This window comes from Cervus elaphus, chromosome 23 (assembly GCF_910594005.1).
Source record: "Cervus elaphus chromosome 23, mCerEla1.1, whole genome shotgun sequence".
Taxonomy (NCBI): domain Eukaryota; kingdom Metazoa; phylum Chordata; class Mammalia; order Artiodactyla; family Cervidae; genus Cervus; species Cervus elaphus.
This window is the reverse complement of record NC_057837.1, coordinates 35,397,066-35,469,154: the sequence shown is the minus strand read 5'-3', so window position 1 is coordinate 35,469,154 and position 72,089 is coordinate 35,397,066. Positions and strand designations below refer to the sequence as shown.

Below are 72,089 nucleotides of genomic sequence, written 5' to 3'. Positions count from 1 at the left end.
GTGTTAGTTTCTGTAATGAATATTCAGGGTTGATTTCCTTTAGGATTGACTGGTTTGTTCTCCTTTCAGTCCAAGGGACTCTCAAGAGTCTTCTCCAGCACCACAATTTGAAAGTATCAATTCTTTGGTGCTCAGCTTTCTTTATGGTCCAGCTCTCACATCCGTACATGACTACTGGAAAGGCCATAGCTTTGACTATACGGACCTGTGTCAGCAAAGTGGTGTCTTTGCTTTTTCATATGCTGTCTAGGTTTGTCATAGCTTTCTTTCCAAGAAGCAAGCGTCTTCTAATTTCATGGCTGCAGTCACCATCTGCAGTGATTTTGGAGCCCAAGAAGAGAAAATCTGTCATTGCTTCCACTTTTTCCCCTTCTATTTGCCATGAAGTGATGGAACCGGATGCCATGATCTTAGTTTTTTTAATGTTCAACACGACCAAAAAAGAAAAAAAAGCAAACCTTTAGTAATAAGAGAAAAATCTGTATTAAAAACTAATTACTTCTGTTTTTCTCTACTACTAAAGCAGATTACACTGCTGCTGCCATGGACTGGAAGTCTTACTCTGAAAAGGACTGGTGTTCTCTGAAATGTGAAAGCAAAATGAGAGCTGCAATTTGGTCTAAAGTAGTGGCTTCACAGAAATTTCCAATACCTCGTTAAAATGATGACGATTCTCAGAGGTGCCCAAATGATTTAAAAGCAATATAGACCTTTGTCATAATGTACGTTCTTCCTCCACTGAGGGAAGAAGTCATAGGTTACTGTGTGGGGGGAGCCTAGATGAGGCCTTGTTCTGGGATTTGGAGGAAGTGGCTTTTGTCTCCTTCAGATACCGTTGCCTCAGTTTCCTCAGACTTCAGGATCCTGTTCTATAAAACCTACATGGCATCACAGTATGAAGTGATAGTGCTTATGCAACTGCACTGTTCTTTCCATCTGAAAATAGCTTCTGTGTCATCTTCAAGCTTATTTCTGTTTTTCAGTGATTTTTAAAGTCCAGACTGAAAATGGAAAGTTGGCCTGATTTATTTACCTACAGTATATCTGGAATTTAATTCCTTTGATTGCCTCATTCTCACATTCCAGCCCATCAGCCTGTCCTGTGGGCTGCTCTCCAGAACGTAGCCCAGACTTTGCTGTCCACCGTCCCCATTACGAGTGCCCAGCTGCTGTCACCACTGACTGTGCTTGATTTCCTGCTCTCCATGTACACACAGTAGTTGGTAAAGATAGCCGTGTGCGAGGGCTGCCGTAACAAAACACCACAGACCAGGTGGCTTAGACAACAGAAACTTACTTTCACATAGTTCTGAAGTCCAGGGTCAGGAAGTCATCAGGGCTGGTCTCTGGGTAGAGCTCATTTCTTAACTAGTTGTGAAAAAAAGCTCTCTGGGGTTTCTTCCTCTTCTTTTAAGAACAACAGTCCTGGGAATTCCCTGGCAGTCCAGTGATTTAGGAGTCTGCGCTTCCACTGCTGAGAGCCTGGGTTTGACCCCTTGTTCTAGGAACTAAGATCCCGTATCAGTATCAGTGCAGCTAAAAAAAAGAAACAGTCATAAATATCAGACTACAGTCCCACCCTCTTTACATCATTTACCCGTAATGACCTCCCTAAAGACCCTATCTCCAAATATTGTCAATGAGAGTTAGGTCCTTGATATCATAGGAAATCTCATGGGTCCATTAGTAAACAAGACATCTTAAAAAAGAACAAAATTGGAGAACTCACACTTCCCGATTTCAAAAATATTACAAAGCCACAGTAATCCAAACAGTGGCATAAAGACAGATGTGTACATCAATGGAATAAAACAGAGAGTCTGAAAGTAAATCCTCACATATATTATCAATTTGTTTTTGACACAAGTGCCAAGGCTAATGAACAGTAAAGGGACAGTCTTTTCAGCAAATGGGAAAACTGGATAATCACATGCAAAAGAATGAGGTTGAACCCTTACCATATATAAAAATTAATTTAAAATGAATAAAAACCTAAATTTAAGACCGCAATTGTAAAACTTTGGAAGAAAACAGAAGAAAAGCTCTGTAACATTGGATTTGCTAATCTCGGAAAACACGCCAAAAGAATAGACAAAAAAAGAGAAACAATAGACTAATTGGACTTTATAAAATTTTTTTAAAAAAGCCTTTTAAGCATCATAGGGCAGTATTAATAGAGTGAAAAGGCAACTCACAAAACATGAGAAAATATTTACCAGCCACAGATCTGATAAAGAATATGCAGAATATATAAACCCCTACAACTCAACAACAACAAAGAGGCAACCCAGTTAATAAGTGAAATATTTGAATACACATTTCTATACAAATGGCCAATAGGTACAAAAAATAGATCTTCAAACATCATTAGTCATTCAGTTCAGTTCAGTTCAGTCGCTCAGTCGTGTCCGACTCTTTGCAACCCCATGAATCGCAGCACGCCAGGCCTCCCTGTCCATCACCAACTCCCGGAGTTTACTCAAACTCATGTCCAGCGGTGACGTCATTAGGGAAATGCAAATCAAAACCACAGTATGGTACCGCTTCAAATCCTCATTATGATGGCTATTGTATTGAAACACTGGAAGATAACCCACATTGGTAAAAATGTGGGAAAACTGGAACCGTGGTACAGTGTTGGTGGGAACGAAAGAAGAGCAGCCCTGTGGAAAACATTTAGTGGTTCCTCAAAAAGTACACATAGAGTGATCATACCATACCATATGATCAACACCATATGGAAAATACTCAAAAGAATTGAAAGCAGAGACTGAAACTGATACTTGTATGCCAATGTTCATAGAAGCATTATTCACAATAGTAAAAAGGTAGAAACAATCCAGGTGTCCTTGAATAGTTAAATAAGTCAAATATGGTTTATAAAAAGCAATGAAATATTCTTCAGCTTTAAAAAGGAAGGAAACTCTGGTCCGTGCTACAACATGGACAGACAGAAGGAAATGGCAATCCCCTCCAGTATTTCTTCCTGGAGAATCCTATGGACACAGGAGCCTGGAAGGCTACAGTCCATGACATCACAAAAAGTCGAACATGACTGAAGCAATGCAGCACACACACACACACAACATGAATAAACCTTTACAAACATTATGCTGAGTGATATAAACCAGACACAAAAAATGAAATATTGTATGATTCCACTTACATGAGGTATTTAAAGTAGGTAAATTTATAGAGACAAGATCAACATTACCACATGTTTTCAAGGAGGGAGAGCAGCTAAAATTCTCATACCTTGTTGGTTTGACTGTTAAGTCGTACACTGTGGCCATTTGGGGAATCTATTTAGCAGTAGTTACTGAAGCTAAATATACGCTTAATCTATGACCCGCTTCCACTGAGGATGTATCAAGCTGAATGATCATCACTCTCATCATTACAACAATAAGAAACTTGAGGAATGTTCAAGTTCACAACTTTGTTGAGCTCATTAGAGAACAGGTTGAAGTGCTACCGGCTAACCCCAGATCTAACAAGAAGCAAGCACATGCAGGGAGAGACACGATATGAGCTTACCTGGGTAAGATGCACACTAATATCATAGGGAGAATTTAGCTAGGTTTGTTAGAAAATTAGTAGGAGCCAAGTGGGATTTGTGATAGAATTTGGAGCTTATGGAGACTGCAGATGCAAAGGGAAATTGCATCCAGGTGTATACTTTTCTTCACAGACCTCACTAGGTGTTTAGAGAAATAATACATGAAAATTCTGAGAAAGGGTCTCTTGTGCTGGCCCAAAGAAGGGGAATAGCAGCTAATGTGGGAAAGGTATGAAATCCTACCCGGATCCTTTCCCCCTTAAAAACCTTCAACTGCAGAGGAAAGGGTAACAAATGCTCACTCTTCGGGCACTGAGGAAACACCATTGCAGCTGAAGAAAGCAAAAGGAAAAGAGCTGTCCCCCTGAGGAAGGGTAGCATTACATACAGATCCAAAACTGTGGGGACAGAAGCAGCACTGAGGACCACATCCGTAGACTCAGGGACGTGGTGTCAGCTTAAGACTGATGCTTAATCAGAACAAGAGAGAGTGCTTCCTCTTTGACCTCCGCCACACGACTGTGTCAGGTCACAAGTAACAGTGAAATACTGCTGCAAGAATTGTGAGAGCGGGAATCAAGAGGTACAGCACAAATGGGCTTCTCCTGCCAGTGCAGGTAGACGTAAGAGACACAGATTCAGTCCCTGAACTGGGATGATCCCCTGGAGAAGGGCATGGCAACCCACTCCAGTATTCTTGCCTGGAGAATCCCATGGAGAGAGGAGCCTGGCAGGCTGCAGTCCATAGACTCACATAGAGTCAGACCTGACTGAAGCGACTTAGCATGTATGCACACACAAAGAGATAAACTAAAGCTGAAGGAGGAACAGCTATTGAGAGAAATCCTCTGAGCCCTACTCCAGAAAGCAAGTATTTATAGAAGAATTCGAAGACTGGTGCATAGTGAACCCTAAAACCAGCTCAGTCTTATTGACTTAAAACCCTCTACTAAAGGACTCCAGGCATAAAAACAACTTAACTGAGTCACTACTGCCTAACACTAGGAAAAACTACAAGATCTATGAAAAAACGAGAAAAACAGCACACAGAGAGTAAAAAAAGCAAACGACAGACAAGATTTACATATGGCACAGGTGTTGAAATCAGACTAATCATTTAAAATAACCATAATTGATAAATATGTTAATGGTTCATAGGAAAAGGTTAGCACCATGCAAGATCAGATAGACAGTTTCAACAGAGATGGACACAATCAAAAAAAAAAAAAAAAGGAATAAAGTGAAAGTGCTAAAGGTAAAAAAAACAGTACCTGAGGTCCAGAAGAAACTCAGCGGTCTCATCAGTAGACTTACACAGCTAGGGAAAGAATTAGTGAACTTGAAAGAAGGTTGATAGAAATTATCCAAACTATAGCCATTATCTTATAATGCCTATAATGGAGTATAGTCTGCAAAAAATTCTAAGTCACTATGCCATTCTCCTGAAACTAATATAATATTGTAAATCAACTATACTTCAATGGAAAAATAAAAGAAATTATTCAAACTAAAGCAAAAAGAGTAGAAAATAAAAGCATTCAAGAGCTATGGGACCATAACAAATAGTGTAACTATGTGTAATTGGAACCCGAGAAGAAGAGAAAGACTAAGGCAGAAGAAATACTTGGTTGAGAATTTTGTAAGATTAATGATAGACACAAATACCAGATCAAGAAGCTCAGAGAATATCAAGCAGGATAAAACCAAAACACACACAGCCCCCGGGAGATTTCCTATCCAAACTACTGAAAACCAGAGGACAAAGAAAATTCCAGGTCAAAATGGCTTAGCTGGTGAATTCTTTCAAACATTTAAGAAATAATACCACTTCTATGCCTCCTATTTCAGAAAACAGAACACTCCCCATTCATTTTGTAAAATCAGCATTAATCTGATACTGAAACCAAAGTTATTACAAGTAAAGAAAACTACAGACCAACATCTTTTATGAACAGAGACGTAAAATCACTCAAGAAAAAAGAAGACAGTATGACTAAAGTGGGGTTTGTCCTTGGAATACAGGTTTGATTCAATGTTTTAAGATCAGTCAATATTGTTCACAAAAATCCTTATGTGAATCTATAAAGATTCACATAAAAAGCAGCTTTATTTATAATCATGGTTCATGAGATTTAACTGAAGAGGTGATATTTGAGCTGAATTTGTAGTGGAAAGACTGGACACCACAAAACTGGTTCAGAGGGAACAGGAAAAATCTACAGCGGCACTCAGCTCTATGCAGGAAAAGTGTAATGTGAGCCACAGAAATGTCACACATGTAATTTAAATTTTCTAGAAGCCACATTCAAATGTAAAATGAAAACTATTCAATTATTTTGGTTAGCCCAATATATCATAAAACAGTCATTTCAACACTTAATCACTATTAAAACATTGACTTTTTTTTTGATCCAGGACTTGAAATCCAGTCTGTGTTTTACCCTGACAGCACCTCATGATTTAGACAGGCCACATTTAATAGCGATGTGTGGTGGTCAGTGGCTGCCATGTAGGACACCGCAGTTTCTACTGGAACTTCATTGTCATTCTTGCTGGAAGAAAATGTAGACCAGAACAGTGCATCTCAGACTAGCACTGGTGTAGGACCAGTGCTTTTGGGTTTTTTAATTTCCAATCTATTTTGGACTGACATTTTTGTAAAGTAAAATTAAAAAACAAAAAAAGAATTACTGGAAAAAGTAACAATGAAATAGAAAGTGAAATGTAAAATGCAAGCTTAATTTTAAATCTTGGATTCAGCAGATACACTATTCTCACTTTCCATTTCTGGTACTTATCTCATCTGGGACTAGTAATACAGAGTTCGCAGGCCTAGGTCCGTCTGCAGGAACCCTAGTCTAGAATGCAGTCGGAATTGCCTGTCTCCCTACCAGTCGTGTTAAATGCCTGCATAAAGGGAACGCCTCACCGAAGAATGTGCTTCTGACAACTGGATGCTCAGAACACCCAGCTAAGCTTTAGAATTGCTTCCATCTGAAAATAATGGGGCAATGCTGTCGTCACTCGTCCAGTAAACAAATCCTTGTGTGCACGCCACAAATTCCACCTGCACGATCTGCAGTGCCTCTCAGAGTCTAGGTTAATCTATTCTGTTTTTGCTTTTTTTTTTTCCCTCCGAGCCTTAAAGATCATCTTGCAAAGGCAGTGTCCCTCTTCAATCTTCCTTGCACGAACTCCATGAGAGTAAGGTTTCAATTTTCTGTCTTTTAAAAATATATGTAGCTGGGACTCAGAGTTTGAGCCAAAGTCATGTTTCATGTAGGATTCAAACATATTGAAAGAATCATGGGGATGGCCAGTCAGAGGCTTCCTTGAATGCCTGAAGGACTCTTCCTGGGAGAAGTGCACCAGTGGTGTTGAGACCGGCCACAGTGACAAGATGCAGGTCCCATCCCAGACAGCAAGACTGACTCTTTCTTCAGGAACCACCTACTATGTGCTGTGGAGTTTATATAGATCATTTATTGCCTTTAACCCTCCTCATGAAATGAGCTTGAAGATATGCCCTCTTTGGAGGCAAAACTTTCACATAGTTCAAAATTCAAAGTTTACAAAAGGATATACAGTGAAACACAATGAAAAGTCTTCCTCTTACCCTGCCCTGTGCCACCCAGGTTTTCTTGTCATTGGCACCCAACTTTATACATTTCTTGCATATCTTCCCAAACATCTTTTATGCTTATACAAAAGTATTTGCATATATTTTCTTTTTCACTTTTTGCCTCCCTGCTTCCATTTGTTATTATATCTTATTATTCTATATCAGATAGCAAGTGTTTTCTCATCCACTTTTATGCTGCATAAATTTCCACTGAATGGATAAATTAGAATTTGTTTAACCAATCTATTTTCAGACTTTTCCCCCCAGTCTTTTGCAACTACAAACTATGCTGCTACTAATATAATTTATTTATTAATGTATCTGTAGGATAAATTCCTAGAAGTGGTGTTTCTGGGTCAAAGGTTTCACACATTTGTAATTTTAAGAAAACTTCCAAACTGCCCTCTCCCCCAGTATATGAGAGCGCCTGTTACTTTATACCCTCACCAAGAGTGTATCATTTTTTTTTTTTAATTTTTTTGATCTTTACTAATATCAGTTCAAAAATGGGGTCATTTAGGGACTTCCCTGGTTAAGTTTCCACTACAGGGGGCATGGACTGATCCCTTGTCAGGGAACTAACATCCTGCTTGCCATGTAGTATGGCCAAAAAAACCCCCACTAAATGGTGTCATGGTTTTACTTTGTATTTACTTTATTATGAGTAAGATTGAGTAGCTTTTAAAGTTTTATTATGAATCAGGTTGAGTAGCTTTCAAAGTTTTTTGGGTTTCCTATTCTGTGAACTATTTACTTCATAAAAAATTCTATTGTCTTTTTATTGTTTTGTAAGAACATTTTATTTATTAGAGAGATTGGCTCCTCAACCACGAAGTGGGTGTGTTTTTCTGTAACTTGTAGTTTGTCTCTTGACTTTGCTGCTGTGATTTTTGCCATGTAGAAAATGTTTTATGTTTACATGGTAAAATTATATCAATTTTTTGTTTAGAATTAAGAAAGCCTTTTCCTTTTTAGGTTTATTTAAAAAATTATCTCATAATTTTTGCTGTTACAGTGCTTGTAAGTATTAGATGTAGCTAGAATTCATCCTACTATGATATGTGAAATTGTTGTTCTTTATTTGCTAAGTCATGTCAGACTGTTTTTGAGACCCCATGGACTGTAGCCCACCAGGCTCCTCTGTCCATAGGATTTCCCAGGCAAGAATTCTAGAGTGGTTTACCATTTCCTTCTCCAGGGGATCTTCCCAACCCAGGGATTGAACCCGCATCTCCTGCTTTGGCAGGTGGATTCTTTACCACTGAGCCACCGGGGAAGCCCCAGTATGTGAAATATAAAATTATATAAAAAGAATAAAATCCATTAGAGAAATATAGATTATTTGATAAATTGTGTTGGGATAATTAGGTTGTCAACAAAAATATTGGATATGTGAAATAGGTGTCCATTATTTTTTGATGGTTACCCAATATTCCCAAGACAATTTATCAAATAATACATCTTTCTGTCCTGAATGTTATTTCTTTATAATTTCATTTATTTATTTATGACTGCACTGGGTCTTCATCACTGCACGTGGTCTTTCTCTAGTTGAGGTGGGTGGGAGCTACTCTTCACTTGTGCACAGGCTTCTCATTTCAGTGGCTTCTCATTGTGGAGCACGGGCTCTGGGGCACGTGGGCTTCAGTAGTTGTGGTTCATGTCATGGACTTGGTTGCTCCACAGGATGTGGGATCTTCCCAGACCAGGGATTGAACCTGTGTTCAGCCTGCATTGGCAGGCAGATTCCTTACCACTGAGCTGCCAAGGAAGCCCCTCTCATGGATTTTAAATCCTACTTTTATTATATAATACATTCCAATTTGTATTGGCATCTATTTCTGACTTTCAATGATCTTCTATTCATTTTTCTATTCATGTGTCAACTCCAAACTGTTTTAACAAACTGTTTAGTCAAATCATTTAAATTATAGCTTTATAACTTGTTTTATTAATAATATCCAGAAGGGCTTAAATCCTTCTCATGACTCTTATTTTTCAGAATCTCCTGAGCTATTTTTGTTTAGTTACCTTTTTGTAAGAACTGTAGAATCAGCTTGCCAAGTTCCAACAAAACCTGGTTGGTTTTTAAAACTGGGATAGTATTAACAGATTAATTCAAGAAGAGTTAACAGCTACATGATGTTGAGTCTGCCTCCTGAGAACATGGTAACCTTTCCATTTGTGTAGTTCTTCCTTCATTTCCCTCAGGGATGTGCTTTATAAATCATGCCCATTTCTTATTAAGTGTATTTCTAGGTAGTTTATCCTTATTATTGCTCCTCTGAAAATGAGGGCGTCTCTTTCATTGTATCTTCCAACTGATTGTTATTACTGTTTCCACTCTTCAGTGTTAGTTGCTCAGTCATCTCCAACTCTTTGCAACCCCATGGTCTGTAGCCCACCAGGCTCCTCTGTCAATGGAATTCTCCAGGTAAGAATACTGGAGTGGGTTGCCCTGCCCTGCTCCAGGGGATTTTCCCCACCCAGGGATCAAACCCGCATTTCCAGCATTGCAGGCAGATTCTTTAACCACTGAGCCACAGGGAAGCCTTTGTTTCCACTCTTACCAGTGAGTAAACTGACCCTTAAGAGAAGTGACCTTCCAAGTCTCATCCATGGTAAGTGGTTGAGATGGAATTTGGCCCCAGGTCTTCTCATTCCACCCTGACACCAACATGTGGATAGAAACCATCCACCCTTTAATATATACCTTGGTGACAAATGTGTATCATTACTGTTGCATATGGGGCTTCCATGGTGGCTCAGAAGGTAAAGAACCTGCCTGCAATGCAGGAGACCCGGGTTTGATCCATGGGTTGGGAAGATCCCCTGGAGAAGGGAATGGCAACCCACTCTAATATTCTTATTTGTTTCTTTCCTGTTGGAGCTTAAAGGAATCTTGAGACATGATCCAGCCCATTCTTATCTAATGGTGAGGAGAATGGTTCTCCTAACCAGGAGCTCACCAGCATTTACAGGTGAAAGGAGAAATGATCCCATCCGAACCTGTTAGCTTTGTTTTACCAATTCCAGCTCCAGCTTGAGGACAGGAGGCAGGCTTTTGTCCATTGCGACTGGAAACACTGCCTTGCAGTCTTGGTTTTGGCTCTCGAGCTGGTAATGTTATTTTAATCACCCCCTGCTGAATTTTTTCACGGAACTGAAATTACAAGGGCTGTTGCTGTTTTCTATGTGTGTTTAAAATACTGTTTGCTCTGCTACCCTAGAATGCACAGAAGAAAGGTTTTTTATTTTTTTCTGAGTGTCAGCACATTTCATTTTATTTAAAAATAACCACATCCTTGTTGACAAGGGTCTTGGATTCTTTCAAGGAAGCCGGGGATGGAGAGGAGGTCAGTTAATACTGTCTACAGCCTGCAGAGGGAGCTCTGTGGTTTTCTTTCTCTCCAAGGCACAGCTGGTCCATTGGTTAAGGTGGGTGATTTTAGGGCTGAGCATTCATCAGAGTGACTTATAAGCTGTATAATATTAGAAAGTCAGGTTAGTTCTTCCTTTCCCTACTGCTCTGCTGTGTCATGGATCACCACCCTGGGAATGGGGGTCAGTGCAGGAGGGTTATGGTCACATGTGTTCCCATGGCACTGCTGAAAGGCTCTGGGGAAACCTCTAGGGATAGGTTGCAAGCAGTCTTCTGGTCTCCTGAGAACTCAGCAGCCCTGGGGTCTCTACGAAGAACCACTGCCTTTTCCATAGAGTTTTCCATCTACTGTTTAAATTCCTTTTAAAAATTATATAAATTATAGTAGGCAATTTTCTGAAAATTGAAAACATATTAAGAAAAAAGTTGCTCATAACCTCCAATGCAGAGCTACCCACCCTGATGTATTTCTTTGTGGTCTCATAGGCACCGTACTGCCCGAAGCCTTTAGATTCTATGACTAACAGCTGAAAAATCCATGTCAGGACCGCTTCCTGAGCTGGAAACGGTCAGGGCAGGAAGGGCTTCCCCCGGTGGCGCAGGGGCAAAGAATCTGCCTGCAATGAAGGAGCCACAGGAGATGTGGGTTCAATCCCTGGGTCAAGAAGATCCCCTGTAGGAGGCCATGACAACCCACTCCAATATTCTTGCCTGGAGAATCCCATGGACAGAGGAGCCTGGTGGGCTACAGTCCAGGGGCTTGCAAAGAGTCAGACGCGACTAAGCGACTCAGCATGCACACACGCACAGGGCAGGAATGGCCTGGCAGCCACAGAAGGTTCTGCCATCAGAACTCAGCTGGGCTGAAAATCAAACCCTTCTCCCTCAGTGTCCTAATTAAGCCGATGATCTGAGGGTGTGTGGCTTGTCCTTGCGGCTTGTTTTCTCAGCCCCTCTGACCCAGACATTAAAAGGCCGGTTCATGATCCTTTGCCGTCCATGTGATGGCAGAGAGCTCCGAAATTCTGTATGACAAACGTTCTACTGGGAGCTGCACGTCGGATGCAAGGCGGTGAGCCGTTTCTCATGCTGCAGCCTGCCGGCCCTTGAATGTCTGGGGGAAGCAAGGAGGGTGGAGACCACAACTCCGGCACTGGCTCCTGTTCGCAGAGAGAAAAATGTGAGTTTTTAAGAAGCTTGTTGCCCACAGTTCTCTCAGAGAGGAGATGTTTCTTTGCTTAAGGAAACTAGTAGCGATAGAAAAGAATTGAGCATCAAGGCCCCTGAGTGAGAATTAAAACACACACACAGAATCTCCTCGAGGCTGTTTACTTGTGACCCGATGTTTGTTTATTGTCCACCTCTGAATGAATGGAGCCTTCATACCACTGTGAGCAAAATGGCTCAGTCTGATTTCTAGACGCTGATTTGTTTCTTTAAAAGAGGGAGGAAAGGAGACAGACATCAGAAATGGTTGTGCTTCTTGATTCCTCGGTCCAGTTAAATATTTGGTTGGCCTAAAAGTTTATTTGGGTCTTTCTGTAAGATATTATGGAGAAACCAGAATAAACTTTTTGGCCAACCCAATACTAGACGGTCGTTTCTTTATGAGGCATGCGGCCTATTTTTCTCTTTCAGTGTTCAATGTGTAAGAAAAATAATTTTTTATTAGTTAATTATTTTGTGTAAATATTTGATAACTACAGGGAGGAAAAGTCCCCAAAACAGTCAAGCAGTAATCTACTTGGAGCTCATGTTAATTTAGTTTAGACTAGTGTAGGGAGTCTAAGGGAATAAAGTTTATGTTATCATAAATCTAAAGTTATCTTAGATGCTTTCTAAATTAAGTGATATGTCATTAAATAAATGAATAACATTAAAAAATAGTGTGGAACACAGGCCAAGAGAAAAAAGTTATTTAAAGAGTTTTTATTTGCCTTTTCTCGGATTGATTTCTCATGGATGAAATGTTTCTCTGGCCATTGTCTCCTCAGCATCTCAACAATTAAGAGTGATATACACTACAACCCAGGTTTGATCCCTGGGTGGGGAAGATCCCCTGGAGAAGGGAATGGCAACCTACTCCAGTATTCTTGCTTGGAGAATTCCAGGGACAGAGCAGCCTGGTAGGCTATAGTCCATGGGGTCACAAAGGGTCGGACACAACTGAGCAACTAACACTTTTACTTTTATTTTTCATATGTAAAATAGATAGCCAATGGGAATTTTTTTCCCCCATTTATTTTTTATTAGTTGGAGACTAATTACAATATTGTAGTGGTCTTTGTCATACATTGACATGAATCAGCCATGGATTTACATGTATTCCCCATCCCGATCCCCCTCCCACCTCCCTCTCTACCCCATCCCTCTGGGTCTTCCCAGTGCACCAGGCCCGAGCACTTGTCTCATGCCTCCAACCTGGGCTGGTGATCTGTTTCACCATAGATAATATACATGTTTCGATGCTGTTCTCTCGAAACATCCCACCCTCCCCTTCTCCCACAGAGTCCCAAAGTCTGTTCTGTACATCTGTGTCTCTTTTTCTGTTTTGCATATAGGGTTATCGTTACCATCTAAATTCCATATATATGTGTTAGTATACTGTAATGGTCTTTATCTTTCTGGCTTACTTCACTCTGTATAATGGACTCCAGTTTCATCCATCTCATTAGAACTGATTCAAATGTATTCCTTTTAACAGCTGAGTAATATTCCATGGTGTATATGTACCACAGCTTCCTTATCCATTCATCTGCTGATGGGCATCTAGGTTGCTTCCATGTCCTGGCTATTATAAACAGTGCTGCGATGAACATGGGGGTGCACGTGTCTCTTTCAGATCTGGTTTCCTCGGTGTGTGTGCCCAGAAGTGGGATTGCTGGGTCATATGGCAGTTCTATTTCCAGTTTTTTAAGGAATCTCCACACTGTTCTCCATAGCGGCTGTACTAGTTTGCATTCCCACCAACAGTGTAAGAGGGTTCTCTTTTCTCCACACCCTCTCCAGCATTTATTGCTTGTAGACTTTTGGATAACAGCCATCCTGACTGGCGTGTAATGGTACCTCATTGTGGTTTTGATTTGCATTTCTCTAATAATGAGTGATGTTGAGCATCTTTTCATGTGTTTGTTAGCCATCTGTATGTCTTCTTTGAGAAATGTCTGTTTAGTTCTTTGGTCCATTTTTTGATTGGGTCATTTATTTTTCTGGAATTGAGCTTCAGGAGTTGCTTGTATATTTTTGAGATTAATCCTTTGTCTGTTTCTTCATTTGCTATTATTTTCTCCCAATCTGAGGACTGTCTTTTCACCTTACTTATAGTTTCCTTTGTTGTGCAAAAACTTTTAAGTTTCATTAGGTCCCATTTGTTTATTTTTGCTTTTATTTCCAATATTCAGGTAGGGGGTCATAGAGGATCCTGCTGTGATTTATGTCAGAGAGTGTTTTGCCTATGTTCTCCTCTAGGAGTTTTATAGTTTCTGGTCTTACATTTAGATCTTTAATCCATTTTGAGTTTATTTTTGTGTATGGTGTTAGAAAGTGTTCTAGTTTCATTCTTTTACAAGTGGTTGACCAGTTTTCCCAGCACCACTTGTTAAAGAGGTTGTCTTTTTTCCATTGTATATCCTTGCCTCCTTTGTCAAAGATAAGGTGTCCATAGGTTTGTGGATTTATCTCTGGGCTTTCTATTCTGTTCCATTGATCTATATTTCTGTCTTTGTGCCAGTACCACACTGTCTTGATGACTGTGGCTTTGTAGTAGAGTCTGAAGTCAGGCAGGTTGATTCCTCCAGTTCCATTCTTCTTTCTCGATTACTTTGGCTATTCAAGGTTTTTTTGTATTTCCATACAAATTGTGAAATTATTTGTTCTAGTTTTGTGAAGAATACCGTTGGTAGCTTGATAAGGATTGCATTGAATCTATAGATTACTTTGGGTAGAATAGCCATTTTGACAATATTGAGTCTTCCAATCCATGAACACGGTATATTTCTCCATCTGTTTGTGTCCTCTTTGATTTCTTTCATCAGTGTTTTATAGTTTTCTATGTATATGTCTTTTGTTTCTTTAGGTAGATATACTCCTAAGCATTTTATTCTTTTTGTTGCAATGGTGAATGGTATTGTTTCCTTAATTTCTCATTCTGTTTTCTCATTGTTAGTGTATAGGAATGCAAGGGATTTCTGTGTGTTAATTTTATATCCTGCAACTTTACTATATTCATTGATTAGCTCTAGTAATTTTCTGGTAGAGTCTTTAGGGTTTTCTATGTAGAGGATCATGTCATCTGCAAACAGCAAGAGTTTCACTTCTTTTCCTATCTGGATTCCTTTCACTTCTTTTTCTGCTCTGATTGCTGTGGCCAAAACTTCCAAAACTATGTTAAATAGTAGTGGTGAGAGTGGGCACCCTTGTCTTGTTCCTGATTTTAGGGGGAATTTGTTTTATGACAGGGCACTCAAACAGGAGCTTCGTGACAGCCTAGAGGGTGGGATGGGGTTGGAGGTGGGAGGTTCAAGAGGGAGGGGACATATGTATATCTATGGCTGATTCACGTTGGTGTATGGCAGAAACCAACACAATATTGTGAAGCAATTATCCTTCAATTAAAAATAAATAAAATTTTAAAAAATTTTAAAGAAATAAGTGAAAACAAAGAGTAATAGAATTTGTAAGAGATAAAAGGCTAAACTCATCAGCATTCTATTTCAAGGAGAAGCTCACCTGTTGTTAAGGGTTCTGGAAGCTGTCAATCTACATACGGCTTTTGTAAGAAGGGTTAGAAGGTCTGGGATGATCCAGGGAAGGGTAAAAAATGGGATCCCAGGGAAGAAACTCTTGAGGTTTGCACCCAAAAATGCTGAGGGTATTTCCTGAGGGCAGGTTTGAATCTGAAGGACTGTCAGCCTCCTCAGACTGCCTGCTCAGACTTGGGCAAGCCGGAGAGGAAAGGTGTGCTTTCGGCAGGAAGTGTTTTCCAAACTTCCGTTAGGCAGGACAGTTCCATCCAAAGGAGACTAACAGTTCGCTGCTTTAAAAGTGCAGCTGGATGGTAACAGTGTAGCCGAGTGGCTTCTGTCCTGCAGCCTTGATTTCATTTGGGGGATGGGCAGGGATGCTACAGAACGTGATTAAAAACTGAGGAACTCACTTAAGAATCTAAGTGATAGTCCACTGTGTATGTGTATCACAACTTCCTTATCCATTCACCTGCTGATGGACCTCTAGATTGCTTCCATGTCCTAGCTTTTGTAAATAGTGCTACAATGAATATTGGGGTACATGTCTTTTTTTTTATATGTCCTTTCCAATTCTGGTTTCCTCAGGATATATGCCCAGTAGTGGGATGGAGGAGACACATTTATACCTACGGCCGATTCATACTGATGTATGGCGAAAACCCTCACAAAATTGTAAAGTAGTTATACTCCAATTAAAATAAATAATTTTTTTTAAATTTTTAAAAGAATTTCAGTGAGTAAGTCACAATCAAATAATTACTTGGACATTTGTTTGTATGTATGAACTTATTGTGAAAGTGTATAGCCTACCAGGTTCCTCTGTCCATGGAATTCTCCAGGCCAGAATATGGAGTGGGTAGCTGTTCCCTTCTCCAGAGGATCTTCCCGACCCAGGGACTGAACCCAGGAGTCCCACATTGCAGGCAGATTCTTTACCATCTGAGCCACCAGGGAAGCAAAAGTCTTACTCCCAAAAAACTTATTTTTTAATGCTCAGATCTTTAATGTTCTTCAATATTCAGCTCTGTGATTTTTTTGTTTTGTTTTGTTTATTTTTATTTTTTCGCTGTGCCCCACTGCATGTGGGATCCTTGTTTCCTGACCAGGGACTGAACCTGTGTCCTCTGCATTGGAAGCATGGAGTCTTAACCACTGGACAGCCAGGGAATTCCCAAAAACTTTTATAATCTTACCACAAGAGGAGTTTGTGGCTTATATCAAAGGTAACTTATTGTTGTGATCTTTATTTAAAAAAAAAATAAAAGCACTAGAGAAGTGAATTGGAAGAGGCTGATTTAGTTTACTGTCCTTGAATGCAAAGTTGCTTGGCCTGAAAATGGAGTCTGTCTCACTGTAGGCATCCAGTCAACATTTGTTGAATGAATTTAATGAATCGCTATTGTCTGCCACTGTGGACCATACACCTGGCCTCATTTCCTCGGATGACAGAAAGGAAACACCTATATGAGTCCCCAAGTACTTGAGTGTCTCCTTGGATTGGACCAAGAGAACAAAGGCTAAGCAGCTGACCCTGGACAGATTACAGATGAGAGGCACAGCTGGAGATGCTGGGGGTTGACGGAAAAGACCCTGGCTGGCTCAAATGCTGGGGACCTTTGACCTTAGGCTCCGAGGGACCAGGAAGCTTCAGAAGGAAATAAGCATCCAGCTTGGCTGGCAGGAGATGCCTTCTCCCTCCTCTGACTCCCACCCCACCCACCCCACCTACCGCAATGACTTTTTCGATCTTTGAAGTTACAAGTTCTTTATTTCACATTGCATGAGTAATATGAGTAATTTCCTTGTAGAAATATGAAAAGTAAGCAGAGACGAAAAGTTCCCTGTGATTCGGGTACCCAGAACAAGGGTTGTTCATATTTCAGTGAGTGATGCCTCCATACTTGTTCCTTCAACTAAATAGCCGGAGTGTCAATATAGCTTTTATACTAACATACATATGTGTGTTTACAGTGTGACAATTTACAGTACAGTTTGTTTCCCATGTTTAGTGTTATTAAAACACAGTATTGCCTAGAACATGTTTTTTGCATGTGTGCAAGTCCTGAGTCCCTCAGTCGTGTCTGACTCTTTGTGATCCCATGGACTGTAGCCCGCCAGGCTCCTCTGTCCATGGGATTTTCCAGGCAAGAATACTGGAATGGGTTGCCATTTCATTCTTTAAGAACATGTTTCTTATTGGCTGCATAATCTCATAAACGCAAGTGTTGCAGTGATTCTGGAGAACCCACCCAGATTTGTGGGGAGAGAATGTAGGTTCCCCTGCAAAGTGGGCAGCGGCGGGGTTCTAGAAGAGCCTATAAACTGGGAAAACACTGTGGCTTTTATGAAAAATCTGTCCCAGTGTTCACTGGTTGGATCGGCCATCATACCGGCTACATAGTCTTCGCTGGTCCCCCGTGTCATTCTGTCTTTCACAAAAGGTTAATCACTGGAATGACATAAAATTAACCAGAAATGACAAAAATAGAACAGTCGAGGTCAGCCTGAGGGAGGGGACCTCAAGGGCTCTAGTACTTCCTGCGGGGGTTATTATCAGGCACTAGCTGTCTGTGCCTTAGACCTTCAGCTCTCAACTGTAGTGAGTGTCCCCCAAAAGCATTTTGAAGTGAGAAGGGACAAGCCCCCTAAAACAGAAACTTCCTAAGAAAAAAGTGAGGGGGGGTTCTTCCCTTTGATCACAGGGTTGGTTCAGTTCAGTTCAGTTCAGTCACTCAGTCGTGTCCGACTCTCTGCAACCCCATGAACCGCAGCACGCCAGGCCTCCCTGTCCATCACCAACTCCTGGAGTTTACTCAAACTCAGGTCCATCAAATCAGTGATACCATCCAGCCATCTCATCCTCTGTCATCCCCTTTTCCTCCTGCCCCCAATCCCTCCCAGCATCAGGGTCTTTTCCAATGAGTCAACTCTTCTCATGAGGTGGCCAAAGTATTGCAGGATAGCTTCAGGCAAATTACTAAATTCTGTGTTGCCTGTATTTTCTTACCTATAAGATGGGGTGATTATAATACCCACCTCGTACAGTTTATAATGGAGATCAAAATGTGTTTATCGGTAAAGCACTTAGAACAGTGCTGCTATGCAATAAACTCTTAATAAATGCTATATTTTATCACTATGAGTAGTAGTAGTGATAACTGTAGTAGTAATATAATTGTTGGATATTTATATCTCAGGTTTTTTATATAATAAATAATTTCTTAGAATATCCTTGCAGATACTTTTTTGCCCATGTTATCTGATTATTTCCTCAGAGTGTAATTGCTAGGTGCATATATTTTAAGGCTTTTGATACATGTTGCAGACTCTATTCCGGAAAATGTGTTCCAATTCATTTTACAGTCAACATTTTAAAAGGATGCCAAGTTACCCACTCCCTTCAGCACTAAGGGTTGTCATTTGAAAATCCATATGTGAATTCATTGTTTCTTTAATTACCAGGGAGGCTGAGAACTCTTTCCATATGTTTATAGTCAGCTGTATTAAATCTTCCATGGGTTGTATCCTTTTCCATTAGCTGAGTTAAATCTGTGTAACAAACATAAGTTTAATACATTTATATTATACTTATTATTATCTTTTAATACATATTTTATGGATCTCATATTTATTGTGATTTAAAAACTTACTGTATTATTTTGTGTTTTCTGTTCATGATGTGTATGTATATTATAGGTACATTTCTTCTCTCTCCTTTCTGCTAGAATAATTGACTTTTCTTGATTTCTTTTTCTTTCTTTGCTGCTGCTACTTTGGAAGTTATACATTCTATTTCTATTTTTCTAGTGGTTATCTTCCAATTTTATCTTGTACCTGAATTTAAAAGATGCTTTGTTCCTTGGAAAGAAAGATATGACAGACCTAGACAGCATATTAAGTAAATAGCAAAGATGTCACTTTGCCACCAAAGGTCTGTCTAGGCAAAGCTACGGTTTTTCCAGTAGTCATGTAGGGATGTGAGAGTTGGACCATAAAGAAGGCCGAGCACCAAAGAATTGATTTTTTTGAACTATGATGTTGGAGAAGACTCTTGAGAGTTGCTTGGACTGCAAGGAGATCAAACCAGTCAATCCTAAAGGAAATCAACCCTGAATATTCACCAGAAGGACTGTTGTTGAAGCTGAAGCTTCAATACTTTGGCCACCTGATGTGAACAGCTGATTCATTGGAAAAGACCCTGGTACTGGGAAAGATTGAAGGCAGAAGGAAAAGAGGGTGACAGAGGATGAGATGGTTGAATGGCCTCACCGATTCATTGAACATGAACTTGGGCAAACTCTGGGAGATGGTGAGGAACAAGGAAGCCTGTTGTGTTGCAGTCCATGGGGTCACAAATAGTCAAAGACGACTCAGTGACTAAACAACAGCAACATCTTGCATTACCCAATACTTATAACAGTTTGCTTTCCACACCATATCTCTAAAAATGGAAGTCCCCGCTTTTTGTTCAATGACAGCTGACCTAATTTTTCCTGTAGGATGTAACTGTGCTCTGGAGTGGGGCCACATCACGCTTTGGGGTGAAGGTCAAAAGGCACAGCTCAGAACGTACGGCACAACTCGATGTGGTAAACCACGTCCCAAAGAGGAAGGAGAAAGCAAAGGCAGCCAGATGTGCCTGAGCCCCAGGGCTGTGAGATGAGTGCCAGCCTTCTGAAAATGAGTCCTGTGAGGAAATGGAACAAATCTGAGGTGTCTCTTGGCCGTGGACAGGGCAGCTCACATAATCTGCAGAATGTCAGTTCTGTAATCACAGCCTCACACACCTGAGCACATGCAGACCCAAATGAGGACACCGAGGGTGCTGGCAGCGGGTGCGACCCCTGTTTGCTGACCCCAAGATGGACCGTCCTAGTGTCTCTGGCCATCCTCCCCTGGAGAGCAGTCCTTCTGCCTCCCTTTATCACCCAGCACCTGGGGTCTCCAGTCTGTCTCTGTCACCCACGGCAGAGAGATGGTCAGCTGCCAGTTGCTCTAAATGCATGGAGATTTTGGATACCTGCTTATTTCAACTCCAAGATACATGAAACTGGGCTATGTGTTTCCCTGCCACACCTTCCTGGAACACTGGGTTTTGTTTGAAGATTTTGGAGGACAAAGAGTATCATTTTCATATTAAAATAAACATTAATGGGCAGAATGCAACATTGGATGAATTTCAAAGAGCAAGCTTAAAACTTCAAAAAGAGTTCAAGTTTGCATTTGCAGTTCTGGATCAAGTGCTCAGCCCTCCCCTGGGGTGCTCATCCACTGTGCTTTGTTTATTTATTGTTATTCTCAGGGTTTTAGGTTTTAATCCAGTAGCCAAATATTTTCTTCCAATACAGTGAAGACACCTAATTCAAAGGTTGTCAGAAGATTTGTTTTTGGCCTGCCTTCTCTTCCCCTCCTCTCTCCACCTCGCTGAGAAAAAAGAAATAAATTACTACCCAAGCCTATAAACTATGACATGTTAGTCACTCAGTTGTGTCCCACTCTTTGTGACCCAATGGACTGTATGTAGTCCAACCAGGCTCCCCTGTCCTTGGGATTCTCCAGGCAAGAATACTGGAGTGGGTAGCCATTCCCTTCTCTAGGGTATCTTCCTGACCCAGGGATTGAACCCGGGCCTCCTGCATTGTAGGTGGATTCTTTACCATCTGAACCACCCACATGGGAAGCCCTATAGACTACAAAGTAGGCTATAATGTGAGTCTCCCATCCAGACGCTGGAAAGGGCCCCATTTCCCTGCAGGCTGTGGCCTCAGGAACCTCCCCCCATGTGATGTCCTCCCTGACCCCTCACACTGCTCCCCACTTTTCACAAAGGTGGGAGAAGTTCTCAGGTGTTTCTTCACCCAACCCAGACCAGTCCCGAGTCTGTGAGTTGAAGTTGTATGTAATCTGACCATTCTGCTCAGAAAGGCCAGCCCCTGCCCTGACAGGTCTTATCAGGTTTAATTTTCAAGCTGGGCATTCTTTTGTTTTTCCAAAAGTGTGTGTCCTCTTCTTTTATCAAAACTAGTTAGTTTATATACTTATTTGTTTATTTTTGACTGTGCTGGGTCTTCATTGCGACGCGTGGGATTTTCTCTTGTTGTGGCAAGCTGGGGCTGCTCTCTAGTTGCAGTACATGGGCCTCTCATTGCAGTGGCTTCTCTTGTTGCAGAGCACAGCCTCTAGGGCACGAGGGTAGTTGTGGCTTCTGGGCTCAGTAGTTGTGGCACACGGGCTTAATTACCCTTCAGTACGTGGAATCTTCCTGGACCTGGAATCAAACCTTTGTCCCCTGCATGGGCAGGTAGATTCCTAACCACTAGGAAAGTCCAAGTGTCTTCTGATAGCCAGCGTTATCTGCAGTTGGGAGGAAAGCAGCCCCTAGGTCTGGAGGCAGATTAGCCAAGACCTTCCCCTTTTCTGGAAGTGAACTCTCCATCAGCAGCTCACTTCATGGTCGCCATCCACATTCCTCAGGCTGCGTTCACAGCCCTGCCTCTGGCATCCTCTTAAATTGCTGGGTGTGTGTGTCCTTGACTCTTGTGAGGAAAGTGCTCCAGGGTCAGAATCGCTTTGCTTCCAGAAAGCTCCAGGATGAAGTTGGTGGAGATGGGCCATCCCCAAGGAGGGTCCTGAAGGCAGTGCCTGCCTCAAACTCCCTGAGGACAGGGAGGTCCGAGGGGTGAGCATGGCCAATATCAGTGGAACTGGGACCCATCTCCTGGGCCAGGTCCCGAGGTACGAGAGCCCTGCTTGGACAGGAGACGAAACTAGAAGGCAGGAGAGAAAAGGGTCATGATTAGGTGCAGAGGCCAAGGTAAGAGGGTTGAAGTGACAGGACAGATGCATGGCCCAAGGGATGGTCAGCTAGACTCTAAACTTGGGATCGTAAGACCTCTTTTGACAAAGTTTTCAACAAGAAGTCTTAGGGAAAGTGCCTAGTATATCGTTAAAGCTAAATAAATGTTAGTCATTTCAATGAAAAATTATAGAGAGGTGGGAATATAGACCCACTGCCACTTTCAGGGCAAAAATATGTGATTAATAATGAAAGATTTGGGAAAATGAGACTTCCCTAATGATCCAGAGGGTTAGACTCTATGATTGCAATGCAAGGGGCCCAGGTTCAATCCCTGGTCTGGGAACTAGATCCTGCAAGCATGCCTCAACTAAAGGTCCTGCATGCTGCAGTTAAGACTTGGAACAGCCTTAATCAAATAAAATCTTTAAAAAAAAAGAAAAGATTTGGTAAAAAGGATGTCTTTTATAAAAAACATAATTTACAGGGTTATAAGAATAATGTATGTGAAAGCACTTTCCTTATGAGAATTTAGAGCAGTTTTAGGTTCACAGCAAAACTGAGGGGAAGGTACAGAGATTTCCCATGCACCTCTGCCCCCCTCATGCACTGTCATCCCTTTATCAAGATCCTTCTCCAGATGGGACGTTTGCTATAACTCATGAATCTACGTTGACTCATCATTGTTACCCCAAGTTCACAATTTATTTACATTAGGGTTCACTCTTGGTGTTCTATGGGTTTGGAAAATGCACAGCCATGTGTATCCATCATGTACTTTCGTCGTCCTGAAAATCCTCTGCACTCCGCCAACTCATCTCTCTTCACTTCAGCCCCTGGCAACCACTCGCCATCTGACTATCTCCATGTTTTGTCTTTTCTAGAATGTCACGTAGTTGAAATCGTACAGTGTGTAGCCTTCTGACATTGGCTTCTTTCGCTTAGTATTAATACTATGCATCTAAGTTTCCTCCATGTATTTTCATGGCTTGAGAGCTCATTTCTTTTCATAGTCAAGCAATAATCTGTTGTCAGGGTGTACCACAGTTTATTTATCCATTCACCCGCTGAAGGAGAGGAAAGGGTGTCCCTCGCATCAAGACAGGAGTCCTCACGTCGCTGAACCAACACGAGTTTTGAAGGGCCATCCCCGCCGTAAGTCGAGAACATACCCCAGATTCCCGCCGCAACTGAAGAAAAACCATGAGACTTCCCCATCGCCGCGAGATGAGGCCCGATTGCACTGTATTGCGTGCAGAGCAAGTCCGTGTTCCTCGTCAAACATGAAACATGAAAGGAGCCTTGACTTCCTTGATGGAACTCTAGAGAGTCCCCAAGCACACTTTCACAAGTCTAGAGGGACCTTGAGGTCCCCGCAGCAACAGAAAAGTGCTCCGTGTACCCCAAATCAACTCCAGATGAGGCCCCAATCCCCTGCCTTGGATGCAGAACCATCCCGTATTCCCCATCAAACACGACACGTGGCTTGACTTCCTTTAGGCAACTCCACAGATTCCCCGAGAACACCGTCCCAAGTCTAGAGTAACACCAGTTACAGCACAGAAACTAGAGAAAAGTTCCGTGTACCCCAAATCGTCTCGAGATGAGAGCTGATTTCCTGGCTTCGACTCAAGAGGAATGCCAACATTCCACAAGCACCTCAAGGGGAGGCTTCTCTCAGCTATAGGTACTCCCCAGGGATTTCAGAAATCCCTTCTTCTTGAGAGATGAAAGACGAGCCTGCATTCAAGTCACTGCAGGGAAATCCGGCCTTATATCGAGTCAGGACATCTCGGTGTCCATTCCACTTGAGGCAGCAAACTCAGGGTCCCTCTCACATACCTATTGCTTCCTAGTTTTGGCAGTTAGGAATAAAGCTGATTATAAACATTGTGTAAAAGGTTTTTGTGTGGAAATAAGTTTTCACACAAAACTTGTTTCACACAAAACTTAAGAGGTGGCAAGAATACACAGAAGAACTATACCAGAAAGGTCTTAATGACCCAGATAACCACAGTGGTGTGGTCACGAACCTAGAGCTGGATATCCCGGATTGTGACGTCAAGTGGGCCTTAGGAAGCATTACTGCAAACAAAGCTAGTGGAGGTGACAGAATTCCAGCTGAGCTGTTTCAAATTCTAAAGGATGATGCTGTTAAAGTGCTGCACTCCATCTGCCAGCAAGTTTGGAAAACTCAGCAGTGGTCACAGACTGGAAAAGGTCAATTTCCTTTCCAATTCCAAAGAAGGGCAATCCCAAAGAATGTCCAAACTACTACACAATTGTGCTCATTTCTCATGCTAGCAAGGTTATGCTCAAAATCCTTCAAGCTAGGCTTCAGCAGTATGTGAACTTCCAGATGTACAAACTGGATATAGAAAAGGTAAAGGAAGCAGAGGTTAAATTACTGGCATTTGCTGGATTGTGGAGATAGCAAGGGAATTCCAGAGAAACATCGACTTCTGTTTCATTGACTACGCTAAAGCGTTTGACTGTGTGGATCACAACAAACTGTGGGAAATTCTTAGAGATGGGAGTACCAGACCATTTTACCTGTCTCCTGAAAAACTTGTATGCAAGTCAAGAAGCAACAGTTAGAACCGGACATGGAACAATGGACTGGTTCAAAATTGAGAAAGGAGTACAAGGCGGCTGGGTATTGTCAGCGTACTTATTTAACTCATATATACAGAGTGTATCATGTGAAATACTGGCTGGATGAATCATAGGCTGGAATCAAGACTGGGGGATAAATATCAACAGCTGTGTCATCTGCCTTCATGGAGCTTATGGTCTTATGGAAGAGTTATACAGGGATACAGGGATGTATGGTAGTAATGTAGGATGTATTATAGTATGTCGTGTATAACTGTGCAGTTACACAGGGATGAAAGCATAAGAACCACAGGGCGCTATAGCAGAGCTCCAGAGCAGAGGTCCAGCTCTCTAGGGAAGTCAAGAGGCCTTCTCACAAGTAATGACTTAAGTAAACTGGAACTACTTGGAAGTCAAAGCCAGGGAAGGAGTTTGGGCACAGGCAGGTATCCCAATGTTCCAAAAAGAGAAAACTCTGGAGTCTGGTAATGGAGGAGGGCTGGGAATAGAGGAGAATTTAAAGGGACCAGTGTCAGTAATATCAGTAGAAGGAAGAAAGGGTCCCCAAAGAAAAAACTCTATTAAAAAATAAATTGCATACAGATTCTCTTTGGAGAGGACGATAAACATCTCAGGACACACCTCCTAGGACTGTTCCAAGGGACCTAGGAAATATAAAGCAAAAGTGCTGAAGCAGGTTCACTGGAGGTCCCAGGGAGCTCGGAGCGTTTCATCCACTGGTCGATGCAGTGTCAGCAGTCCAGGCCGGGAACCGTGGCTCCTGAGGAGGAAGAGAGGGCCCTCCGTGCCCTGCTTCTGCCTGTGCTCAGGGCCCATTGATAGGGCAGGGCGCTGGTGCTGTGGCCACCCTGCTGGCAAGCCCCTCTGCAACGCTTAAATGCTGTGATTACAGAAATCTGCAGGACTTCTCTAGACTTTCTATGATTGCTTGTGACATACACGGACGCCAGAGAGCAAGATCTGTTCTTTGACATTTGCTCCCTAATCTTCACAGGGGAAGGCTCCAAAATCCAACCAGGCAGTCATCTAGTGTTCTTTAGCCTCAATCCACATGGCTTTATGTTTTTAAGGTTCTTTTCCTCCAACGAATTAACATACTTTAGAGACATCATGTAGTAGCCTTTTCAGCGATCAAAGACATGACATTCACACATGTGACATATGGGGAAACAGAGGGGTGGACAGGCAGTTGGCTGCAAGGACCCAGGACTTTGAATCAGTCCCACCAGGTTTTAAGTCTTGCTTTGCCTTTTTCTTGCAGCTATGTGACCTTGGGCAACAATTTCTATAAGACTCAGTCTTTTTTATAAGTAGGATAGTAGTGTCCCATTGCAGGATTGTTAAAAGTATATGCGCTTAATGCGTATCAAGCACAATGAGTTCCTACTGCTCTCAGCGTTCTAATCTGTGCATCCTGGAGAGGTCTGCAGTGTAGCTGGGGCTGGGGGGTGGGGGCTGGGCTACAGCACCACCTCCTTCCCTAATGCGCCTTGTGTTTTGTAAGAAACCAAAACGGCGGCTTTATGTATTGGCTTTGCCAACTGAGAACTGCTCTCCAGGGATTTGCTGTTCCTGGAGGGTCCAGGCCTGGTGCTCTTAAGTAAATGGTCCCTGATTACGGGCAAGCCCCATCTTGGGGCCCACCACACATTGAGAGCATCCTGAAGCCTGAACAGCCTCTGCTAGGGTCTGGGTTCAGCCAGTGTTCTCTTCATCCTGAACGTGCCTCGTCATCCAAGAAGAATTCAAGGCAACTTACAGAACGACAACCAATATAAAGTAATACATCATAAGTGAAATGAAAGTCACTCAGTCGTGTCTAACTCTTTTCGACTTGATGGACTATACAGTCCATGGTATTCTCCAGGCCAGAATACTGGAGTGGGTACCCTTTCCCTTCTTCAGGAGATCTTCCCAACCCAGGGATCGAACTCAGGTCTCCCACATTGCAGGTGGATTCTTTACCAGCTGAGCCACAAAGGAAGCCCAAGAATACTGGAGTGGGTAGCCCATCCCTTCTCCAGTGGATCTTCCAGACCCAGGAATTGAACTGGGGTCTTCTGCATTGCAGGCAGATTCTTTACCAACTGAGCTATCAGGGAAGCCCCTCATACATCATAAGGCAGAAAGACTAGTGCCCCAAAGGCAGGGCATAAGATTTTGTTCACACTGGCAGAGGTGGATTTCAAATTTGGCTCTGAATGTCTTTGTAGTCAGTGTGAAAAGGGAAGTAGAATTAGCCAGCTTGTGGTCTCATCCAACTAATACCCCTCCCACAAAGCCAAGTCCCCAGGAGGAAAAGGAGAATAAAGTGTTTTCAGTTGTATTGAGTGTGTATAAATGTAGTATCCATCGGACACTTGGGACTTTTGGGGACATGGGTACCTGTTGGATTATGCAAAAACAACTATCTTAGATTAGGATTGACACATACACACTACTGTATATATAAAATAGATAACTAATAAGGGGCTTCCCTGGTGGCGCTAGTGGTAAAGAACCTACCTGCCAATGCAGGAGATGTAAGAGACACGGGTTCAATCCCTGGGTCGGGAAAATCCCCTGGCAAAGGAAATGGCAACCCACACCAGTATGCTTGTCTGGTAAATCCTGTGGACAGAGACAGAGGAGCCTGGCAGGCTACAGTCCACAGCGTCTCAAAGAGTCAGACACAACTGAAACACCTTAGCACGCACACACAGCTAATAAGGACCTACTATATAGGGACCTGTACTCAGTACTCTGTAATCACCTACACGGGCAAAGAATCTAGAAAGAGTGGATATATGTGTATGTACAACTGCCTCGCTTTGCTGCACACATGGAGTTAATACATTGTAAATCAGCCATCAGTTCAGTTCAGTCACTCGGTCGTGTCCAACTCTTTGCGACCCCATGGACTGCAGCACGCCAGGTTTCCCTGTCCATCACCAACTCCTGTAGCTTACTCAAACTCAGGTCCATTGAGTTGGTGATGCCATCCAACCATCTCACCCTCTGTCATCCCCTTCTACTCCTGCCTTCAATCTTCCCCAGCATCAGGGTCTTTTCTAATGAGTCAGTTATACTCCAATAAAAATTAATTTTAAAAATAAAATAAGTAATAAGGAAAAAAGCAACTATCTTATGCTTGAGCTCAATACATCTATAATCTGACTCTTTGAGAAGATAAGTTTATGAAAAGTTGCAGTAGAAGATATTTTGAACAGACTCCATGGGAAGAAATGAAGTGTCAGGGTACCCTGGCCTGTTCTCCATGCTGGGGGGCCCCTCAATGGGCATCCACAAGTCTTATCTACCCTTCATTGCACAGAAATAAAAATCTAGGGACTCTCACCAAGAATGAGGAAAGCAGCATATGTATATATTTTAACCCAGCTAGCATTGACCACACCCTTTCAAAGTTATTGATTTTTTTTTGCCTGTAGTAAATTAAAAATAGTCTATGTAGCAGTGAATTTGAAAAACATGTGCTTCCAGTTCATGCTGTGAAGCCACGATTCTCTGTGGCTGTTTGGAAGTCTCTTAGCGTTGTGAGTGGTGCTTTCAAATCCCTGGTAATAGAAGAGGCTCCTTGGGGAGAGGCTGACCCTGGAAAACCAAATAGGTACCAGGAAACTAGCTGCCAAGTGTTTCTCTGAGTGTCACGGAGGGGGGACGGGGAGAAGAGGTCGTGGAGATAACCAGGTATGTGGGGGAAGGGGTGGAGGCAGGGGAAGTAATCAGAACTCGCTTGAGAGATCACAGAAAGTCTTCCCTTAACAATAGTCAAAGAAAAAAGGAAAAGCCAAAACTCTCTCCCGGAAGTTGGGAAACATCACTCGAGTGCATCAAATTATTTTCAGCTTCCATCTCAGAGCCCACATCTCAGCCCCACTTTCCTATTCCTTCACTCACTTTGCTGCCTTTCTCTTCCTGATTGTGCAGTTGACATATGCCTGCTCCGCCTCCCAAAGGCAAATCCTATTTGCGTCCCTCCCAGCTCTTTGTTCTGGAAAAAAAAAAAAAAAGAAGGTCCTCTCACTCTGCCAGCTTTGCCTCCCTGGACCCTTGGCTGCCCTGAAAAAGGACGCCTTGCTTTTGTAGTGAGTGCTTGCAAGGACGTGGATCAGGTTTGCCCTTTTAAATTAATGAGGTGAGCAGAATCACAGGGTGAACTTGAGGGTGGCGCGGTGTTCCTCCCTAGCTGTGGGGGAAGTTTCTATTCTTATCTAAAAACACAGATCAATCATTTCTCTTTCCTGCAGCAACTTAATTTGATTTTTCAACGGTATTATTATCACCAATACTTTCCCCTCAACTTCTTATTTTGAAATTTTTCAAGCATACGGAACAATGGGGGAAAAAAAATGAACCTATTTACTCCTGACCCAGATCCATCAATTCTGCCCCATTTGCTTGTTCTGTCCTGCCTCTGTCCCTCCCCCTTTTTTCTCTGGATTTAATATACATATATTAGCCTTTCTGGCTGAGCTATTTGAAATAAATTGCAGTCACCCACACTGGCTCACCTCTAAATACTTCCTCATGAGTCTCCTTGGATTATTCCTCTGCATGACTCTGATGTCATTGTCCTACCTGATAAAATGAACAGTATTTCATTATATCACCTTATATGTAGTCTGTACTCTTCCGTTCAATTCAGGATCCTATTAAGAGTCAAGCCTTGTACCTGGCTGTTACCACTCTTCGGTTTCTTTATGATGCAACACCTGTATCATATGTTTGATGACTTGTTTTATGTCTTTGTGACACTGTATTTTCTGACAAGTGCAGGCCAGTCTCCTTGTAAAACATTCTACCTTCTAGACTGATCTGTGTCCTCTTGATAGTGTTTCTTTTATTCCTGGTTATTGCTGGTGCTTTTTGCTGTAACTTGGAATAAAGACTAAATGTATGATTCAATTCAGGTTAAATAGTTCTCTGAAGAATATTACATAGGTCGTGTTGAGAACTTACTATTTCATTACAAGAGACATAGGATGTTAGATTGTCCTAAAATAGTTTTTTTTTTCCTCTTTTTTGCCAAGGTTGTAGCCACCAGAACCCTTCCACTGTGTAGATAATAGTTTTCTTTTTCAAAATGATAAATAATCGGGAAGGTGAATACTTTGGAATTGTGAGGATAGTACATCATTAGCAATATTTTGTCCAACAATTTAAGTATCCATGATGATCCCTGCCTGTTTGAATTATTATATTGGGACTGAACGTTGATGATTTTTTCGAATTGTATAATCTATTCTATATTTATTAGCTGGCACTCTGTTAAAAAAAAAAAAGAAAAACACGCTTTCTCTCTCTCCACCTCCATTTCTCTCTGTCTCACTCCCTCCCCATCCTCCCTCCTTTTTGTATAAATTCACAATTTTTGCAATTTTAATTTGTTAAAACAATGACCATCATTTTTCCAATGCCCAGGTTGCCCTAAATTTCACCAGTGGGAGCCCCTTTCTTTGGGACCCATAGCCTTTTTACGTGACCCTATGAATCTGATCACCACTTTGTTTTCTGGCACGAACAGTCCCAGACTCATCTTATGTCTTTTCTGACCCGGATCTGAAATCAACCATTTCCCCTGGGCACCCTAGTTTCTCAAAATGGGGAACAACATTTAGAAACCAAAATCTGGGTACCAGGTGTGCTCACTGCTACTGAACTCAGTGCTCATACTGCTCATAGTCATTTCACTGAAAAAAGCTGGGAGATGTTTTCAAAGTACTCATGAGTCCTTAATGAGTTTCCCATACAAATGTCGTAAGATAAGGCCTTTATCTTCTTTTATATTTTCATGTCTTTTTTTCTTAAAGAGAAACTTTTATTTCTTAAGAAGATTCATATATTTACTTATTTGCCTTATCCAGAATAAAAATAAAATTGTTTTAGAATTATAATACTGTATTGGTCAGGGTTCCTCTAGAGAAACAGAACCAATAGCTCTTCCTCTCTCTCTGAGATTTCCTATAAGGAAAAAATCATGTCCCAGCTTGTAGGCCACCAGGCAAAAGAGGGTCCCTTTTAACTGAGAAAAGAATCAGCTTTTTTGTTCAAGTCCTCAATGAATTGGAGACTCACCCACCCATTAGGGAAAGCCATCTGCTTTACTCAGTCTACCAGTGAAATCTTTTTTAAAAATAAATTAACGTTTAGCTGTGCTGAGTCCTCACTGCTGCGCGGGCTTCCTTTAGTTGCAGAGAGCGGGGGCTACTCTTCATTGCGATGAGTGGGCTTCCCACTGCTGCAGCTTCTCTTGTTGCAGAGCATGAGGTCTAGGGGGCACAGGCTTCAATAGTTACCGTGAGCAGGCTTAGTTGCCCCTCGGAACATGGAATCTTCCCAAACTGTGTCCCCTGCATTGACAGGTGGATTCCCAACCACTGGGCCACCAGGGAAGTCCTACCAATCAAGTCTTGATTTCATCCAAAAACGTTCTCAAAGATCCACTCAGTGACGATGATACACAATTAATCATTATAAATACCAGTATTAGAACTACCAACAAATCTAGTCAGTAAAGTTTCAGCTTTCTTGGTCATTCTTTTTACCTTAGAATATACTCCATTATAGATGTCAGAGATAAAAGTGACTTAGATTAGTCAGAATCAGAAGCTCCTTATAATGAAAAGTTACTTGAAAGAGTTACTTTTCAAGGGTGGCTATTTTATCAACTTGATACGTATTTAAGGTTACTTGCTTCTGTTTGTATTCAATTTTAGAGTTTAAAAAATCCATTTGGATTTAATTTTGGGGTCATTTTGAATATATAAAACATTTATATGGTTCAAAAATCTAAAAGATAAAAAGAAGTATACTCCAAGATGACTGACATTCACCCCTTCCTCCCATCCTGTTTCTACTCACTTATCAAATTGATCATTCTTGTGTTTTTCTTTTTTTTTGCAAATATACTATATGCTGCTTACTGAGATTGTTTTCTAATGGAATCCTGATTTTGATCAGTAAAGTATCACAAATCCACTGTACACATTTCACAGAAGGCAGAGCAGTACTTGACTAGCACAAAAACATCTGGACACATGTTGTTTGACAAATTCTTGTTAATTAACTGACCTCATTCAGATATTCATATGATTATATTTAGATTTGTTTCACTGGACTTTAGGTTGTTTTTTTTTAAAGAAAACCCATACATATCTTGTTATTTTGATTTACATGACTTAATTATTATTTCTATTTTAGCAAACACATTTCCTCTCTAAATTCAGTATTTCCTGACAAGGATGAGACCCTGGAGAATAGAACACAGGAAGTCATGAGGTACTTTCTTTGTCTACTTAACAGAGAAGAGACTTCAGTTGTAACGTAAGGAAAGAATTCTGCTTTGGCCCCACCCCAATTCACGGAAGGAAGTGCTCATCTCCACCTGCCAGGATGTAGTCTGACAGCCAACTCCCTGGAAGAGGAAAGGACTCTTTGAAAACATGGAGCTATCAGTAGATCAGTGTTGCTTTTAGCCTCGCCAGGTGGTACACAGTTGCAATCAGTCATTTCTGAAGCTATGAAAACCCAGTTGAGACTGTGCAAGGAATAGATTATTTAAAGGAACAGAACAATGACAACAGAGATGAGTCTGACTTCTTAAACCTGTCTGTTTTACATTCAGTACTTCACCTGCTGGAAATGTTTTCACCTGTATAATCTCACCTGGTGGCTATGGTAACTATGAAAAGCAGGGCAAGAATTATTATACCTTTATAAAGATGACAGAAAGGAAATGGTAAAACCAGAGATGTTGGCCAAGCAGCCATAGAGCTGGAGCTCAGGGAGTCATTGATCTTTCTTTAGTATGTCAAGTATCGTCAGTTCAGTTACTCAGTCGTGTCCAATTCTTTGTGACCCCATGGACTGCAGCACGCCAGGCCTCCCTGTCCATCACCAACTCCCAGAGTTTATTCAAACTCATGTCCATTGAGTCGGTGATGCCATCCAACCATCTCATCTGTCGTCCTCTTCTCCTCCCACCTTCAATCTTTCCCAGCATCAGGGTCTTTTCAAATGGGTCAGTTCTTCACATCAGGTGGCCAAATTATTGGAGTTTCAGCTTTAGCATCAGTCCTTCCAATGAATATTCAGGACTGATTTCCTTCAGGATGAACTGGTTGGCTCTCCTTGTAGTCCAAGGGACTCTCAAGAGTCTTCTCCAACACCACAGTTCAAAAGCATTGATTCTTTAGTGATCAGCTTTCTTTATAGTCCAACTCTCACATCTATACATGACTACTGGAAAACCATAGCCTTGACTAGATGGACCTTTGTTGGCAAAGTAATGTCTCTGCATTTTAATATGCTATCTAAATTGGTCAAAACTTTTCTTCCACGGCGTAAGCATCTTTTAATTTCATGGCTGCATTCATCATCTGCAGTGATTTTGGAGCCCCCAAAAAAAGTCTGTCACTGTTTCTACTGTTTCCCATCTATTTGCCATGAAGTGATGTGACCGGATGCATCACCAGATGCATTTAGTTTTCTGAATGTTGAATTTTAAGCCAACTTTTTCCACTCTCCTCTTTCACTTTCATCAAGAGGCTCTTAAGTTCTTCTTCACTTTCTGTCATAAGGGTGGTGCCATCTGCATATCTGAGGTTATTGATATTTCTCCCTACAATCTTGATTCCAGCTTGTGCTTCATCCAGCCCAGCGTTTCTCATGATGTACTCTGCATATAAGTTAAATAGCAGGGTGACAATATACAGCCTTGACATACTCCTTTTCCTATTTGGAACCAGTCTGTTGTTCCCTGTCCAGTTCTAACTATTGCTTCCTGACCTGCATTCAGGTTTCTCAAGAGGTAGGTCAGGTGGTCTGGTATTCCCATCTCTTTCAGAATTTTCCACAGTTTGTGGTGATCCACACAGTCAAAAGCTTTGGCATAGTCAATAAAGAAGAAGTAGATGTTTTTCTGGAACTCTCTTGCTTTTTTGATGATCCAGCTGATGTTGGCAATTTGATCTCTGGTTCCTCTGCCTTTTATAAATCCAGCTTGAACATCTGGAAGTTCACAGTTCATGTATTGTTGAAGCCTGACTTGGAGAATTTTGAGCATTACTTTACTAGCATGAGAGATGAGTGTGACTGTGTGGTAGTTTGAGCATTCTTTGGCATTGCCTTTCTTTGGGAAGTATCATCAAGTATGGACAAAGGATTCAGAGAGGACACAAATTCTTTAGACCAAAGTCTGATATAAAATACACAAGTACCTTGTATTACAAATACTCAATATGTTATTTATCTATTTATGTAACAAATAACTCGAAACAGAGTGAAATAAAACAATAAACATGTGTTATCTCAAGTTTCTGTGGGTCAGGATTCTGTGGTAGTTTAGCTAATTATCTATGACTCTCCCTAAGATAAGATATCTTATCAAGATAAAGCATGTGCAAAGACACACACAAATTCAGATACCTCAGATTGATTCATCATAATCTCTAGGGTCAAACAGGCATCACAAGGCTTCTAAAGCTTCTTAGGTGATTTTAACGTTCAGCCATGATTGAGAACCATTGCCCTAGCCTTTGGTTTACCTTTTTTTTTGTGTGGGGGGGGAGGGGGGAGGGTGTAGGGGGGAGAATGGTGCTATTTACTCCAGAAAATAAAAGATTCAGTGGAAGACTGTTTTTATTCCTTACCCAGGCTGTGTCTTAGTTAGATCTTCCTGAAGGAAGAATATAGGTTCAGTTCAGTTCAGTCACTCAGTCATGTCCGACTCTGTGACCCCATGGACTGCAGCACGCCAGGCCTCCCTGTCCATCACCAACTCCTGGAGTTTACTCAGACTCATACCCATTGAATTGGTGATGCCATCCAACCATCTTATCCTCTGTCATCCCCTTCTCCTCCCACCTTCCATCTTTCCCAGCATCAGGGTCTTTTCAAATGAGTCAGCTCTTCACATCAGGTGGCCAAAGTATTGGAGTTTCAGCTTCAGCCTCAGTCCTTCCAATGAATATTCAAGACTGATTTCCTTTGGGATGAATTGGTTGGATATCCTTGCAGTCCAAGGGACTCTCAAGAGTCTTTCCAACAGCACAGTTCAAAAGCATCAATACTTCGGTAGGTAATACTTAATGAGTACTTCATAATACTTAATGTGTGAGAGAGTTTTGGTGGATCAGCTCTCTCTTACTAATCCCCTGTGTATGAAGCTGTATTCAGGGTTCATGTGGAGGTGATGTCATTGTCTCTTTTGAAGGATCTGTTAGTCACTCACTCTCTTAGTCTTTTTCTATATGGGAATATCTTTAGCATTCTTGTATGAAAATTTAATTAGGTATAGAATTCTAGGTTGACAGTTATTTACCCTCAGCGTGTCTGAGCTATATAACTGCCACTGAGAAGAATAATTTTAGCCAAATTATTGTTCCTTTATAAGCCATATATTTCTTCTCCTGTTGCATTTGTTTATTTTCAATTTATATTATAGCAAATAGTGAGAATTTGGGAGACCTTTATGTATGAAAATAATGTATTGTCTGGCTTGTGAGCTTCTTCCTAGGGAGAGATTATAGATTTCTTTCTGTCAGATGCTTCAGGGTTTATCAATGACCCAAGATAACATTTTATGTTAATTTCTAATCTTAGACAACACAGACTATGAATGTGCTATTGTTTCCAATCTCAAATCTGCATGAGAGGAGGCCTATGGTTTACAAAATCTTAGGGAAACATTATTTTTCTATCCAGTCAAACAAGCTAAGAGAGATAATATTCCTCGTTGTTCACCTGTGTTTGTGAGCACATTTCAGATTTTTTTTCAGTCCTGAAGAATTCCAATTTTATGTGGGAGTGGTATTTCCAACTCCTCATCTTATTTGTGGGATTCCTTGTTAACTGAGTCTAAAATTCTATTCTCTACCCTCCATTGCATTCACTGCTATGATATTCAGAGGCTTCTTCAGGTTAGGCCCTGGAATTTACCTTAAGTTTGTGTACTCAGCTTCATATCTGAAAAAATATATACATTTGATATATTCTTATTAGATTTTTTGTGTTTGTGGATTTGTTTTCAAGTTATCTGATCTGCTATCTTGCCTTAAATATTTTTGTTATAGCTATTTTCTTTAACTTCTGCTATTTTAGTTGTGATTTCTACAAAAATTGCTTAAATAAGATAAAAAAGTAACAGGTAGCTAGGAGATTTTTATGAGTTTCCTCTAATTGTTAGTTCATTTCTAATTTTGTAGCCTTGGAGATAATGAGGCCCATTTTTATTCCATCAGTTCTTAGAAAATAGTGATTCTCTGTTTTCAGGGTACAAAGTCATATGTATGTCTATGTATATATATGTAAATTGTATATGCATATGTGTGTGTGTTGTGTGTGTGTGTGTGTATGTGTTCAACCTTATTGTTAATTGGGTTTGGATCCTCGCCATTTTGCCCATTAGAACTTCCAGGACTGAAAATAATTATTTAAATTATCCTATTATTATTGTATTTTTATTTATTCTTCCTTGGTTATTCTAGGCGTATATAAAATGTTTTCTGCTGTGTTTCTGCTTTATTGTCTTTGTTATTGCTGTTTTGTTGTCATTTTGTCCTTAAACAATGGTCAATTATAGCCTCATTTTGAGTCATTCCCTTAATCATCATAAATTGCCTCCTTGGTTTCATTTAGTGCTTTTTGTCTTGAGTTAGCCTCATCTCCTATTAAAGTTAAAATATCCACTTGCTTTTGTTGCAGTATCTGCCCATCCTTTTATTTTTAATATTTTGGGTTCAATTTATTTTAGATACTGCTCTTTTTGTGTACTACATAGTTAAGTAAGTTGCTTTAAGCTATTGTGGGGGTGCTTTTTTAGGTTAAAGATCTATTTATGCTTGTTCTTATAACAGATGTAATTGGTTTTAATTTTTTATCTTCTGCTTCTGTACTTTAGCTTTATTTTCCTTTCTTTTTTATATAGTTTTATGTTACATTATTTCTATGTATTATTTTATGTTATGTTTTATTCTCTTAGTAATTTGGAAGGTTCATAGATGTGTTTTCATTTTTCCTATTGGTTCCCCTTATAATGCTTCAGTCTGTTTAACCAACCCCTAATATATTGATTTAACAATGTTCTCAATGTCAATATTTGTTAAATTCTACTTGTACAACCAGTTGTTCCTTTTCCCCTTGTTTTAACTCCCAAGTCTGGTCATTATATTCTTTTATTTCCTCATTTTGAGAACCCCTTTTTGCTAGAAATAGTGAACTTAAGCTGGTATTTTGTCTTTACCCAGTTAGGCTGCTGTGACAAGATGAGAAATAGCAAACATGCACTTCCACCCAAGAGTCCTACTCCACCACCAGCACCCTACCCTTACCATTGTTCATTCTGTCATTGACCTTTACGTTATTTATCTCAATGTCTCTTCAGCCATGATGTGCTCGGGACAAGCCTTTGGCAGCAGGGATCCCAAACTTTGGGTGCCTAAGGACACCTGACTCACAGACCTTAACCCAGGTCTCCTACATTGCAGACAGATTCTTTACTGTCTGAGCCACTAGGGAAGCCGAAAGGGCCATTCTTCAGGGGAGGCGTGAACTCACAACCTCAGCATTGCTCTGCATGTACTGCTGTGTAAGTACCACTTGCTAACCGATTGTGCCACTGGAGCTCTTGAAATTTGGAAAGTATGTTTTTTGTGGGTTTGTTAGTGGCTCAATCATGTCCAACTCTTTTGCGACCCTGTGGACTGTAGCCCACCAGGCTCCTCTGTCCATGGAATTCTCTAGGCAAGAATGCTGGCATGGGTAGCCATTCCCTTCTCTAGATGATTTGCCTGATCCAGGGATAGAACCTATTGAACCCAGGGAATCTCCCACATTACAGGCAGACTTTTTACCATCTGAGCCACCTGGGAAGCCCACAGATTCTCCGCCCATACATAAGTAATTCAGAAAGAAGGTCTAGGTAGACCCCAGGAATCTGCGTTTTAAACAAGTTTACCCAGTGAGTGTGTTGCAAGGGTTCTGGAGGCCATACACTGGGAGCGTCCTGATCTAGAGATTCATGTTGCTCTGAAGTCTGAGCATTTGCTGCCTCGTGCCGTGATCAAGGGGGTGGAAGTGACAAGCACATGGAGTTGCTATTGCATTCTGTTTTGCCCACTTACATGTTTCACATTTCTTCTTAGTTGCCTTCATACAGACTGAGGACAAGAAGGGTGGTGGTGTGCCAGGGGAACCACTGAGCTAGTGTTTTTAGCCTTTATGACTTACTTATCTACACTATGCATCATTGAGGAGCAGACAAGAAAAGACAAGCCAAGAGCTTATTTATACCCTAAGTACTCCTTACCTATGCAGAGATGGCTTTATAAAATTCAAATTAATTTTGTATTTTTTCCAATATAATTAAGAAAAAATGATGTATGTGTATCTCTGAGAGATGGCCTCATAGGGTGGTTTGACACGCAAGTTCTTCCAGAGTACAAATTGCCATTCCACTACTTATGAATTTGGTCAGTCTCTCATGTACTCCAAGCCAGGATTTCCTCATCTATAAATGAGGAAGAAGGTGGTCCGACCTCCCCCACAGAAGTCTTGTTAAGATCAAATGAGATAATACACGTAAAGTGATTGACACAGTGCCTGGTCCAGAGCAAACCTTTATCATCATCATCATCCAGAGGAATGGCTGTTTAAGTGCAATTCCTAATATTTAGGAAGATTGGCAGTTTTTCACACAGATGAAAAAACTTGGATACCTCAAGATTTTGTTATATTTCTTAGGCACATCCAAACTCCTTTATCTCACTGTCCATCTGTTCCCTTTCTCCATGCTCCTTGGAGCCGCTGGTTTCAATTTCAAGGAAAAATATCAGGGTCGGATGAAAGGAATTGAAGAAAGTTCAAGTATTTTTGTTGGAACTTCTAGCATTCTGTGAAAGCTTTCTCTGGCTTGCATGTAGGGTGGGCATCCAGTGACCGTTGAGGTTTTGTAGAGCAAGGTGGGGCTCTCTGGGGGACAAACAGGAAGCATGGCCACCTTCTCCAGGCTGTGTGACTCTGATTTCACATCTACACCTGCACTCTGACTTCTGGCGAGAATAACACCTGTCCCATGTTCTGTTCAAAGGTCATGTTGGAATGAACAGAATGTCTGGAGGGTAGGAACAGGCACCATCACTGTTATCAGGGCTCTCACGAGAGCCTCCTCCTTTGTTCCAGCTATAAGGCTGGATGCCAGACCTGGGGGACAGGGGAGCTTGTCCCCACTTCTGAAGCTACACTCTGAAGTGTGAACAGTATGTCAGTGAAGACAAACCACAGTTCCTAGCGGCTCTTTTTCCAAGGCTGTTAAGGCTGCACCTGGCTCTCACTTCCACCTCTTTCTGGTTTCCTGACCCCTTCACTTCATCAGCTCTCCCTGCCCCACCCCACCACCGTCTTGTTCCTCTTGGGCAGTTGCTGTCTCTCCAGTGGCTTTGCTCTGGTCTCCCCATTCTCAACAAAACCTTTCCTAGAAGGGCTCTCCCCTCAGCACCTGTCCCACCCCTGCCCCTCACGGGCTTCCACAGTCTCACACGCTGCCCTAAATGTTGCCCCAGGTGCACTTTGCACTGCTGTTCGTCATTGCGTTTCCTCACCTTGACTTAATGGTCAGTTAAGCATGGCCTCCAACTATCAAACCCACTGGACCCCTTTCCATCCAGTCTTTAGCAGCATTTTGACACCGTACCTCCTTTGGTTTCTGCACCTGTATGCTGTCCTGGTAAATGATGTTTTTCAAGATTTTCTTTTTGATCTTTTTCCCTTGCAGCACTCATTTGACTCTGGTGATGTTATCCTCTTTCATGACTTCAAATCTGGGCCAAATCAGCCAAGAGTGGTCTTCTAGGTCCCTGTTTCCAACTGCCCACTTGAATGTTGTGTTTGTTCTTTATCCTTCATTCCATTAATGTGGTGTATCACCACATTTATTGACTTTCATATGTTGAAACATACTTGCCTCTCAGGTTATCCCTGATCATGGTGTGTGATCTTTTTAATATGTAGTTGAATTTGGTGTGCTAGTATTTTGTTGAGGATTTTTACATCTATGTTCATGAGGGATATTGGCTGTAATTTTCTTTTCTTGTAGTTTTCTTGTCTGGCTTTGATATCAGGGTAATGGTGGCATCATAAGATGAGTTAGGAAGTATTCCTTCATGTTCAATTTTTTTGAAAGAGTTTGAGAAGGATTAGTATTAATTCTTATTTAAATGTTTGATAGAATTCAGTGGTGAAACCATCTGGTCCTGGACTTTTCTTTTTTCTTTTTTTAACTTTTTATCCTGCATTGGGTATAGCCAATTAAGAGTGTTTTGGTAGTGTCAGGTGGACAGTGAAGGGAGTTAGCCATATGTATACATGTATCCATTCTCCCCTAAACTCCCCTCCCATCCAGGCAGCCACATAATATTGAGTGGAGTTCCATGTGCCATACAGTAGGTCCTTGTTTGTTATCTACTTTAAATATAGCAGTGTGTGTATGTCTAACTTTCTAGGCCTTTCTTTGCTGAGAAGTTTTTGATGACTCATTCAGTCTCCTTATTCATTATTGTTCTGGTTAGATTTTCTATGTCTGCATGATTCATTCTTATATGTTTCTGTGATTTTACCAGTTTCTTCTAGCTTACCCAATCTGTTGGCTTATAAGGGTTCAGAGTAGTCTCTTATGATTCTTTGTATTTCTGCAGTATCCATTTTACTTATTACATGTTTCTGTTTCCATTTTTAAGTTCTAGTGTGTTAGAGTCAACTTTTGCAGCATAATAAATAACTGTAATATCTCAGTGTCCTGAAACAGCAAGTATTTGTTTCTCCCTCACATGTATGTTGGTGGATTGGGGCAGCTATCTTTCAGGCTGAGAATCAATCAGGTTTGATCCAAGTTTCATTCTTTTATGGGGCTGCAGCTGCCTAGAGCATGTTATTCTCGTGATGTGTCTTAAGGTCTAATCACAAAACTAGTTCTTCTGCTCTATTCTATGACCAAAGAAGGTCACAATGTCAAGCCCAGTGTTAGTAGATGAAGGTGATGAGAAGGAGAAATATGGTCTACCACCCTGACACCTTTCAAGGTTGTACAAAGAACCCTGCCTTCTGATTTACTTTTTAGGAGTTGATGTTGGGTCATTTACTTCTATGATCTATTAAGAGATAATGTTGTGCCAGTTCACATAAAATGTAAGAATTCTGCAAGTATACATCCCACTTTCCAGCCCCATCTGTTAGGCTACAGTTGTTATATGTAATATAACTGTAAACATTATACACTCCAAAATACAAAGTTTTTCTTTTATTTTGAACAATCATATGCATTTTTATGAAATTAAGAGGGAAAACTAGCCTTATGTTTATTTAACATCATTACCATTTCCAGTCTTCTCCATTTTATGCAGATTCACACCTGTTACATTTCCCTTCATCCTAAAGAGCTTTTATTGTAGTCCAGTGCTGCTGATTAAAAATGCTCTCTCACTCTCCCTTTGTTTCCTTTTTACCTGAAGTGACTTTATATTGCCTTCATTCTTGAAGGATATTTGAGCTTGATATAGAATTCAGTGTTGGTATCTTTTTCTCTTTCAGTCGTTGATGATGTCATTCCACCTTTCCTGTCCTCCCTTTTTCTAACTGGTCCCTGCTAGCCTTCACTCTATGACCCTACTGTCCATGCTGGAACCTGCATCTCTTTCAAGAACAATGCCTACCTTGTTTAGAGATTCAATCTTAAGTTTTATCCCAGGAGAAATGCCCTAATCATTTGTGATATGGAAATATAATAGATGGGGGAGGGTCATGGCTAACCCCTTAGTTGTGTAGGCAAAAGAAACAACAATACCTTTATTTCAGATGTTAGGTCTGTATATTCAGAAAATTAAAGAGGTCCTCGTATTAGAATTAATAAAAGCCTAATTCTAATACAAGTGAAGTGAAGTCCTCTTTAATTTTCTGAATTAGGGCTTCCCTGGTGGCTCAGATGGTAAAGAATCTGCCTGGAATGCAGGAGACTCAGGTTTGATCTCTGGGTTGGGAAGATTGCCTGGAGAAAGGAATGGCTACCCAGTCCAGTATTCTTGCCTGGAGATTTCCATGGATAGAAGAGCCTGTTGGGCTACAGTCCATGGGGTTGCAAAGAGTTGGACATGACTGAGTGACTAACACTTTCACTTCTTCATATTAGATTTAATAAAAGAATAGTATAATATAGCCAGATACAGTGTAAGCTTATGAAATCAATACCTTTTCTTTATGCTAACAATATGAAGTTGGAAGTTAAATTTTTTATAAATACCACTTATAGATAGAAAAAAAGTAACATATTTAGAAATAAATTTTTAAAAAAGCTCAGCATGCTTATGAGTATAACTGTCAAATATTATTGAAGAACATAAAACAAAGCCTATATAAAGAGACAGTTAATATTCTTAAATGAGAGATATAATTACAAAAAATGATCTGTCATTCCAAGTTATATTAATGTTATTTCAATGGCGTCTCCATTTTTTGGAGCTAAATAAAGTCATTACATAATTCATATGGAAGAATACATGTCTAAAAACAGTAGGAGAAAATAGAGTTTGATATTAGATTTATGAATATATGGGAACTTAGCATTCATTAAGGTGGGACTTTGAGCCATATTAGAAAGGATGACTTATTTAATAAACGGTTCTGACTAGGTCACTATCCATTAGTACTAAAGATACTACTTGTATTATATAACTTCTTAGTAAGACAAAAATACTGAAGCAATGAATGAAAGAAAAAAGTGTAATATAATAACTGTATATAATTATGTATGTATGAATAGAAATATATATGTACAATTTTAAAATAATTGACTACATACAGCCATCCTGACTGGCGTGTAATGGTACCTCATTGTGGTTTTGATTTGCATTTCTCTAATAATGAGTGATGTTGAGCATCTTTTCATGTGTTTGTTAGCCATCTGTATGTCTTCTTTGGAGAAATGTCTGTTTAGTTCTTTGGCCCATTTTTGAATTGGGTCATTTATTTTTCTGGAATTAAGCTTCAGGAGTTGCTTGTATATTTTTGAGATTAATCCTTTGTCTGTTTCTTCATTTGCTATTATTTTCTCCCAATCTGAGGGCTGTCTTTTCACCTTACTTATAGTTTCCTTTGTAGTGCAAAAGCTTTTAAGTTTCATTAGGTCCCATTTGTTTAGTTTTGCTTTTATTTCCAATATTCTGGGAGATGGGTCATAGAGGATCTTGCTGTGATTTATGTCGGAGAGTGTTTTGCCTATGCTCTCCTCTAGGAGTTTTATAGTTTCTGGTCTTACATTTAGATCTTTAATCCATTTTGAGTTTATTTTTGTGTATGGTGTTAGAACGTGTTCTAGTTTCATTCTTTTACAAGTGGTTGACCAGTTTTCCCAGCACCACTTGTTAAAGAGGTTGTCTTTTTTCCATTGTATATCCTTGCCTCCTTTGTCAAAGATAAGGTGTCCATAGGTTCGTGGATTTATCTCTGGGCTTTCTATTCTGTTCCATTGATCTATATTTCTGTCTTTGTGCCAGTACCATACTGTCTTGGGAGCCCCTTATACAGAGTGAAGTAAGCCAGAAAGATAAAGAACATTACAGCATACTAACACATATATATGGAATTTAGAAAGATGGTAACGATAACCCTATATGCAAAACAGAAAAAGAGACACAGAAATACAGAACAGACTATTGAACTCTGTGGGAGAATGTGAGGGTGGGATATTTCAAAAGAACAGCATGTATACTATCTATGGTGAAACAGATCCCCAGCCCAGGTGGGATGCATGAGACAAGTGCTCGGGCCTGGTGCACTGGGAAGACACAGAGGAATCGGGTGGAGAAGGAGGTGGGAGGGGGGATCGGGATGGGGAATACGTGTAAATCTATGGCTGATTCATATCAATGTATGACAAAACCCAATGAAATGTTGTGAAGTAATTAGCCTCCAACTAATAAAAAATTAAAAAAAAAAAAAAAGAAAAAAAAATTAAAATAATTGACTACATACAATTTAAAAATAATTATATAGCAAGAGACACACTAAATAGAATCCAAAGGCAAATACTAATATACTAGGGAAAATATGATCTACATGCATGATGATCATATGTACACATGTAACATATAGTACATATGTACAGTGATCTCTTCTATAGAGAGCAATCATATAAATAAAAAAGAAAATGAGATACAACCAACCCAGCAGAGATGGCCATATATTCTTAGATCATAGTTCAGGCTGTTTCTGGAAAGCAGCTGTCCAATCAGGAACCCGTTTCCCCAGCCCCTCCCTATTTGCATCTAATGATAGCCTATGACTAGTTCTCACTGAAGAAAGCGGTTGCGTCATTGCTATGGTGAGGCAGTCAAGGAAAGGTGTTGATTTTCCACCCTCTCCTCCTAAAGCTCTAAGGAATGAGAGAGCCAGAAGATGGAAGAAGCCCACATCCCTGAATCATCTAGAAAGCTGCCCAGCAAGCAAGGGTGAACCCTGGAGATGCTCAAATGCTCCCGGGGGGTTGACCCAACCCCCCGGAGAGAGTATAACCACTGAAGTCTAGCTGCTGCTGGTACCTCTGGTACCTCTGAGCATGGCTGATACTAGCATCAGGGATGGAGGGGGCAGCTGGAGCCTTCTCTGCTGCTATGGAAGCAACACTAATGGAAGCTGGAAACTAGAAAGGAAGCCCCTTTCTCCTTCCTCCCACCTGCCAATTTCCCCTCCATGCCCCACCCCCCCAATCAGCACAACCCAACAAGAAGCCAGTTGGCAAGGGAGCTGGAGAAATGGAGTTTGGGGAGCTCTACCCCATTTAGAGGGGTGGGCTCAGAGCTGAGAGATAGCAGGTTCACCCCTGAAACAAGAGAACAAAGGATCTGGAGCCAGAAAGCCTGGGTTCTGGCATCAGTTCTGCCAGAAAGAATGGCCTGTGAGAGGTTGCCTAACCTCCCGCATCACATCTCAATTTCCTCATTTACAGAGGGTGGGTGACATCACTGACCTCAGAAGGCTGCTGTGAAGATGAACAGAGTCAATATATGTACAATTGCTTTGTAAACTCCACGTGCCGTTTTAATGCAGGTGCTTTTATGATGGTCAGTTTTGTTGAAAAACCACACAGGAAAAGTGTATCTGAGTACCCACGGGGTTGTGCCTCCCCCCAGAGATCCAAGTCATGACCAAGCCTCCTTCTCAGAGGTTTAAACATCTTCCAAGTGGAGGAAAAAAAAGTGTTAGATGCTCAGTCGTGTCCAGCTCTTTGTGACCCCATGGACTGTAGCCCGCCAGTCTCCCCTGTCCATGGGATTTCCCAGGCAAGAACACTGGACTGAGTAACCATTCCCTGCCCCAGGGGATCTTCCCAACCCAGGGACTGAACCCAGGTCTCCTGCATTGAAAATGGATTCTTCACTGTCTGAAGCCCACCTCCAAATCAGGTGGTGAGCCGTGATGCTCTGCTCAGAAGTCCAGGTAACTGCAAAGTTTCCATCTCAAGATCTGCTCTCCAGGAGAGGGTGAGATGGATGGAAAGAGCAACATGGAAACTTACATTAATAATATAAAGTTGATAGCCAACAGGAATTTCCTGTATGGCTCAGGAAACTCAAACAGGGGCTCTGTATCAACCTAGAAGGGTGGGATGGGGAGGGAGATGGGAGGGAAGTTCAAAAGGGAGGGGATATATGTATACCTATGGCTGATTCACATTGAGGTTTGACAGAAAACAACAAAATTCTGTAAAGCAATTATCCTTTAATTAAAAAAAAAAAAAAAAAGGATCTGCTCTCCAAAGCCTGAGCCTGGTACCCCGTCCTCAGAGGCTGGGTGGCCAGCTGCACAGAGACCCCTCCCAGAGGTTTGGATAAGCCCCTCCTCCCACACCTGGAGCCTGATGACGACACCTCTTCCCTTTCCTCCCAGCCCTGCATGGTAGTTCCTTCCTGCCGTGCACAACCCCTGGGCTGCCTGAGCCTGCTCCGTTGCTCTTTCAGCCTTCCAATGCCTGAGGTATGGGTTCTGTGCATTGAAATACCTTCTCTTTCAATAGAGGTGGGCCTTCTCTTTCCCTGACTAGAACCTGGCTCAGAGTATTTAGGGTACCAGAAGGAGGGGACACCAGAGATAGGAACATGGACTGGATTTGCCTGTATCTTTGGCCTCAAAAGTAATGCTGAGCTCCTTGCCAGCGAAACACTGGGTATTGGCAACTTGTGCATATACAGTGGCATCGTGATTAATTAGTATTAGTTGTGGTTGCTTGCAGCAAAGTGGCTGTTGAAGGCAAGGCTTTGAGAAACCAGATGGCCACTTCTGCCTACCTTAGAGAACTTCCAGAGAGAAAAATGACAGGTTCAGACCTTTCAACTTTGAGCTCTACTTTTAGGACAACGACATACACTGCGTAGGATATAAATGGTTTCCAGAACCTACAGAAGCTACTCCTACATGGAGGAAATACAAAGTGTAGCGACTTGTCTTTCACTTTGGAGATAACATCCTGACGTGCTTTCTTTTTTTAAATTTTGTTATTGGGGTATAGTTGCTTTACAATGTCATGTTAGTTTCTACTGCACATCAAAGTGAATCAGCCGTATGTATACATATATCCCCTTTCTCCCACCACCCCCCATCCCACCTGACAAGATTTTGAATGCCGAAGACCCTGCAAACTGGAGAAGAGGGGTGTGGTGGCATCCTAGGATGAGCACCGAGTGCGGGGATGTTTCTGTCCTTTATGAGTCCTCACTGGGTGGCCTTTACAAGAGGCTCACGCTAATTGGATGTACGATGGTGCTCTGTGGCATTGGCCAGCTTTCCCTGCAGCCACACCAGTGCTCAGTCAGTGGGTCCATGTGTAGAGTGGCTGTGGTGGCAGGGATGGGAGCCCTGCATCTTCTCCACGTCTCAGCCTTTTCCTCACTGTGGCTGGCCTGTTTGCCAAGTGCCTGACCCACCAACAGCAGAAACACATGCAGAGCCCTGAACAGGAAGTGACATCACTCCTGGAGGCAACCTGCAGGCAGAGTGATTCCACTGGACCCTTCTATCCTATTAAGGAGGGAGAAGCAATTTATGCTATTGGAAGGAAGCCCTTATTTTAGATGGGGTTTTCCTTTTGCCTGAAACACTTCTGTATCATCACCATCCATGGGCACAGGGACTATGTTATCTGCTGTCATTGTGTCCCTCATAAGTTTGATTCTGCCAAAGAACTCGTTTCATAGCAAAAGAAGCACAGCCGTGAACTCTTAGAATGACACATGCTCGTCCCATGTGTCACATCACCCAGAAACATCTGGCTTCAGAGACTGCAAGAGTGGTCCTCAAAGGAGGCAGTTATAGTGCAAAGTGAGAGACAATACCTGAGACACTGGATACCACTCTGCAGTGTGTGGTCATGGAGACTTGGTGTGGTTTCCCCCATAACCAGAGTTGAAGAGTCTAGAAATCAAGGAATGAAGATGGATTTGGCTTCCATCATTAGTAAATCTCCTGGAGAAACTGCCTTCCCATCTCAGCAACTTTTGGTTTAAAGTTCTTAGCTGATTACAGATGTCTGCTTCCAGCAGGGGACACAATGCCACCATCAAGCTGACAGTCGGGACCTCTACCTGGACCTTTGGACTTTCATGCCACTGAACCAGTAAGCGAAGAAGAGTTTGCCCCCTGGCTGGAATGATTGATCCTGATTACCTAGCGTAAAACGAGGCTGCTGCTACCCTGTGGGTGGAGGATTCTCTAGAGGCACGAAGTCCCATAACAAGAGTTGGTCCCGTGAAGAACTATAAAAGTTGATGGAAAATTCTAGTAACCTAAGAACAGTAAGACTACAGAAGATTCCATCCCTTAGGAATCAAAGTAGGAGAAACAAAGTATAGAACTTGGACTGACAGAGAGACTGGCTATCTGTGGGGAAAGGGAAGAAAAGGGTTGCAGAAATCAGCAGTGGCCTGTGTCTCATATAGAAAGGAAGATGGAGCAGTGATGCTTTTCCTCTTCATTTGTCATCACATCATTTCATACCAGCCTTGTTGTCAACGGATAACTCTATCATGTCTGACTCCAGGTTACAGAGATTCAGGTGGGATTGCAATCGAACCCAAAGAGGAATTCATAACAATCTGAGATGGGGAGGGAACAGATGGGACCTGATGTTTCACCTTCAGTAGGGAGAGGCTCTTCATTTGTAAGACAGAACTAATGCATCTGATAGGGCAGAAGCGAATCCTCACTGTTGTAGGAAACCTCCAGTAAGGTATACAGTTGTGTTTGGCTGTTGCTGGCCAAACAGGTGTTGACTGATCAATTGTCCGTCAGCTCTGAGACCATGCTTCTCTATACTGCTCTGTGATTTGCAGGCTGAGACTCTGAAAACTACATTTCCTAGCCTCCCTTGCCAGCTTCCTACTAGGTCTGTTAGTGGTCAGCACCAGAGGGGATTTGGAAGGTAGAAGAGGAAGGCAGGAGAGACAGGAGCATGTGTCCACGTGTCTGGAGACCAGTGGAACAGGACTTTCCTCCAGAGACCTGAGCAACAGCCCCATGAGGCCCCCTCATCCCAGTTCATAGCTGGTGACACCACCTCTTCCATTTCATTTCCCTAGGTGGCTTCTGAAGTTATTAGTTTCTGGGTTCCTCTAGTATCTCGTTTGCTCTTTCAACTTTCCTAACACAGGTGTCACCAATTTCCTGTGCTATTAAAACTTCTCTATTTGGAGTATTTGGTATGATTTCTGTTTTCCTAACTAGATTTAGTATTGTTACTCTCTACCTTATTATAAAAGAAATGCCTGATCTACCTGTCTATCTATCCATCCATCTATTCATCTATCAGTTCATCTATCCATCTATCTAGCATCTTTTATCTAATACAACCTAATTTACCTAGAGAGGATGGCAGGCAATATGATGTTTGTGAATGATTCCTGGGGTCAGAGGTGATTTTAATCCAAATTTCAAAATGACAGAGCTTGCTTTTGCCCCTTTTCTTCCTCCTTTGATCTCTATCCCTTCATCCTGGGAGTTCAGAATCTCACATCCCCTCCCTTCCAAATCTGTGCCCCTTTTCAGCTAATTTCTTCTAAACCTAACTGATAAGTAATGGAAAGCTTATGAAGAAAGGTGCAATGATTTTGGAATTGTTGGTACTTTTAGAAACACCCTTGAAGTCAACAAAACTTTTCAAAATCAAAGGAACTCAACAAAGTGACTAGAAGCCAACCTGGCCAATTATCGTGAAGGGTCACACTGGTTCACCCTAGTCAAGACACTGAGTGGGTTCCATGGTAGTTCTCTGAAACTCTGGAGCCTCTGGAGCTGATACACTTTAATAAAAGAGACAGCAGCTGAACATTGTTCAGCTTTTTTTTCAAGTACTGCAAAAACCAGACAAAATAAATCATGTTCCAGAAAGATGATCATATGCAAAATACTCCAGCACTCTTGGACCTGATTTTCTCTTCCTGGTAACATCAAGGAGAGAGTATAGCCATCAACTGGCAACCTGAGTGTATGCAGAAGCCAAGAACTTTCTCTTTGTGTTATTTACTTTAACATGTATCAAATAGGATGATTCTGCTGCAAGTAACAGGTAATCCAACTCAAAATTACTTAAGTAACTCAGCAATTCCACATCTAGGTATAGATGCAAGAGAAATGAGAAAACTATGACCATATAAAAGTTTGTACATGAACATTCATAATGGCATTATTCATAATAGTCAAAAGGTGGAAATGACCCAGATATCCTTCAAGTGATAAACGGATAAACAATGGAATATTATTCAACTATAAAAAGGAACAAAAGATATGTTTGTATGAGATATGCTGCAATATAGATAACTTTGGAAACATGCTAAGTGAAAGAAGCCAGTCACAAAAGACCATTTTATTGTATGATTCCATTGATATGAAATGTCCACAATAGACAATTCTAGAGAGACATAAAATAGTGGATGCTTACATCTGGGGTCGGGGGATGGGAGGATTGGGAGGCTATAACCAAAATGTCTATAGGATTTCTTTGGGAGGGGGTGAAAATGTTCTAGCAATAATTTGTGGTGATGGTTGTACAACTCTGTGTGTGTGTGCATGCTTGCTAAGTTGTTTCAGTCATGTTCGACTCTTTGACTTTATGGACTACATCTGGCCAGGCTCCTCTGTCCATGGGATTCTCCAGGCAAAAATGCTGTGAATATATTAAAAACCATTGAATGGTACGTTTTTAATAATATGTGAATTATATTTTATCTTACTATTACCCAAAAGTTACTAAAATAATAAATTTATTTCTTCCATAACAAGAAGTCCAGAATTAGGTCACTTTAACAGCTGATCATTGGAAGGGCTGATGCTGAAGCTGAAGCTCCAATACTTTGGCTGTCTGATATGAAGAGCCAGCTCATTGGAAAAGGCTCTGATGCTGGGAAAGATTGAGGGCAAGAGGAGAAGAGGGCAAAAGAGAATGAGATGGTTGGATGGCATCACTGACTCAATGGACATCAGTTTAAGCAAACTCAGGGAAATAGTGAAGGACAGGGAAGCCTGGCATGCTGCAGTCCATAGGGTCACAAAGAGTTGGACACTACAACAACAGTTGATTAATTCAGCAGTCTCACCAAATCATCAGAGGCTTAGCTTCTCTCCATCTTGTGGCTCTGCTGTCCTTAGTTAACTGCCCTGCATCAGATTCAGACATCCTGGAGTCAGAAACGAGAGTATTCTTTTCATATGTCCCTTTATTTCAGGAAGAAAAGCCTTTCTCAGAATTGTCCAATCTCACCATCCGTCATATCTCACGGACCAGAATTGCTCTCCTACCAGACACCTACCCAGTCATCAGGATGACCTTGGCTCAGAGCAATCAAGTTTCACCCTGCATCCTACAGAGAAGAGATAGGTGCTGGAATTAACCAGAGTTCCGTCAGTGTGGAAGAGGGGGTTGGTGACTGTCAGAGAGGCAACCCCAGCAGCTGCTGAAAATGATGTAGGAAAGAGAATTTTCTTTCAGGAAGATGGTAGCAGAGTGAGCTATGAATTTATATCTCCCTCACTCTCCCTAACATCTTTTATATTTGTCTATAATCTATATCTATCCATCCATTCTGTCCATTCAACCACCTAACCAACCCTTCATCCATCCTACGTATGTAGGTATGCATGTATTTACCTATTCTTTCTATCTCTCTATCTATCATCTCTGTCATCTACCTACCTACATACCTACCTATCTGTACACACATACAGATTTAAAATACCTGTACTTTTGACTTCTTAGAATTAAGAGGTATGACTTTTACTTTTTTTTTTTAACTTCCATGATTTGCATTTTCATCAAAGTGCCCCAGGTCCAACAGGATTAGAAGGAGGAGTGATGATGCAACCAATTCAGCTGGCATTCCCGTCACATCTTCAGAGTGTGGTGTGGCCCTGGGGTCCAGTTTGCTCACCTCCTCTCTGCTGGGCCGGCTCACCCTGGGCAGCAGAGGGGAGGAGAAGGTATGGCTGAGGTCCCCTAGAAGACCCCACTCCCTCCACTCCCACCCCCACCCCCGTCTCTCTGCCCTCCCCAATCCCCAACCCTCGCCGACATGAGCTCCCACTACCTCCCCGCCCCGGTCCCATGTGGTTGTGTTTAACTCTAGAATTTTGAACCCACCTCAAGCTGTGCCAGTGGGGAGATCAAAGTCCATAAAGTGAATGTATTTCATAAACGGTGAACTTCTGCGAAGAAACCAAACTCACTTAAGCCAAAGCCAAGGGGAGTGTGATGCTTTGACTGATGCTTGAAAGGAAGAAAGAAGCTTGTTTCCCCTGTGTGTTACTTGTTTTTTTTTTTTTTTTTTAGAAGACTGTTTATTAAAGGCCTCACTTTAAGACAAACACAGAGAACTCTCATGTTCTTTTTGTAACCACGACGGAGCCCTTTGAAGCCTTGGATCCTGAGTGTGAGAGCGGACGGCTGTTTGCCCTCTCCTGGGCTCCATGTTTAGTTAGCTGGGTCTTGAAAACTCTGAACCTCTTTCACCCTTGAGAGAGGTGTTTGGCGTGGACTCTGAGAGCAGAGGGAGGGGATGATGGCGTCAGGACTTGGCACCTATATTCAAGCTTCTCTGCAAACAAGACCTGAGCCCAGGACACTTCTTTCGCTGCAGGAGATCTGCCGGAGTCAGCTCAGCTGCCCTGCTGGGTCCCCTCCCTGTGCTCCACCCAGCGGTGTGCGGTCCTCAATAAAATATCAGCTCTGGGAGTGGGGAGGGGCCCCATTTCCTTGGTGACTGGTCCCAAGGTGGCCTGTGGCACCCACCACCCACAGCACCCTGAGTTGGAGACATCAGCATCATAACCTCCCCCTCTACCTCTCCACAGATCTTCCCCTCCTGGGCCTGGGAGTCAACAGAACAACATTTCAGCACATGTTTCTAAAGTGCAGTTGCCCCGCCACGGGGAAAGCTCCTCCTCTTGTTTTCACGTCCCGCTGCGGAGAGCCTGGCTTCCATCTTCCCCACCCCAGCAGCGATCACCGGGCTATTCTGGTCACTTCCTCGGACAGTTCCTTGAATTGTTTTGATGCCATTGTGTGAGTCACTGAGCCCAGCTTCCTTTCCCCTCTCAGGCAGCTGGGAAAATCCGGCTCCCTCCGTATTTTCCTTTGTTAACTGCTGTATCCTGAAGTTGGGCAGGCCCAGCCAGGCAGGGGCGATGTGAGCCGTGGACCCAGCGGCCAGCTCTCCCGGGCATCCCAGGTGTCCTTTGACAGGTGGAAGGCCATCCTGGGAGGAGGCAGGCTGTCTGGGGTGAGGAGGTTTTCCCACCTGGATTTCAAGGTCTCCGTGGGTGAGGGTGGGACCCCAGTCCTGTCCTAAAGTTAGAGGTGGGACATTGATGGAAGAGGATGACAGCTTTGTCCCAACCTGTAAACACAGATTGTGACCTTGTGGTTTGAAAGATGATGGAAGCTTAAGTAACATTTTGCAAAAAGGCTGGAAAACCCACGGCTGATGCAGTAACTAATGAGGCATTCACAGCCAAGGCGGCTGTAAAGACCCAGGCGAGGCCAGAAGGACCAAGATGGATGCGACTGTGGACTGGCAGGACCTTCCTCATGGAACCTGACTCTCCTGGGACCTCGACAGCATCCCAGGATTGAGCAAAGGGCCAGAAGCACTCTTCCGAGAAAATGATCTTGAAACCAAAGGTGTCTAAGCCTTATGATGACATCTTGGGTCAAGGCCCCACCCCCACCCCAGCCCTTCCTCCACTCTCATGCTTCCAGCCCACCATCCCTTAAGTGAGTGAGTCAAAGTCACTCAGTCGTGTCTGACCCTTTGCGACCACATGGACTATACAGCCCATGGGATTCTCCAGGCCAGAATACTGGAGTGGCTAGCCTTTCCCTTCTCCAGAGGATCTTCCCAACTCAGGGATGGAACCCAGGTCTCTTGCATTGCAGGCGGATTCTTTACCAGCTGAGTCACAAGGGAAGCCCTTAAGTCTGTGGTAAATGCTCAGGATTCTTCAAGGCAGGGGAAGGGCAGATACCCGGTTAGTTAGAAGACAGGGGAGAGAATGGGGCCTCATTGAGTAACTTTGATTCTTCCTAATGCTGCCAATCCCAGCAAATAGAGGGACCGTGTAGCATGTATTAATGACATATCAGTCTCTGTGCCAGCTGTGTATTATCATCTCATTTAACTATCCCACTAACCTGGGGCGGGGGAAGGTGCATGTTTTATTCTTATTCCCATTTTACAGTGAGAAGACAGAGGCTTGGAGGGAGTTTATTACCTCACCTGAGGTCACAGGGCTCTGAGCCCAGGTGTCACTGACTCTAGAGCCTGAACAGTATCCTATCTTCAGTACTGGACTGAGCCGAGCCAGGGATGGAAGGAGAACCTCCCCCCACCCCACCCCCACCCCAGCCCCCAAAGCCACACTGGCCTGAGGGCTTCCATGCAAAGCAGCTGGTCAGCCCTGGGCTTGATCTGATGTCTGTCCCTACCTCTCCCACCTTCCACCTCCACACCAGGGTCATGTTGTCCATCCCGCAGACTCACACCTGCATCCCTCTGATCCATCTAATCCTTGGACGGACAATCCAGCTGGACAGCAGCCTGGCTTTTGTTCCACTTTAGACCCTGGACTCTGAGCCTGGGCCCTGCACCCAGTTCCACGCCCTGCAGTCCACAGGCAAGGCTGGTTCTGCACCTCCACCTAGCTCCCCAAGGCCCTGCCCGGGAGGAGTGGGCGGGAGTGGAGACCTGGACTCCCACTGCTCCCCTGTCCTCCCCACTCTGGGGTGCCTGAGTTTCTCCCTGGCCCAGCTGGAGAGTGAGTCCTCCCCTCATGGGGGCAGCACAAACCCAGCTGCAGCAGTTGCATTGTGCTAGCTGTCCCGAGTTCACTAGTCATCTGTGCCTGGCGATTCCCGATGTAGGAGATGAGCCAGGGACCCGGTCTGTACGAGGCCCAGTTAACCCCTGATGACTTTGGGAAAGCCACCACCCTGTGCTTCCATTTCTTTATCCGCACACCGGGCCAATAACAGAGCTGACGTCAGGGAGCTGCTCTGGGGACTGAGCGAGTTAACATGTGCAAGGCGCTGGGGCAGGGCAGTCCCTGTCTGCTGTTACCTTCATTGTCATACAGAGGTCTCCTCGCTTCCCTGGGAGTGCGGGCTTGTGGTCGCTAAGCAAAGGTCGGACAGAGCATCGAACAAAATATAGCCTTTCCTTGTTGTATTGCAGTTTGCTCTGCTGTGTGTCACAGATACCGTGTTTTTAACAAACTGAAGGTTGGTGACCACCGTGTGTTGAGCAAGTCTATTGGCAGGCACCATTTTCCCTTTTGGTAGTTTTGTCCCCTTTTGGTAGCTCTCAGAATTTCAAACTTTTCTTTGTTATTATGCTTCTTATGGCAAGCTTTGATTACTAATTGTGATTACTGTTGTAGTTGTTCTGTAAGACAACTGTAGTTGTTCACGTAAGACAGTGAACATAGCCCATAACTGTTGTGTGTGTTCTGACCGCTCCCCCATCTCTCTCCCTCTCTCTTTGCCTCCCTCTTCCGTGAGACACAATAATACTGAAATTAGGCCAGCTAATATCGATAACCCTACAATGGCCTCTAAGTGCTCAAGTGAAAGGAAGAGTCAAAGAATGAGACAAAATTCACTGTTGTCTAATTTTAAGGAATTGCCACGGCTGCCCCAGCATTCAGCAACTACCCCTCACCCCAGTAGTCAGCAGTCTTCAACATGGAGGCAAGACCCTCCTCCAGCAAAAAGATGACAACTTTGCTCAAGACTCAGCTGATGGTTATCACTTTTTTTTTTTTTTAGAATAAAATGTTTTTTTCATTACAGCAACTACAATTTTGGGGAGCATAATGCCATTGCACACTTTGCAGACTACAGTGTGGTAGAAACAGAAATTTTATGTGCACTTGGGAAACCAAAAATTTCTGTGGGACTTGCTTTATTGAGACATTTGCTTTATTGTGGTGGTCTGGAACCAAAGCCGTGACGGCTCCAAGTTCTGCCTGTAAACCGATTCTGCCCTGTTAGTTTCAACCATGTTAGCTACCCATCAGATTCATAGAATTTGGCTCAATGAGCTCCATCTGGACTGGTTAGCTTCTTCATTCCAGTTGACAGAGTTACTAGACCGTGTCCAGGGGTTTAACTAGTTAAGTGTACCTGCAAAGATGGGAAGGAACTTTTGTGAAGAGGTTTTGTCTTTTAAATTCTTAAAATTCCCCAAGTAGCTGGGGACACATCACACAGTCTGTCCTCCCACCCAAATTATCATATCCAGATGGCTTCAATGAGTGGCCAGCACGTTCAATGCACTGTATGTGAATGTCTAAAAATGAGAAAGAATCAGATTTCCCTGGTGGTCCAGTGGTTAAGAATGTGCCTGCCAATGCAGGAGACATGGGTTCAGTCCCTGTTCTGGGAAGATGCCACCAAGCCCTGGAGCAACTAAGCCCATGCGCTGCAACTACTGAAGCTTACACACCCTAGAGCCCGTGCTCCACAAGAGAAGCCACTGCAATGAGAAGCCTGCACCACAACTAGAGAGTGTCCCCCACTCGCCCCTCTAGAGAAAAGCCCACACAGCAACAAAGACCCAGCACAGCCAAAAGTAAAATAAATAAGTAAATAAATAAAAATTTTAAAAAGAACTATCTACTTAAAAAAAAATGATATCACATCCTCCCTGCTTATAACCTTCTAGCGTGTAGAACACAAAATAACAGAAAATTTCAAAGCCAGTAGTCAGTAGTAGTAGTGGAGAAGGAAATGGCAACCCACTCCAGTGTTCTTGCCTGGAGAATCCCAGGGATGGGGGAGCCTGGTGGGCTGCCGTCTGTGGGGTCGCACAGAGTCGGACACGACTGAAGCGACTTAGCAGCAGCAGTCAGTAGCAGGGGCTGACCAAGTACTTAACTAGCTTGGTGTAACTAATGCAGTGGATCTTGATGATTGTGACCTGTTGGAACCCATGCTTCGATTCGCAGCATCACTTGTCTTTGTTGGGTTGGATCTGCATGTGACAACAAAGGATTCCTTATAACCTCCCACACACACCCCTGCCCTTGTCCCAGCTACAGGATCAGCATAGTGGCTCTGAGCTCAGCAAAGACCAGGTGGGACAGATCCAGCGCGCACAGCCATGCTGCTCTGGTTTGCTTAAGATTACACTCAGATGCTGTCAACGACCCATCAGAGAGCAGAGTAAATAAACAGCCTGCCCACTGGGAGGACAAGACGTCCCTGTCCCTCTGCAGTGCTGGTGGGAGCGGCAGGGGTGAGGGGGAGGAAAGACCCTCTTTCATAACCATCAGTGTCTTCTCCCAGTTCAGTTCAGTTCAGTTCAGTCCCTCAGTTGTGTCTGACTCTTTGTGATCCCATGGACTGCAGTACACCAGGCTTCCCTGTCCATCACCAACTTCCGGATCCTACTCAAACTTATGTCCATCACGTTGAAAATGCCATCCAACCTTTGTTATCCCCTTCTCCTCCCACCTTCAGTCTTTCCCAGCATCAGGGTCTTTTCAAATGAGTCAGTTCTTCGTATCAAGTGGCCAAAGGATTGGAGTTTCAGCTTCAGCATCAGTCCTTCCAATGAATACTCAGGACTGATTTCCTTTAGGATTGACTGGTTTGATCTCCTTGCAATCCAAGGGACTCTCAAGAGTCTTCTCCAACACCACAGTTCAAAAGCACCAATTCTTTGCCGCTCAGTTTTCTTTATGATCCAACTCTCACATCCATACACGACTACTGGAAAAACCTTAGCTTTGACTAGACGGACCTTTGTCGGCAAAATAATGTCTCTGTGTTTTAATATGCTGTCCAGGTTGGCCATAGCTTTTCTTCCAAGGAGCAAGTGTCTTTTAATTTCATGGCTGTAGTCACCATCTGCAGTGATTTTGGAGCCCAAGAAAATAAAGTCTGTCACTCATAAATAAAGTCTGTCTTCTCTCAGAAGGAAAATTAAGGAGAGCTGTAATGTTTCATAAATGCCAAGCTAATGTGTACACACATACCAAGGTGTTGCCTGCTGTAAGCTGACCTTGAAGTTTCTGAGGTTACCGTCTAGCCTGTAAGCCACAGTCTCATAGACAATAATACTGTTATTCCAGGGCTGTATCTGGCTACTTGTTCCCAGGAAGCCACACTCTGGGGTTTTTTATTTTAATTTTAATTTTTTTTAATTGAAGTATAGTTGGTTAACAATGCTGTGTTGGTTTCAGGTGTAAGGCAAAATGATTCAGTGATTTAGATCCTTGTTCAGATTCTTTTCTATTAAGATATTCAGGATAGCTTCCTGTGCTATACATTGAGTGAAATGGAAGTCACTCGGTCATGTCCAACTCTTTGCGACCCCATGGGCTATAAAGTCCATGGAATTCTCCAGGCCAAAATACTGGAGTGGGTAGCCTCTCCCTTCTCCAGCGGATCTTCCCAACCCAGGAATAAAACCAAGGTTTCCTGCATTGCAGGCAGCTAAGCTTACTAGCTAAGCTACCAGGGAAGCCCATGCTATACAGTGGGTCCTTGTTAATTATTTTATATATAGTAATGTATATATGTTCATGCGAAATTCCCAGTATAGCCCTCCCTTCTCCCTGCCCTTTTGGTATCTGTAAGTTTGTTTTCTATGTCTGTGAATGTCTGTTTTTGCTTTGTAAATAAGTTCATTTGTGTTAATTTTTTAAAATTCCACATATAAGTAATATCACATGGTATTTTCTTTCTCTATCTGACTTACTTCACTTAGTAAGGAAATCTCTAGGTCCATCCATGTTGCTGCAAATGGCATTATTTCATTCTTTTTCATTCCGTCATATATATGCAATATAGCATAGATACATCTTCTTTACCCACTCCTCTGTTGATGGACACTTAGGTTGCTTCCTTGCCTTGGCTGTTGTGATTAGTTCAGTCTGGGTGTTGGGAAGTGGTGGTAGTTGGGCATGTACGCACACGTGAGCGCGTGCCTGAGCTGTGCCCCCAGCAGGGGGGCTCAGGAAAGCGAGGCCGGGGCTGGGCTCTGAGGGGTCCCTGCTCTCAGACTGACAGCTGGGCTGTTACTTACTTCTTTTTGCGTGCTCAGTTGCTCAGTTGCGTTGGACTCTTTGCCATTCCCGGGACTGTAGCCCACCAGGCTCCTCTGTCCATGGATTTCCCAGGCAAGAATACTGGAATGGGTTGCCATTTCCTCTTCTAGGGGATCTTCCCAACCCAGAGATCAAACCCACGTCTCTTATGTCTCTTGCATTAGCAGGTGAGTTCTTTACTACTAGGGCCACCTGGGAAGCCCTTTTAATGCTTCCTTTTACCAACAGGTAAAAATGACCGTGGGGATGTGGACCTATGAGAAGTAGGAGATCTTGAAGAAGGCGGTGGGGGTCAAAGCTGGGCCCTACCATCAGGAATCCAGCTCTGGAAAACCAGCCCCTCTCAGCAGAGACTCCTTCCTGAGAAGAGCTGCCATGGACGACGGTCCCTGAAGCATCCCTCCCTGAGGGCTGGAGGGTCAGACTCACCACCCCGGCCCGGCACATCCCTCCTGGAGCAACAGTGGGCCTTCCTCCTTGCTCTGCCCCGCAGGAGTAGTTAGTGCTCATTTTCTTCACTTTTCCCTCCTTAAGACCTTCTCTGGAGGCGAGTCTGATGAACTAATTTCCCCTGAGATGCCAATTACTGATAAAGCTCAAAGTGTGATTGAAGTGCAGTTCTCTCCAAGATAAGGGTATCTTAGGAAGAAGGGGAAAGGTCTGTATGCGTGGAATTCCAGGCATCTTGGAGCCGGGAGGAATGGTGGGGTTTGACACATGCATTCACACATGCATGCATGCATGCAGCATCTCAGGCAGGATGTGACTCCATGCCGCTCTCTGGAAAGGGCCAAGCTGGCTCTTCTCACATTCGAGAAAAGACAGAAGACATTGTCCAGACCCATCCATCACAGCTTTGCGCCTTTCAGCTTCGCTCCTTCCCCCTTGGATGCTTCCTGGGCGCCTAGCACGCGTAGGCACTGTCCTCGTTCGCTCAACGGCAGGCTCGTCAGGGCTGATGCCTGACATACCGCACGTGGGCCGGAGGAAGGAGGGTGAATTCGTCCTGCAAGGCCCTGCCGAGGCCCCTCTCTGACCCTCTTCCCCGGGGAACTGGCATCCCCGAGGGCAGGCCAGGCCCTTGTCCAGGGTCCGTGGGGGCAGATGGCATCTGCCCTCCCCCTAGAGCTTGCCCTGGATTGAGTGCAGGTCTGGCCAGTCGGCTCATCTCCCCAGCAAGGCAGGCCCTGCCAGCCCACATTCTTGAGTCGGAGAGAAGCCAGGCGGGCTGAGGGCCTGGTGTCAGGTTGCTCAGCCCTGGCTGCGCGTCTGTTCTGTGTGCCTGGCGAAGGCCCTCCCCACCCCCGACTGCCTAGTGAGCGAAAACATTCCACTCCTGCCTCTCCCGTCAGGGGGCGGCCCCGCCAGGATCCCTGTCTGAATTCCTCTTCATTAACGGGGATGTGCTTGCCACCCGGAAGTTGCTAAGAGCTCCTTTTGGTGGATGATGATGTTTTTTGCAGGAGGGACCCCCGATGGTTTTTCTGTTTCTGTTTCCATAATACGTGCTGAAACCCACACTTCATTGAAAGCAGATGGTCACCGAGTCCCCGCGATGCCCAAGGGGCAAGGCCGGGCCAGGAGGCTTCTGATTTTCGTCCGCCCGCCGGGCAGCCGTGGCATGGATGGGACAGATGGATGAAGTGGGGGCTGGCGGGCCCAGCCACAGGACTCTGGAGACAGCACATGAAGCAGGGCAGGGACAGGCCTGTCTGGACGGCTGGGTCACAGGAAAACAGAAAGAGGGGCACAGGGGCCAAGAGGGCGGGTAGAGATTAAGAGAGAAGGAAAGAAACAAGCTGCAGAGATAAACTCCAGCCGCGGGCCCCTCATTCCCAGGCGCCGGGTCCACAGTGTCAGATTCCCGGGAAAGTGCGTGGTTCAGGGAGCCGCCCTGCCGCAGGAAATTGGTGCTGAAGCCGCAGCCGCGGAGACCCGGGCCTGACCCTCCTCATCTGTCTCAGTGCCCATGTAATGAGAAGCATATTCTCCACTTTATCTTTCCCCAAAGCACCAGCCCTTATTTCTCCATCTCCAAAAAAGGCAAAGGGAGGGCTCGCTGCCTCCCACGCTGCTCAGCATAAGCTTGTCACCAGCAGAGCCCTGCCCAGAGCCCCAGGCCCTCAGGACAGTCTGTGTTGTCCAGAGGCCCCCACGGTGGCCCCCGTCTCTTCTCTGCTCCAGCAGAAGGCTCCACGGTGACCTGATGCTCGGAAGCCACTGTGGCTGCAGATATGAAGGGCGCTCTGGCCCGAGGTGGCCGATGCCCAGTCCACCTGGCACTGGAGGCATATGTCTGACTTCAGTCCTGACCCCAAACCTCAGCACAGCTGTCTGTGGCTGAGAGAACCTCCTCCCCCTCCCAGGTCCCCTCTGCCCACCCCCACAATCTGGGCTGGGAGACCGAGACCATGCACCTGTTGGGGGGTTGGGGGTGCCTGGCTTGAGCTCACATGTAGGAGGGTTAGATCTGTCCAGGGATAACCAGGTAAGGCAGGTCTTCCAAAACTTTTTGGGGGGGTGGTGAGGGGAGGCTGTGCAGCTTTGGGATCTTATTTCCCTGACCAGGGATTGAACCTGTGGCCCCTGCAGTGGAATTGCAGTCTTACACTGGACCGCCCAGGAAAGTCCCTAAAACTTATTTTTAAAGAGTGATTGAGGCATCTCCCAGGGGAAAACTCATCCTGAGACCCAAGGGAGCCTCCACGAGAACTTGCACTTGGCAAAAAAGGCAAAGGGAAGGCGGGAGGCTGAGCGAGGAGGGTGCAAGCTCAGCTTGCTGTCTGCAGTTTGCTGGGGTCCAGTCCTTGTGGGATCACAGCCGAGTCTCCTAGGAGCAGGGGCTGTGGGTACACGGACCAGGGGCCCCATGTTTCACAGGCGCTGCACAGCTTGCCCTCCTGGGTGGACGCATTACATGGAGGGGTGGGGGAGATGCCCTCCCCACTGAGAGTGGACAGTGCAGCTTCAGCATCTCAAGGGCTCTGATGCATAAGGGTGCCTAGAGGAAAGTAGGGGACAGGAGGGTGCAAGCCACCAGTGAGAAATGGAGGCAGAGAAGAAGGGGGGCTGGAAACAAGGAAGGCAACCAACCACAATCACAAAACATGAAAGCGCAGTGACATGGTAGATGGTGAGGCAGCCAGGCTACTAGAGAGGCGGGTGGGGGTGGGGGCTCATGGGAAATAGGACAATTGAAGATGACTCCAGGATGCCAGGCAGCAGGGCTGAGTGAGCACCGGTCCCCAGAGCCGCCCCCCACCCCCATGCTTCCTCCCCGAGGGTGAGAGCAGAGCAGCGGAGAGGGGGCACTCGCAGGGTCTTCCTTCATGTCAAACACTGACCCTTTCACTTTTCAGCCTATGTTAGAAAGTATTCCCTGTCCTGTTAAGATCAGGTTACCTACTGTATTTTAGATTCCACATATAAATGGTACCATGCGAGCTAGTAATACAACATTGTAAATCAACTATACTTCAAAAAACAAAAGAAGATCAGGTTATGAATCCAGTTCAATACCCCATCATCCCCCACCTCTCCAATTCAGGAAATGCCACCTGAGGGCAGAAACTTCATCCTTGAGGGGGGTCTTGGGGAAACTGGAAGGCTAGATACCAGACAACAGCAAGCTTCCGAGAAAACTTGCCATGAAGCCATTCAGGATGAGAGAGCAGAAGGGACCATAGGTGAGCAAGACGGACCCGGAAGGGAGTGTGGCCAGGACCCAACCCCTGTGAAGCTGTGATTTAGATTAAGAAATCCATGCAGGTGTCTGTCCCCATTCACGGCACAGAGCTTAAACCCACGGCCTTTCCTAAGTGATGAGGGGCATAATATCTTTTGTGATGCTACTGAGATGACTTGGGGACCACACCCAGGAATGGGCGTTGGTGGCCCAGGAGCCAGCCATGTGATTAGCGGGCTGGAACTTTCAATCCCACCCCAACCTCTGGGGAGAGGAGAGAGACTGGACGATGAGTTCAATCACCAAAGGCCTGAAGATGTAATCAGTCGTGTCTCTGTAATGAAGCCTCCATGAAACCCCAGAAGGACAGGGTTTGGAGAGCTTCCTGGCGGTGGAGGGTGGAGGTTTGGGGAGGGTGGTATGGCAGGGGAGGGCCTGGAAGCACTGAGCCTCCCCCTACACCCTGCCCTCCTCATCTCTTCCATCCCGCCTTCCTGGTCACATCCTTTTAAAATCAAATGGAGATCTAGTCAATATGACGCTTCTATGAGGTTCGTGAGCTGCTCTAGTAAATTAATCCAATCCAAGGACAGGGTCAGGGCCTTCCCTGGCTGTCCCAGTGGTTAAGACTTTGTGATTCCAGCGCAGGGGCCAAGAGTTCAATCCCTGGTGGGGGAACTAAGATCCCAAGAAAAGGGTCGTGGGACTCTCCCATTTGTAGCCATTGGGTCAGAAGCCCAGGGCACAGTGCGGACCTGTGACTGGCGTGTGAAGTCAGGGCAGGGGCTGACCCTTTGCTGTTTGGGATCTGACACTGTCTCCAGGCGGACAGTCTCAGGATCGAGGTGAGCTGTGGGACATCCGGCTGGCGTCCCAGGGCTGCGTGGTGCTGCGGGGACCCCTCCCGCCCATGGGAATTGTGTGCAGAGCCATTGACCACCCATGTCCTCAAGGGCGGGGGCCGCTCTTCTCTCTGGAGGCTTTGACAATCCTGCCACTTCTGAAGTCCTCTGCAGAGACCAGCCCACGGGGTCCCCAGGCACTCGAGGGGACATACCTGGGGGTTAAGGGACAACAGTCTTATTTTACGGTCGTCACTCTCCTCCCTGGGATGGAAGCCTCCTGAGGGTAAGGAGAGCCCACACACGCGTGTTGCTTCGACCAGCTGGGAGATGCTTGTTCACCTTCAACTTGAAACATGAGGCAGAAAGGCTAGGCCCAAGATTGATTTTGCTCTCTTGAGCCAGAGTAGTCTTGTTTTTAGGCCCTGAAAACTTACAACTTCTCCTGGAAGGATGATAATAATAGTGTTATTACCAACCACTGAGCACTTGCTAAGTTGCTTCCGTCGTGTTCAACTCTTTTTGCCTCTATGGACTGTAGCCCGCCAGGCTCCTCTGTCCATGGGATTCTCCAGGCAAGAATACTGGAGTGGGTTGCCATTTCCTCCTCCAGGGGATCTTCCTGACTCAGGGATTGAACCTGAGTCTCTTATGTCTCCTGCATTAGCAGGCAGGTTCTTTACCACTAACGCCACCTGGGAAGCCAAACTTACTATATGCTAGACACCACACATGCACTCTCTCACACACACACGCACACAATCCACAGTCCATAATTCCACAGCACGTGTGTACGGGGGGTGGGCCAGCAGGCCACTCACCCAGGCCACCCCCTGGGAGGGTCGCTGCCCTCACGTCTGACTCATGCGATGTACTGTTTGCTTTGCTCCCTCTAGGAAATCCTGTTCTCACGATTTGCCAGGCAGGGCCTCGCAGGGGTGGTGCCCAAATGTGAGTCTGGCTAATGTTTTGGTCCAGGAACTGCACCCCTTCGTGGGAAGTCACTGCTCCTTCCCTGATAAGAATACAGGGTCCTGGACAAAGCCCCAGGCCAGGGGCCAGGAGACGGGGGACCTGGACGCTCTCTCATGCCCTTGGGCAGGTCACTTCCCTCTCAGGAAAGTGGGCCCCAATTTCTCCTATAAGAATGAGGGGCTTGGACTCTGCAAAGGATAAAATTCCTCACAGCTCTAAACATCTAATGTGTGTTTGCGTGCTCAGTCGCTTCAGTCGTGTCCGACTCTTTGAAACCCCACGGATTGTAGCCTGCCAGGCTCCTCTGTCCATGGGATTCTCCAGAGAAGAATACTGGAGTGGGTTGCCATGCTCTCCTCCAGGTAATCTTCCCCATCCAGGGATCAAACCTGAGGCCTCCTGCATCTTCTGCCCCGATGGCAGATTCTTTACCTGTGAGCCACCGGGGAAGCTCATAGCAAAACTCCAGCAACTTTTTATTCCTACCTTTTTTTTTCAGTCAGGTGAATCTGATTGGATGCAACATGGTGAAAATATCCTTGCAGGGTCAGACTTGTTGGAATTTATCTTTTCTGTTCATCTTTTACTATTATTATTTTTTATTTGTTTGTTTCTTTTGCCACACTGTGCGGCATTCTACAGTATCTTTGTTCCCCAAACAGGGATCGAACCCTCACCCCCTGGAGTGGAAGCACAGAGTTTTAAGCATTGGACTACCAGGGAAGTCCCTCATCTTTTGTTGTTATAATCTAATGTATGCTGAACGAGATGCTTTATTCCAGATGTTTTGGTGGCACTTTTATTCACTTAAATGAAGTGTAACATAGAATCAAGAAGTTAGAACAGATAACATAATGAAGGGCGTACGCCCACCCCCAGCTTCAGAAAGAAAGCAGGAGCCACCACTATGAAGCCACTCTCTGCTTTTCCCTTCCTTCATTTCCCATCTCTTCTCAGAGATGATAAGTATCTGGAATCTTACCTGGATCATCCTCATGCACTTTACACATAAATATTATACATACAGGGCTTCCCAGAACCCACCTACTAATGCAGGAGACGTAAGAGATGCAGGTTCAATCCTGGGGTGGAGAAGATCCCCAGGAGGAGGGCATGGCCACCCACTCCAGTATTCTTGCCTGGAGAGTCCTACGGACAGAGGAGCCTGGTTGCCTACAGTCCACAGGGTCACAAAGAGTTGAACACAGCTGAGGTGACTTAGCACACATGCACGTTATACATAGAATTTTTTCTTGTGTGTGACCATCACATAAACAGCATCATAGAGTGTATATCATCTCCTTACCGGCTTCCTTTCCACATTCAGTTTGGGGTTTTGATCTATGTAGATTCATTTCTACTGTTGGATGATTGCCTATTGTACGGATCAGTGGGAATTTATTTAAAGGCATTTTCCTCTTGGGGGAACTTTCTGATTGCTATCCTTCTTTCTTCCTTTTAACTTATCGTACACAAGGCTGTTCTGAATGTTCCTGGTCTGTGTGTGTTCCTGAACACATGTGAAAGTTTTTCTAGAGGCATTGTTGTTGGCTCCGACTTGCTGAGATATTTCCAAATCGCTTTCCACGGAGGTTTGCTGATAAACCCTCCATCTCTTCAAAAACATGAGGTATGGTGCCGTCAGACTTCTTTTTATAAACAACAAGATTTTTTGAGTAAGTAAAACCTTCAAGTGCCTCAAAATTCAAAACCACAAAAGGGCAGGATGTGAAGATAATTTTGTTTCTGGTCACCCGGCCTCCAGTGTTCCGTTGTGTTAACTGTCCCTAACGCATCCCTTCTGGGGACATTTTGATGGATACACAGGCAAGGGTGTGCTGGTGAGTGTCTCCTTTTTTGGGATTTCTCTACTCAGTGACCACCTCCACAGCCTCCCATCCCGCCGCTGTTCCGTTCGCCTGACAATATACCTTTGTGACCATTCTGCGTCACTACAGAGCATCTGCATTCTTACTTTACTGTTAAAATCATTCACTGCTACTTGACTCCTTTTTAAATTAAAAGAATACATTTTTTGGTGAAATGAATCATACATCAAAGAATATGAAACATTTAGAGGCAATCAGAAGAATAAGAATAAAATGAACCCTGCCAGCTCCTCTCTCAGGTTCAGAAAGAGAATCAAATCAGCATTTCCGAAACCCTCCTTCTCCTCTTCTTCAGGGCAGCCCCTTCCCTCCACCCCAGCTGATCCTGCTCCAAACTCTAGTGTCAATGATTCCTCTGCTAGAGGAAACAGATTTCCAGCCTGTGTGTATATCCTCAAAGGACTCACTGCTCAGTTTTGACTGGGTAGCAAATACAAATTTAACTGGAATAAAAAAGTTAAATAAATAAATAATCCTGCCCCTAGGTTCCCAGGAGAAGGTAAGGTCAGTGGAGTTTCTGGGTCGAGATTCCCTGAACGTAGAGAAAGGGACCCCTCTGGAAAGGTTGGGATACAAATCCACGGGGAGCTCTGGTTATGGAACAGGTTCTGGGCTCCACAGCGATCTGGTCTGGTCAGCAGCTCAGAGCTTCTGGGTCTAAAGTCACTGGAGCCAGGACTTTCTTGATCATTTCACTGATGACTTTCTACCTCTTTAGTATATTTCTGGAACTCCTATTAAACATTAGTGTTGGACACCCTGATCCTCTAGCTGTACTATTTTCATCTTTTTGTGTTTTTGACTACTCTCTGGAAGACAGAGGATGAGATGGTTGGATGGCATCACAGAGTTGATGCACATGAGTTTGAGCAAGTTTCAGGAGTTGATGATGGACAGGGAAGCCTGGTGTGCTGGCATGCTGCAGTTCATGGGGTTGCAAAGAGTTGGACACAACTGAGCGATTCAACTGAACTGAACTGGGAGATTTCCTCAAATTTAGCTTCCACTGAATTTGTCATTGCTGCAATTGATTTGAATTTCTTAGAGCTCTTTTGTGAACTTTGAATGTCTGAATGATCCCTTTTCAAAACATCTCATTCTTGTGTCATGGATGAGAAATCTTTTATGCAGCTAATGTTAAGTGTGTGTGTGTGTGTGTGTGTCAATTCTGGCTGCAAAGTTTGAGCTGAGGAATAAAAGGCTGATTAGACGCTCTGAGTCCACAATTGGAACTCATTGATTTCCACACTATAATGAGGCCATTTGCTGGGGAACCCTTAAAGTCAATTTCCGAGGATGTTTCCTGTCGGGCTGGTGAGATTCTCTATGGGGAAACTTTCCATCTCCTGGCTTGAGAGGAAGGGTCCGGCGAACCAGTGGTCTGGGAATTGAATGGGAGAAAAAGGCTGGAATACCTTCATTAAATGTTCAGTAGACAAAGTTTACCTGTACCCCCAACCATGACTGCCATGTCCCAGTCCCTTGACCTGCTCTTCTACCCTCTCCAGAGAGGCAAGGTAGAAAGAGTTCCAGGGGTAGGGAGGGAACAGGGGGATTTAGAGATTCATACTTCCTTTTTTTTTTATTACTGGAATATCATTACTTTACAATGTTGTGTTAGTTTCTGCTGTAGAGCAAAGTGAATCAGCTGTATGTATACATATATATCCCCTCCCTCTTGAGCCTCCCTCCCAACCTCCATCCCACCCCTCTGAGTCATCACAGGCCACCAAGCTGAGCCCCCTGCGCTATAGAGCAGCTTTCCACTAACCATCTATTTCACACATGGTAGTGTATATGTGTGGGCTTCCCTGGTGGCTCAGATGGTAAAGAATCTGCTTGCAATGCAGGAGACCTGGGTTCGGTTCCTGGGTCAGCAAGGTCCCCTGGAGGAGGAAATGGCAACCCACTCCAGGATTCTTGCCTGGAGAATCCCATGGACAGAGGAGCCTGGTGGGCTACAGTCTATGGGGTGGCAAAGAGTTGAATCCAACTGAGCGACTAACTCAGTATACATATGTCAGTGCTACTGTCCCTGTTTGTCCCATCCTCCCCTCCCCTCACTGTGTCTATTTGGATGGACCTAGAATCTGTCATACAGAGTGAAGAAAATCAGAGAAAAATATCATGTATTAACACAGATGTATGGAATCTAGAAAAATGGTCCAGATGAACCTACTTGCAGGGAAGGAACAGAGAGACGCAGACATAGAGATCCATTACTCCTGAAGCAGCACCACCCAGATTCCTTTTTCCCAACATCGTTTTTACCCCCACATCCTCACCCCCATTGTTCTGACCCTCTTAGCTTTGGAATCTCTGGATTTCTCACACTTCCCTTTCAATTCTACTTTCAAACTGGGGAATCTTTTCAGAGTTTGTCTCTTTCTTGTAGTCTCATGTCAAACCAGGCCATAAAAGCAAACTCGTGTTACACGTGTTTTGTTTTCCCCACTCCTTAACTAAAACCACAAGTTCATTTGCTCCATTTTCTTATTGCAGGCAACACGCTACATATGTCAGGGTTTCTGCTAGATCAGCACTGTGGTTCTGGTCCTAATATCTGCATCCATCAGTTTGAACTAAATTATGTTGCAATAATAAATGGCTTCCAAAATCCTAGTGCCTTACAACATCAGATATTTATTTCTTGCTCATATATGTATTGGCAGCACATCAACTTTCGCCCTGTACTCTTCTGTGATACAGGCTAGGAGGAGCCCCTATCTTTGTCTTGTGGCAGAAGGAACAAAGCAATGGCAGAAGCATGCCCAGGCTTTTAAAACATCTGTTCAGACAACTGTATACATTCCACAGGACAAAGAAAGTCACATGGTGAACCCTGATCTCAGTGGGCTGCAGGTCTGTCCTCCCTCCAGGCGGGACCCTGGGAAGGGGCTCTCTAGGGGGTGCACCTAGTAGCGAGGAAAAGGATATATTTGCAATAAATAGTACGATCATACCATCTGCTGTATTCTTTTTTAGAAAGCTTTTTTTCCCCCTTGAACTGATTCATCCAAAACTGAGATCTGGGGACCTCCCTAGTGGTCCAGTGGTTAAGAATCCGCCTGCCAATGCAGGGGACACGGGTGCACTCCCTGGTCCTGGAAGATCTCTCCAAGCCGCAGAGCAACTAAACCCGTGTCCCACAACTACTGAGCCCACTCCCCCTAGAGCCTGTGCTCTGCAACAAGAGAAGCCACTGCAATGAGAAGCCCACACACCGCAACTAGAGAGGAGCCCTCACTCGCTGCAACTAGAAAAAGCCCGTGTGCAGCAACGAGGACCCAACACAGCTAAAAAAAACTTCAAAGTTGAGATTTGTCTTTTTCAAGCCATCATGTGCTAATGAGATAAGAGTTTGTCTTTCCTTACCACCCCTGTCTCTTCAGTGAGTGCGTGGCCTGGCTCTGTGGCAAAGGATGAGCTGCTTTGCCTCAGTACATAATGACCTGTGAACATCCAGTCCCGGAGCATGAAGGTGATTCCCATGGCTACCTGTCTGAGCAAGGTACCAGCACTAACTCTCAGAGCTCCCTCCACCTTCTCCTCAGGGTCTCTTATGTAGAACCCCACTTGGTGAGATGCTTTGGATGTCGTTTGGGTGTGATTTCATGTCCATCATCATCTTGGGGGCAGGGGTTTCCACTGGTTTTCAGGCTGAGATTGCCATGAGATCCTCGTTTCTCTTAAAACTCATGTATATTTTCAAAAGAAGCTCCCATCACTGGAGGTGACTGGAGATTTCATTCTAGCCAGCAGAAAAATCGAACAAGACTCTTGTCTAAATATTCTGTACTTGCACACAAGGCAGGTAGTGGGATCTTCCTTTCCTCTAGTTGCTGACTGAGCATAAATTAATGGCGTTTACATTTTTAGGAACAGTCATCAGCTCATGATTCATGATGAAGAAAATGTTCCTATCTCTCCTGCTCTGTAAGGGTTTATTTTGGTTTCCTGGTTGTTTATGTTGAAAGTTCCAAGATTCACGGCCTTGGCTAAATCTGCAAAGAATCCATCATCTAAACAGCACCTTTCTCTAGGTCTGTAGGGTACAGACTATTTATTTTTATCTGAAAGTGACCAGCATTCATTTCAGCATTGTTCCCAGATGTCACACCCCGAAACGCTGACCTAGCCCGGGGATAGCTATGCCTCTCTGCTCCTAAAGTGAGAAGGATATAGCCTCTTCATGCTGGAAGACAGTGGAAGTCTTGGAGCTTTGTGGGTGACTAGGTGTTGCTCTTTGAACATCCGTCCTGTACAAATTCTCAAACTGGCCACATGAACCTCTCAGCTTGGTCTAGTGGTGTGTCTATATTGCACTACTTTGCTTGTGAGTGGTTGGAGGAGCCCTAGAATTAAGGTTAATAGAAAAGTTCCTTTAAGATTTCCTTGGTGGTCCAGTGGCTAAGACACAAAGCTCTCAATGCAGGGGGCCGGGGTTCAATCCCTGGTCAGGGAACTAAGATCCCACATGCGGTAACAAGAGTTCGTATGTTGCAACTAAAGATCTTGCATGCTGCAATGAAGATGAAAGATTCCATGTGCTACAACTAAGACCCAATGTAGCCAAATTTTTTTTTTTTTTTTTAAAGAAAGGCGTCTTCACCTTGAGTTGAGACCCAATGTAGCCAAATTTTTTTTTTTTTTTTTTTAAAAGAAAGGCTTCTTCACCTTGAGTTGAGCGAGGTGGTCTAGTGACCCTCATGGACTGTTCACACACGGTCCCTTCCCCTGCCAGGCACACCTGGAGTGGCACTGCCCATCACCTTGAGCTCAGGTGGAGCCCTAGCCAGTGAAATGTGAGCAAATGCCTGTGAGGGCCAGTGTGTGGTTTGCTACAACTCCTCCTGACACAGCAAGGGTGATGCATCTGGTTATTGGTAACCTGAATGAAAGGAGGCTGAGCTCGTCTGTCCTGGACGGATGGTGTGAGCAAGAAATTCTCTTGGTTATGTTCAACTACTGACATTTCGTGGTTATTTAGAACCATACTTAAACACAGGCCATCTTGGGCCGTGAAATAACATGAGACTCAAAATCCAAGCTTTTTCTAATTCTGACCTGAAACCCAGAACCATAAGAGAGAAAATTTACAGATGACTCTGTTTTTAAAAGTCAAAAGGTCCTAAATGGCAAGCAAAATGCAAAAAGCAAAAGAGGGAAAGTACACTGTGGGGAAGATGTTTGGCGCTCCTGGACTGAAGGCTTGTTTCTCTGTACTCGGATCATCCATACTTGCTGTTCCTCCACTTAAAATGCTGTTCCCAAAGAGAGACTCATGGCTCAGACTCTCACCTGCTCCCAGAAACAGCTCAAATGCCATCTTCTCAGAGAGGCTTTCCTGAACTTGAGTTCTCATGCAACGACTTTCCTTTCCTTTCTTTATTCTCCTGATGACATGTGTTCAATGTTGTGCCCATCTATTTATTTATTTAGGTCTGCCCACTCCACCCTGGGATGTCTGCTTTGTTTGCTTTATTTACTGCTATACCTCCAAAGTCAGACACAACTAAGCGACTAGCATTACTATGTCTCCAGCACACAAAATGTTAGGCACTCAATAAGGATTTGTTAAATGGATTATCCAAGTCTGGGGATGTGAAAAAAAAGTACAAAACAGTATGAATTTCATGCTTCCATTTGTGTAAAAGGGATTTACCCCCTCTTATGTAATCTAGACTGTTGGAAATCCTATAGAACAAACAAATGGTTTTGCCAACAAATAAATTGCAAGGAGTATAAAAGAAGAGGAAAAATCTGTAGACTAAAAGAGACCTAAGAGGGAAGGTGGAGGGAGGGATAAATTAGGAGTTTGGGATTAACATACACACTGTTGTTTTTCAGTTACTCAGTTGTGTCTGACTCTTACGACCCCATGGACTGCAGGACGCCAGGCTTCCCTGTCCTTCACCAACTCCAGAGCTTGCTCAGACTCGTCAATTGAGTCGGTGATGCCATCCAACCGTCTCATCCTCTGTCGTCCCCTTCTCCTCCTGCCTTCGATCTTTCCCAGCATCAGGGCCTTTTCTAATGAGTCGGCTTTTCACATAGTACTATATATGAAAGAGATAAACAAGGACCTACTGCATAGCACAATATGCTATGCAGTATTCTGTAATATCAATATTCTGTAATAACCTATAAGGAAAAAGAACTTAAAAAAGAATAGACATATATATATATATATATATATATATATATGTATATGTATAAATGAATCACTTTGTTGTACACCTGAAATTAAAACATTGTATATCAACAATACTCCAATATAAAATAAAAATAAAAAAAATAAAAGAGACTTAAAAGATGCATCAATAATAGCACCATGTGTAT

The 72,089-nt window shown here is 43.6% G+C and overlaps 1 long non-coding RNA gene across 2 annotated transcripts; it reads left to right on the top strand.

The window, feature by feature from the left end:
* Positions 1-28,334: 28,334 nt before the first annotated feature.
* On the top strand, positions 28,335-51,610 carry LOC122681488. 2 transcript variants are annotated; one of them, XR_006337008.1, is made up of 3 exons: positions 28,335-28,407; positions 50,478-50,755; positions 51,070-51,610. It is a non-coding gene; the product is annotated as an uncharacterized LOC122681488 (long non-coding RNA). The 2 variants fall into 2 exon arrangements; XR_006337007.1 differs by lacking the exon at positions 28,335-28,407 and adding an exon at positions 28,746-28,855.
* Positions 51,611-72,089: the final 20,479 nt, after the last annotated feature.